Source organism: Chionomys nivalis, chromosome 4 (assembly GCF_950005125.1).
Source record: "Chionomys nivalis chromosome 4, mChiNiv1.1, whole genome shotgun sequence".
In the NCBI taxonomy this organism is placed as follows: domain Eukaryota; kingdom Metazoa; phylum Chordata; class Mammalia; order Rodentia; family Cricetidae; genus Chionomys; species Chionomys nivalis.
This window is the reverse complement of record NC_080089.1, coordinates 117578157-117648384: the sequence shown is the minus strand read 5'-3', so window position 1 is coordinate 117648384 and position 70228 is coordinate 117578157. Positions and strand designations below refer to the sequence as shown.

General features: G+C 51.4%; 2 protein-coding genes across 4 annotated transcripts in view; one reads left to right on the top strand and one right to left on the bottom strand.

Moving 5' to 3' along the window:
• The window catches only part of Sec22c (SEC22 homolog C, vesicle trafficking protein), a 23102-nt gene extending 4131 nt beyond the window's left edge, over positions 1–18971 (top strand). For all 3 annotated transcript variants that reach the window (XM_057767172.1, XM_057767171.1, XM_057767173.1), the window contains exons 2-7: positions 3061–3269; positions 5579–5742; positions 10150–10332; positions 12114–12232; positions 14002–14067; positions 14584–18971. In XM_057767172.1, coding sequence (XP_057623155.1) covers positions 3088–3269; positions 5579–5742; positions 10150–10332; positions 12114–12232; positions 14002–14067; positions 14584–14784 — 915 coding nt within the window. In that variant the 5' untranslated portion in view covers positions 3061–3087 and the 3' untranslated portion in view covers positions 14785–18971. The remainder of the gene's footprint in view (positions 1–3060; positions 3270–5578; positions 5743–10149; positions 10333–12113; positions 12233–14001; positions 14068–14583) is intronic.
• Positions 18972–24170: 5199 nt separating this feature from the next.
• On the bottom strand, positions 24171–54758 carry Vipr1 (vasoactive intestinal peptide receptor 1). The gene is made up of 13 exons (XM_057767169.1): positions 54354–54758; positions 43052–43157; positions 39097–39204; positions 36908–37014; positions 36257–36363; positions 35767–35899; positions 32308–32461; positions 31811–31871; positions 31498–31564; positions 31154–31245; positions 28542–28671; positions 28338–28379; positions 24171–27755 (listed from the first exon to the last, which is right to left on the bottom strand). The coding sequence occupies exons 1-13, from the start codon at positions 54429–54431 to the stop codon at positions 27564–27566; spliced, it is 1377 nt and encodes a 458-aa protein (XP_057623152.1). The 5' UTR covers positions 54432–54758; the 3' UTR covers positions 24171–27563.
• Between the last annotated feature and the right edge of the window lie 15470 nt (positions 54759–70228).

Here is a 70228-nt window from a genome sequence, read left to right as displayed (position 1 = left end):
TGATTTTTAATCTATGCTATTTCTGTGTTTATCCTTTATGGCTTTTTCCCTCTAGTTGAGCTATGAACAGGCATTTACCAATGTGTGTGCACATGTCTGTGTATTTAGAGAGAGAGAAATTGTCACAGTTGCCTGATAAAAGTCTTTTATTATTTCAAGTTAAGTGTAGAAACTTTGCCCTGGCTCTGGGGATTGAACCTGGGTCCTCTGTTGGAGCAGCCAGTGCTCTAACCACAAGACATCTCTCCGGCCTCCAGACTAGCTTTTAGTGCAAGGCTCTCCTGACTTTCGAGGCTACACCTCTCCTCGCTGATCCTGATTAAGTTAAGGAAGCAGGTTTTGTTGTAGTGGTGATGGGATCATGTTACCTCCACCACCAGGTCTAAGATGATGGTCCCATGACCCTGCCCTTGGCTTCCTTGCCTCCTTTTTAACCTCTTTATGACTGTCCTACAGCCGAGGCCCGGGGTTTTATTTGCACTTAGTAGGGCCTGGGAAAGCCCTACCTTGCACTTCCAGGAGCAGTCCAGCCACGTCTCCCCTTGATCTCTTCTTTTTTATTCTGAGTTTGGGAGGCAGGGTCTCACTTTGTAGCCCAAGTGGGATTTGAACTCAGGAGTGCAGGGACAATTCCCGGCATGCCCTCTTATTCAGGTATAGACTGCCTCGTGATAGCTCATGGCTCCAAGTTCACAAGAGTGAATGGCCGCAGAGGTCAGCCCTCCCTGTATTTCAGGACTCTTTCTGTCTTCTGAAGCATTTAGTTGTTCGCCGTGCCGCTGGGGCTTTATGCTTACGAGATGAATGTTCTACTGCTGAGCTACGTCTTCCCACCCCAAGGTGCGGGTTACTAAAGGAAAGCAGTGTTGAAAGTGCTGTCTCCATTTTTTAAATTCTTCCTCAGCCCCTCCCCCCAGGCGTCTGTCACCGCAGTCAAGCAGGCAAAAGTGACATATTCCTTTTTTTTTTTTTTTTTTTTTGGTTTTTGGTTTTTGAGACAGGGTTTCTCTGTGGTTTTGGAGCCTGTCCTGGAACTAGCTCTTGTAGACCAGGCTAGTCTCGAACTCACAGAGATTCACCTGCCTCTGCCTCCCAAACTTTAAAGGGATTAAAGGCGTGTGCCACCTCCGCCCGGCTAAGGTGACATATTCCTAACACCACCTCTGTTTAAGCACCAGATATTTTGAAGGATTTAAAGGTTCAGTTCCTGGCAGCTCTCACAGAACTGGACAGAGCTGAAGTCAGTTATAACTTTTATTTACCTTATGGAGGAGAAGCAGGTTTGGTCAGTAAAAGTCTTCTGGTGATGGTGAGATCTTCTGGATCTTTCTGGGAGCGGCCAAACTGGTTCTCATGATTACTGTCCCCTGGAAATGATACCTGTTTCCTCCTTGCAGCCTTAACAGGTAACTCACATATTGTAGTTTTTGTTTTTTGTATTTTTCTCATTTTTCAAGACAGTTTCTCTGTAGCCCTGGTTGCTCTGGAACTTGCTCTGTAGCCTAGAACTCACAGAGATCTGCCTGCATCTGCCTCCCGAGTACTGGGATTAAAGGTGTGTGCCCCCACTGCCCAGCTGGTAGATGTATTACCTTGGGGTGCTTGGGGATTGTCTTAACTCTCCTGGCATATTTTTTAAAAATATTTATTTATTTATTTATTTGTTATGCATACAATATTCTATCTGTGTGTATGTCTGCAGGCCAGAAGAGGGCACCAGACTTCATTACAGATGGTTGTGAACCACCATGTGGTTGCTGGGAATTGAACTCAGGACCTTTGGAAGAGCAGGCAATGCTCTTAACCACTGAGCCATCTCTCCAGCCCCACATTTTTAATTTATTGTCTTTTTTCATTTTATTTTTCTCTTCACGTCAGATAAGGCCATACTGACCATACGAGGCCCTTGTTTGGAGTTAGTGTTTTGAACCCCAGGCCTGTTCTCTCAAACTGATCTTTTGTTCTTCCTCTGTCTCAGCTAGGACTTTGCCAGGATGTTTTTAGAAGTCAGTCTTGCAAATGCTAAAGCGTGGTAGGTAGTACTGTTGACCTCCTGCGCACTCAGTGTTGACCTCCATGCTCACCCGGTGCTCTTCCCTGGATCAGCATCCACCTTGTAAGGCTACAAGGCCTACAGTGCCCCCTGGTGGTTGCAGGAAATTTGAAGTACAGCTTTTGTTTTTAACAACCTACCCTAGGGGACATGCTAAACCAGGGAAATGAGAAAAGTCTGTCCAGCCTGGCAAGCCTGAAAGGTTTGGGGATATAATGGGGTTGAGATCTCCCTTGGTCGGTGGGTCGGTCTGTCTGTCAGTCTCTCTCTCTCTCTCTCTCTCTCTCTCTCTCTCTCTCTCTCTCTCTCTCTCTCTCTGTGTGTGTGTGTGCTGACCGTGTCCCATGCAGATGTTCAGGGGGGTCAGCCAGTAGACCAACCCCTGCTGGGCCGCGTGGCTGTGCTAACACCGGTTTCCTTCCAGCCTCAGAGGTACTTTTTCCTCATTTGCCAAAGGCACCACAAGGCCCAGATCTCTTTCCTTTTGTTTCCCAATGTGTTCAGAAAGCATGACCAAATATTTAATATCTTCCCATGATGCAGTTCACTCTGTGTCATACAGCAGAAATTCCGGAGGCTGTGCTCTCAGCTCCCAGCTGCTTCTGCCCCTCCCCGGCACTGCCGCTGCTGTGTCCAGACGCCTCCACGTCCCCCCATTTCTTGTGTGGCAGTTGAACTGCTTAGGACCTCCTTCCCTGGGTGGCCTGACAAGTGCCGCTTGGGACATGCGCTTCCTGTCCCTTTAGGACCTTGAATTCTGCAGCCTACTTCCTGCTGTTGCTGCTGTTGCCCCAGTCCTGCTGGCCCCACCTCTTCCTCCATCCCAGTGTGCTTCATCCCAGTAGGCTTAGTTCTGGGAAGGGGAGGCTTCAATAAAGAGGAGGAGGAGGGAAGAAAGCGAAGTGGGGAGAACCGGGAGTGGCACAGGGGAAATAATTTGCTATTCCAGTGTTGGGGTCCCTGGCGCCATCTCCTGCCTCACTAACAGGTGACCTTTCTTCCCTCAGGTGTCCTCATGACTTCTCTGGCGGACCATGCCCATGATCGTTTTTGCCAGCATAGTACGGGTGAGGGATGGGCTGCCCCTCTCAGCCTCCACTGACTTCTACTACGCCCAGGAGTTTCTGGAATGCAGGAGGCAGCTCAAGGCCTTAGCCCAGAGGCTGGCTCAGCATCCAGGCCGAGGTTCTGCAGAAAGCCGTGACTTCCATATCTAGTAAGTGAACACACTCACTTCTCCAGGACGTCAGCAAAGTTGGGGTCATTTTACCCACAGGCTGAGGTAACACTGCTGAAAGCAGTGTGGGTTGAAGGTTAAAGGTATGGTCTCAGCAGTCAGGTGGTGTATGCTTGCAACAGAGTCAGGGAAGGAGTGGATGTCCATCCTCAGCACCGCCATTCAGTGCCGTTGATCATCTGCTGTCCGTAGAGCATCCTTGGATGTGGGGAGACCTGGCTCCTCCCCAGGGGGCACCCCTTTCATCATTCTGTTTTTTACTTAGCTACCACAGAAGGAAGAAGACTAGAAGCTATGTTAAAATGCCGGGGAGGGAAAAGTGGAGGAGCCCAGACACAAGAGTTCCCCAAGCCCTGTCCTTAGAGGGCAGCGGAGGATGGCCTTGACCTTCTGATCCTCCTGCTTCCACTTCCCTGTTGGTGGGACCACAGCTTGCACTACCACATTTGGGGTGTGCAAGCACTCTGCCAACCAAGCCTCATCCCAGCCCGGATTTTCCTGTGGCTGTTCCATGACGGGAACAGGGGAATGAAAGTGAGTGAGGGTGGGCCTCTCCTTTCAAAGAACTTAAAGTCTCATGAGGGAAGAAGAGAAACAGATACGGGAGTTAGTACAATAGGGAAAGCCCATGGTGGGTACCAGTGACGATGATGACGGCAGAGGCTGTGGATGCTTTGTATCCTCATGACGTTCCTGCGGTTTCAGGGGCTTATGAGGCACTTGGCAGGGTCAGGCAGGCCAGACAGGTCACATGCTTGGCCAAGGAGGAATTGAGGTCAAGCGACTTAAGGAAGCTTCAGCTAGTGAGTGGTGGAGCCAGGATTTGAAAGCAGCCAGTTAGGCCCCATGTTTGCCACTTGTGTGTTCGGTCCTTTCTTGTGTTGAGGAGCAAGGCAGGCTTGGAAACAGTCAAGTGGCTTGTTACAAACTGTACACCTGCCTGCAGTTTTACCAGCTAGGTCTTTGCTTGCCAAGTCCCTTTTCTTCCCCTTTCATGATACTTAAAACTGACCAGAGACGTTGGCATCCTTTTAGGTCTGTTTGGCCTCAGAATCATAAAAGTAGAAGGCAAGTGCCAGCCTGGCCTGAGGGCAGGCGGAACGATAGTATCAGGCAGAGAGGACGGTGACTGGAGGCCTGAGCTGCCCCCTTGTGGAGCCCACTCCTGGAGTTGCTGACTCTGCTGCCTCCTCCCTGCGCCATCTGCATGCACTCAGGAAGCTGTGCATCAGTCAGGACTCCCTTTTCCTAAAGAAGTCCATGACTTCATAATTAAATTCGGGCTGCCTTGGTAACTTCTAAAAAAAATAGGACTATAAAATGTTCTGCTCTTGATTTTTTCTCGTTTTGCTTGTTTTTATGGTGCTGGGGTTGACCCCAACACCTGTGCACATTAAGTCAGTCACCCCAACTCACCTGTTTCTTCATAGTTTACATTAAATATCCACCCTCATTGTCATGGAGGCAGCTTACAGGTTTTTCTTATTTCTTCTTTTTTTTAATCTCTCAAGACTGTTTATCTCTGTGGATCCCCGGCTGTCCTAGAACTTACTCTGTAGACCAGACTGGCTTCAAACTAGAGATTGCCAGCCTCTACCTCCCGAGTGCTGGGATTACATGTGTGCACCTCCACCGCTTGGCAATCATTTCTTTTTTAAATTTGACTTATTATGTTGTGTATATGTCTGTGTGCACACATATGTGTACACAGAAATGTGGTTATTCAGATGCCATAGCATTCATAGGGAGGTCCATCCCCCACCTTGTTAAGGTCAGGCCTCCCTTGTTCTAGGCTAGCTAGCCTGCAAGCTTCTAAGCAATTCTGTCACTAGTTCCCATTTTGTCCTGGGAGTGCTCGGGTCACAGATGCATGCCTCCACGTCCAGCTTTTAAATGTGGATTCTGGGGATTTAACTCCGCCATCAGTCTCAGAGGCATGCACCATTATTTGCTGACCCATCTTGTCAGCCTTAGTCTTTTCTTAAATTTTTCTAAAATTTAGATTTATTTGTTTAATTTTATGCGTATGACTGTTTTGCCTGAATGTGTATGTGTGTACTGAGTCTGTACCTGTAATCCTAGTATTCAGGAGGCTGAGGCAGGAGGCTCATCAGTTAAAGGCTAACCTTGGCTACATAATTTGACCCAGCCTCGGCTACATAATTTGAAGCCAGCCTGAGCGACAGAGAGATCTTATCTTTAAAGAAAAGCAAAGTAAAACATTAACCCAAGATGAGGTGGGTATTTATTCTGTCTCCTGGCAGCTCAGACGTCACCTTTTCTTTCAGTTTCTCATCATCGGGGGACGTGGCCTGTATGGCCATCTGCTCACGCCAGTGCCCGGCAGCCATGGCCTTCTGCTTCCTGGAGACTCTGTGGTGGGACTTCATAGCTTCCTATGATGCCACATGCATTGGCTTGGCCTCCCGGCCCTACACTTTTCTTGAGTTTGGTTTGTAACTGTCTTTGTCCTTTTCTTTCTCATATGATGTTATGTTTGTAGAAACTGAAGTCTAGGTTTGGCCGTAACCATCCGTGTAGTGAGGAGGCGAGAGGCCTGCTTTTCACTCCGCCCGGCTCCCACACGGCTAGCTTAACACCCGAAATAACAACACACAGATTGTATTCATTTAAACACTGCCTGGCCCATTAGTTTCAGCCTTTTATTGGCTAATTCTCACATCTTGATTAACCCATTTCTAATAATCTGTGTAGCACTGTGAGGTGGTGGCTTACCGGGAAAGATTCAGCATGTCTGACCTGGCGGCTGGTTCTATGGCATCTGACCTCACTGCCTTCTACCCAGCATTCTGTTCTGTTTACTCCGCCTACCTAATTTTCTGTCCTATCAAAGGGCCAAGGCAGTTTCTTTATTAACCATTGAAAGTAACAAATAATTTCCCCTTTTTCTGTTTAAACAAAAAAGAAGGCTTTCATTTTATTTTATTTTATTTTTTTTAAAGATTTATTTATTTATTATGTGTACAACATTCCTTCCATGTGTGCCTGAATGCCAGAAGGGGGCGCTGGATCTCATTATAGATGGCTGTGAGCCACCATGTGGTTGCTGGGAATTGAACTCAGGACCTCTGGAAGAGCAGTCAGTGCTCTTAACCACTGAGCCATTTCTCCAGCCCAAGGCTTTCATTTTAACATAGTAAAATTACTTATAACAAAACAGTTATCAAGCAAGAATTACAGTTACAATATTTACATCTATTTTATCTTTTATCATAACAATAGAAAACTATAACTATAACTATCTATCTATTCTTCAACTCCATCAAAGACTCCAGAAGGATATAATGTTACCTAAGTAAACAAGAAGTAAGCAACTTCCAAACTCTAGAAATGACAGAGACATCTCGCTACCTGGACAGTTAACCCAAAGTTCTTTTGTACCGTTGGGGCATCCATCTTCGGCCTACAGGCCCATAGTATCCAGCAGACATTTCCATGAAGCAGAAAATTCCAAAGACAGTTTAGTCACTTTCTGCTGTGTCCTGCAGAATATCTCGCAGACTCTTTCATGAATCAGGAACCCTGAGAGACCATCTCACCTTTAGGCAAGTTTAGCAGTCCTCTCTCTGAGGGTTCTTTGTGTCCAGTTTATGCAACAGTCCAGACAAGAGCAGTTTCTTGCCCAAATGGCTAACCAACTCCATAAGGAGCCTCTTCGATGCCCATCTTCCTTTTGAAGTAGATTGGTGCTGCTAGGAGTAGACATGTCTCATTGTCATGAAAAGCCCTAAGTTATTAAAACATTTAAAATGCCATATTCTGTAGTCTTTGAAAGATATGAAGAATGCCTATCTGAAATATATCTATGCACATCTAGAAAGTCTAACTAACATGACTACAAGCTTGACTATTATTGATGATTATCCATTAACAACCTATATACATTAATTTTTACATGAACTACACAATCACAGTACCTTAACCAATATCAAAAGTACATATACATTTATAAAAATTGATCTTAAAATCCCTACCAATGCAAATTATTCATATCTATATCATATCCCCCTTTAAATGTAAAAGAACATTTATAAACAATATTTGGGAATATGGGCACAGTTATTTTTCTCCAAACTGCTTTCTGCTAAATGGGGGCACTGTTAATCGGATCTTTCATGATGTAACCTATGTGCCAGGGTCATCTCAGTCGGCAATTGAGTGAAGTTAAGTTTTTGAGGGTGTTCATGGCAACCTTTCAGGAGGGTGTGGTCTGTCATACCATATTGGGATAGAAGCAATCCACAGGGTCTCACCCTCTGTGAAAACAAAAGAAGGACTTTTTCAAAGCATCATGACCTTAGATCCGAATTTTGAAGTCAAGGTATTTTCAAAATATCTATGTTGGATTAGTTCAGCAGCATTTATAAACAAATATCTTTTAACAGCTGTTGCTCCTTCCTCAGCATTCAAACAATTCAAAGAGAGCATAATAGCATACAGTATCAAGATTCTCTGTGTATTTTCCATCTTTGTGTGGCTTTATTTTAATCTCTATTTCATTTATTTTTACTTTTATTTTTTGAGACAGGTTCTCTGTATATCTTTGTCCTGGAATAACTCTGTAGACCAAGCTGTCCTTGAACTCACAGAGATCCGCCTGTCTCTGCCTCCCAGGCATTGGGATTAAAGGTGTATCTGGCCACACCTTGAAGTCACAGAGGTCAATTTACCCTTGCCTCCCAAGTGTTGGGATTAAAGGTGTGTACCACCACACCCAACTACTCTCTCTTTTTTTTTTCTTTTTTAAGAACTTTAACTTTTTTCTTTTCTCTCCCAAACCAGCATATATTTTTAACACACAGTAAACCATTTAGAGATTTTTTTTTCTCTTTGAATCTCTTTTTACTGTATATCTCTCTCTTTCTGACTACATGAGTCTTTAAGGAGAGGGTTAAAGCCGTGCCTTTGAAGACTGGATCCAGCCCATTCCTTAGCTTTCCAGCCTCATGACGGAGGTGCCGGCTGTAGCCATTTTTATTGCCACAACTCTGTGGCATTTCAGGGTCCCTGCCAGCAAGCAAGCTGCAACATTCTGCTCACAGACCACACTCAGTCAGACTGCCTGCCTGAAAGAGTCAGAGTTTGCCCTGACAGCTTTTTTCCTGCTACAGCTGAAAACCAAAAAGCATGCGTTCAGCTTTTCATCGACACCGTTTAAGTGTTTCATGGCAGGACCTCTTAAAAGAGCTGCAGGGTTTTGCAGCTAAAGCTGAGTCAGGAAGCCTCTCTTAGATGAGAGTGCTTGCTTGCCTCTAGCAAGCAGAGCAGACCCAAGAAATTGCTGCTACCAAGAAAACATGCTTTACTCTATTCTTTCCCAAGCCTTCTCAGGCTTTCTGTGGATTCAGTCATCCACGTCTGGGCGCACAGAAACTGTATTAATTAAAACAGTTTGGCCTATTAGCTCAAACTCCTTATTAACTAACTCTTACATCTTAAATTAACCCATTTCTATTATTTCTGTGTATCACCACGAGGCTGTGGCTTGCCGGGTTCTACATGGCATCTCTCTGACTGCCTAATTTCTTCCAGCATTCAGTTTAGTTTTCCTACCTAGATCTATTCTGCCCCACCGTAGGCCCAAGCAGCTTCTTCTTTTCATTAACCAATAAAAGCAACACATATACAAAAGGATTTCCCACATCATAGCACTGTCAAGACTCCTTAGTGTATGGGAGCATGAGTCAGAGAATAGTGGTGCTGGAATCATGTGTGTGTGTGATTGGGGCTTCCTGATGCATGCAAGGAAAACTTCAAAAACATGTCAGCCAGGCATGGTGGCACATACCTGTAACCCTAGCAGTTGGCCCCATCAGGAGTTTAAGGCCATCCTTGGCTATCTAGCAAATTTGAGGCCAGCCTGGACTGTATGAACCCTTGGCTTAAAGAAACAAAACAAAACAGATAAAGCCATGTCATTTGTTGAAATGAGTTAATAGTAATATGACTGAAAGATTCAAAACCAGTATTTCTTTCCTAGTTTGTTTTCTATTGCTGTGATAAACACTATGACCAACCCAAAGCACCTTGAGAAGAAAAGGGTTGTTTGGCTTACAGGGTGTGTATATGTGTATACTTATATATGTACATGTATACATATATACTTCATGATATATATATATGCATATATATTACGCACACACACACATACACACACATATATGTCTTATATACATATCTTATGAAGGAAAGTCAGGGCAGGAACTCAAGGAGGGGACCTGGAGTAGGAACTGAAGCAGAGGCCATGGAGAGATGCTGCTTACAGGCTTGCGCCCCACCCATGGCCAACATGTTCAGTCTGCATTTTTGTACAGCCCAGGCCCACCTTCCCAGGGGTCGCACTACCCGCAGCGGGCTCCTGCCCTCCCCCATCACAGGTTTGCCATCATAGGCCAAACTCTTGCAGGCGGTTTCTCATCTGGAAAGTTCCTCTTCCCAGATGGCCCCAGCTTGTGCCGAGTAGGCCAACACAACGCGCACAGCTCCCAACGTGGCCTCCCAGCTTGTACTGTAGAGCCATGTTTATCTTCAGAAAGCTCTTGACATGAGGCTGTCAGGGATTCTCATCCCCAACTCCAAGTTCAGTCCAGTGCCTCCTGCCCCCCCCCATGGGGTCGCTGAGGTTGGTAGATTTCTGCAGCCACACTTAATTATTATGCTTTGAAGAAATGGATCAGATTAGTGTTAATGCGCAGCCGTCACCTGACCTCCCGTAACCGACTCAGTTTGGAATCTGGCTGACTTGCCAGTTGCTTAGCAACGGGCGCTTCGCTCCCTGCATGCTGTCTTGGAGCGCCCATCCTGACGATGCTCACCTTGGACCTCTCTCTCTCTGCAGACAGTGTCATTCAGAAAACAAAGTGGCATTTTAACCACATGAGCTCCTCCCAGATGAAGAGTGGCTTCGAAAAGATTCAGGAGGAGCTTGAGCTCCAACCTCCAGCACTTCTGTCCCTGGAGGGCACAGACGTGGCCAATGGGGGCGTGCTGAATGGCCACACCCCGGTGCACGCTGAGTCTGGTAAGTGCCTGCTGTTCTCTGGTGCGAAAGGACGCATGTCAGGTACAATTCCCCCCACTCAAAAATGGTCTGGTTTGGTGGTAGCATGTTCAGTATCTTGGGATATACTTGAATAAACTGTTGTGAGAGTGGCCTGTGTCAAGGAAGCAGTCTGATGACATTCTGGAGGGTCCAGGCCGTTTTGGCAGGCTGTTCATCACGGTGAAGTTCACAGGTTTTCATGCTGTGAGAATTACTGTGCTGGAAGCCCCTCGTGGGACTCTGTGGTTTACCGCATTACTAAGGCACTGGAAGCCTGTGTTGGGAAACCACAACCCTCTTGTCGGAGAAGGGGTGTAGGGCCAGTATCTATGTGCCATCTAAAAATTCTACAGTGGGGGCCAGTGGGTGGCTCTGGGGTAAAGGCTTGCCTCCACCCTGGGCACCTGAGTGTGATGTCTGAAGACCACATGGTAGGAGGAGACTCCCTTCATTGTCCTCTGACCTTTGTCCTCTGACCTCTGCACACATGCCATGGTGTGTCCCCTGGAAGAGCTGTCTGCATTGTAACAATCTAATTTTAAAAATTTCCATACTGAGCTCCTGGCTTGAAGTTTAAGTGGCATATTAAGTATATTTGGTTTGGGCTGAATGTGTTTAAACCAATAGATTCCCAGGTTGGCTCGCCTGCCAGTCAGCAGGCTGCTCCTGTTTAGTGTTGGGAGAATTTGAAGAAGGAGGCCGGGTAATCAAGCCCAAGCTCTCCCCTTGCCACGAGTGACCACAGCGACCCCTTTGTAATGTACGTTTTGTTTTTTTTAAGCACTTAGAAAAGAGGAGCAAATCCCCAAAGCGCCAAGTTACCCACCTGTCAGGACCTTTTCCTGCCTCACCTAGTTGTCCCAAGGCTAGAGTCCTCACAGGTAGCATTTCTGTTCTAGTGGCAGCTAACACACTAACGCTGGTCTTAGCTGGACTGTGGCTTCCAGGGCATGTGTTGTGCATTACTTGCGGGGGAACTGTCAGGACCAGAAAGGATACTTAGGAAGGAGCACAGCAGGAGAAGGGACTGGGCAGCAGCTGTGAACCAGGTCTGTTTGAATGATGAGCATCGGGAGAGAGCAAGTCCATGTTCCCGTTATCATCCTGGCTACAGTGATAGCCCAGACAGTCAAACTGTTCGAGATGGAACACCTCCTCTTCCTGGGTATCTTAGAATTACTGAGATGTCTGCTGTGGATTTCTCTGGATGCCCACATGACCCTGAACATCGTCCTTATTGGGAATAGAGTGGAACAGTTTATAAACTGGAGACTGAGGTGGTGGAGGAAATGCTTCTCGAGTCTGGACACTCGTGCCCCAGCATCTCAGCCTGACCTTTGGGCGTGCTGTTTTGGGTCACTCTGTGTTGAGGTATCCCATGTCCTGCAGGATGCTTAGCAGTGCCACTGGTATTTGCCTGTCCTGGTGACAATTACAGGTGTCTCTGGACACCCCTCTGGGGGCAAGGCACTCCTGCTTAAAATAAAAAGGCAACTGAGTGCTTACAGATTTGCGTCTGACATGAAAAAGAGCTTTTTTTTTCCCCCTGGAAGAAGTTCACCTCCATTTTTGAGATCCATTCTGGCGATCATTTCTGACTTGCCCCGCTAACTTCTGTTGCTTTTTAGATGCATGCTTGTGGTTCTGTGTTTAGCATCGTGGGTCTGTTAGCAGAGGTCTAGTTGGCTAGTTGGTATCCCATCCCCTCGTGTCGCAGAGATACAGTTCTCACTGGACGCTCCTCTCTTTCCATTGTGAAGCCCTGAATCTGCGGATGGAACCGGTGACGGCGCTGGGCGTTCTCTCCCTCGTGCTCAACATCATGTGCGCTGCCCTGAACCTCATCCGCGGAGTTCACCTCGCAGAACACTCCTTACAGGTGGCCTTGGGGATCGAACCCAGGATTCTGACTGCCTCGGCATGCGCTGTTTACCCGGAGCTGCATCCCCAGCCCTGCTTCATGGTCCAGTGGGAAGACAAGTGACAGAAGCTGACCATGGGAGGCAGTCTATTGATCAGCTTGCTGTGCAGTTAGGATTTTTGTTTGTTTGTGGTTGTTTTTGCTGTTTTGGTTTTTTGAGACAGGGTTTCTCTGTGTAGCTGTGGGTCTGTCCCAGTTCAGGCTGGCCTCAAACTCACAGAGATCTTCCTGCCTCTGCCTTCCCAGTGCTGGGATCAAAGGTGTGGGCCACCACCACCTGGCACAGTTAGGTTTTACGAATATCAAAAGTTCAAATAAAACATTTTAGAACTTTTAATCCATAAACTGGATATGGCTATGCACCCCTAATCCCAGCACTGGAGAGGCCGAGGCAGGAAGATCAGAAACCCACACCCAATCTTCAGCTTAGGGTAGAGTATAAAATAAAAGAATTCGAAACAAAAAATTGCTCTTTGTAGTAAGTTGAACAAATTTGGAAGGACCCCTTTGCGACTGACCTTGGGTGTTCTGGGATGCTGCTGTGAAGTGGACAGCCTGCCCGCGGGGACTTTGGGCTGCCTCCCGGTCCTTGGGAACCAGGTTCCGTTGTCAGCAGGATGCAGGGTAGAGTCTTGCACTGACAGGCTCTAGAAAGAGATGTCCCACCCTGTGGTGTGTGGCCCACAGGAGCCTCTTCTCTTCTCTTGTCAGAGACCCACATCCCTGGGACTAAGTGAGCATTCCTTTTGTTGACCACTGCTGGTGGCCAATAAAAGGAAAAAAATATTTTTGGAAGTTTTCGAACGCTTGTCAAAGGAATAGAACTGCTATTTTTAAAGATAGAACCGAAGTGTTTTTATAGATTTTTGTCTCCTATTTTTTTGTTTGGGCATTTTTTTATTCTTACTGGCCTTTTGATTGTATGTTATAGTTTCTGATTTTGTGTTTTTATGGATTTGGAGGTGTGTGTGTTTACTGTATTTTTTCATTTTATTTTATTATTTTTGCCTGTTTTTTTTTGTTTTTTTTTTTTAAGAGAGAAAGAAAGCATGGAGTTGGTTGGATGGAAGGGGGTAGGGAGGTCCTGAGAGGGGTTAGGGAGAGGAAACCGGGATCAGAATATATCGTATGAATTTTCAATTACAAAAACAAAACAAAAGATAAAGCCATAGTACTCATGGCAGTGTTAGGTGTTGACTGTAGAGTAAGGGATGGTGGTTCGTGGGTGTTGAGCCCAGAAGGCTGATGTGGACTGGGCCCTTTGAAGAGCGGCACTGGGCCTGTGTTAGAGCCGTAGCTGTGAAAACCCTCAGACTGGTTAGTTACCTGACCACTGTGTGGTGTGGATAAGGCCCTGACAGCTGTGTGCAGTAGAATTGGTGCCTGGTTGGTTGCCTTGAGGGTCTCTTGGCATCATGCAGGGACAGCATCCAGGAGCTGACAGTGCCTGGGGCAGGAGGTCCTAGAAGAAGCTTAGCACTAGCAGAATGGAAGGGTTGGGAGGGCTGAGGGGGCGGGAGCTCGTTGCATGTATAGGATGTAGCATGACGGCCCAAGACAGGAGTGTGTGGTCTGTCTAACATTGAAAAAGGTCACGTGCCTCGCCTGAGTCTGGCGAGGCATCTTTGAACTGTCAGTCACACCCGGGAAATGGGAATAACGAGCTTCGTGCCATGGTGGTTCCTTTCAGCCAAACCTTTCTTCTCTGTGCCCCGGATCTGTTTCAGATCGCCCAGGAGGAAGTTGGGAACATCCTGGCCTTCTTTGTCCCTTCTGTGGCCTGCATTGTCCAGGTGGGTGCAGTCCGTGACTGGGGGAGCAGTGCCCCCCGGGGTGGCTGTGACTCAGGAGAAACTGCAGTGTGAATGCATGGCTTTCCCTCATAGCTTATCCAACCATCAGGTCCCCGAGGGGGACTTCACAGGGAGGCCACGCAGTCTTGGGAGGGCCTTGTGGTCTGGTCTGTCCCCTATGCTGCAGCTATGTCTCCCTGCATCCACAGGCTGGGCATGTGCCTGTGTGTCGCTAGTATCTTTCCTCCTGTGACACTGTTTTGTTCTTTTCGAATCTCCTCCTGTTCACTCGGTGGTTAGCAGCCACGGGTCCCAGCTTTGCTGTAGTGAATTCAGAGAATAGGCTCATGCATGCAGGCATCAGCGGATAGGCGCATGCATGCATGCATGCATCAGTGAACAGGCTCATGCATGCAGGCATCAGTGAATAGGTGCATGCATGCAGCTGTTTGTGGCTGCATCTGACTTGAGGCTGTCTGCTTCTCTCTAACTGGTTGTATTGTGGTCTCATTTCAGTGTTACCTGTACCTGTTCTATAGTTCAGCCAGGACTCTGAAGGTGGTGCTGATGCTGGCCTTCATCTGCCTGGGCAACGTGTACCTGCACGGGTTGAGGAACACCTGGCAAATCCTCTTCCACATAGGAGTGGCTCTTCTGTCTTCATATCAGACCCTAACCAGACAGCTGCAGGAGAGGCAGTCTGACTACGGAGTGTGAGGACAGCATCATGCAGTGAATGGAGCCTTTGACTTCCCCTCCCCATCCCCGGAAGGCCAGTCTGTTTCTGCTCCTGCTTCTCAACTTCACCTCAGATCTCCATCCATGAAGCTCCCGAGATCACAGGTTCTGGCAGGTGTCATGGAGGGCGCAGGACAGGCAGCCGAAGCCAGAGCTTGCCGGGAGAGCATCTCTGCTGGTCAGAGTGATCATGTGTTGGTCTCGTACCTAAAGCGATGCTGCACACCGCTAGATTCCGTGATGGTAGCTTTGGTCGTTGGCCTGCCAGGAAACGGTCTGCAAGGAGACTCTTTAAAGTTGAAACCAGTTTGTGGTTCCAGTGAAACCTCGGTCAGTTTTCCCTAGAGTGTCAGGGTAAATTAAAAGCTTGAAAATACGGCTCATAAATGTAAGCTAGATAAATTTTGTTTACATTTTTGATAACTTGGGTTCGATATACTTTTGGAATATTTAAATATATTTTGGATATAAATTGAAGCTCATTTAGAATGAAGGCAAACTTAGGCTAAAGAAATGCTAAGTAAATCCGAGTTTATTTAATTTACAGAGACCGTTTATGGTGGTGGGACTCTGTGGATACGAATGTTGTCTATATCTCTTTGCAGGGTCTATCTGAAGATCGTTAAATTAATAACCAATATTACTGGGTCATAAGCACATGGACATGAGTAGATGTGAGAGCCCCCGGGTCCTTTCCATGGGGCAGAGAGGAGTGGAAATGCTGGGGTTCAGCGGTGCTTGGCAGAATTGGGGAGAGGCTTCAGTCATCTTTGGGTGGCAGCCCAGTGCCTGTTAAGGTAGCATTGCTGGAGGCGTGGTCCTGCGTGCCTCCTGGAGAGGCTGCGCTTGAGTGTCTCGGTTAGACCGAGGGCCCTGTTGTTTTGTGGGCAGGCATTGAGTGGGTGTTAGCGTTGCAAAGCTTCGTGTGACTGACACTCGTGGTGCAAAGCTGCTAAGGTGTGCTTCTGAATAAGAGCCCCCTGCATCTCCAGTGTGGGTATCTGGTGGCACTCAAGAAGCCATGTTGGGGTTCACCCCTCTGGCTCGTTCTTGGAGTAGTGCCCCCACAACTGTGTGGGTTGAGCCATATGGCTCCGTAAGTGATCAGTCCTATTTTGATCGTTTCTGAAGGAGAAAGCCATCCCCAAAGTTACTGAGTAGCGGGGAAGACAGGTGTGTGGGGTAAAGAGTTCTCTTGCTTGGCTGTCGCTGGTACTGCACTTTGGCCAGCCACCAGGTGTCTGTGACCCAGAACTGGGTTGGGAAAGCATTGCCGTCTGACTTTGTTTCCTTAGAGGAGAATTTTCTATTTTTAATCAAATCTACAATGTCTGGGTATAAATGTCATATTGGCAACATCCTTGGATGTGAACGTGAGCCTTGTGTCTTTGTTGATCTCACACTGTGTAATTCTGTATATTTTGCATAAGCAAATGTTCATTCTTCCTGAGAGAGAAGTGGCCATAGAGGAGGCCAGAGGGAAGAGAAAATTCTTTTAATTCGAAGCATACACTCAAAACATTTTTTAAGTTAAAAAAAATCAGCCTAAAAATACACTTTTTCCTTGTAAGCCTCTGTGTTGCCCCTGTCTGGAGACCCCACACACTCTAGGGGTTGAGCCTGTGGTCATCAGTCAACGAGCAGTGACTTGTGAGTGAGCGGTCCTGAGGGTGAGCCCTTGCCAGAGACACTTCATAACCCTTAGATGCTAGCGAGGGTGTTGTCCACACTTGGTTGACAGGGTTCCAGACTGTCATAAATGGAAGGAAAAGGTGCTTCAAGGGAAACAGAAAACAGAGAACCTTTATCCGGAATACAGCCAAGCAGGCTCACCTCCTTAGAAGAGGGTGGTGACGGGAAATAAATTTCCAGGAAACCCTGGGTTTTGGGGTAACTTGGTTCAGGCCTGGATGTTGGTATCCCCCGTGGGATCTTTGATGCCCAGAACCTGGTTCCAAGGCAGGAGTGCTCCTCTAGCATCTTTAGATGAGTAGCTAGGTACTGCTGCCCAGCTGGCTCACATAACACGGCGTTGAGACGGCCTCCAGGTGCTTTTCTGTCCAGATGCTCACAGACTGCGGACGGACTTCTGCAGGTGCCGTTGTCTGCTGGTACCGGGTGGGAGTGACCCGGCACTCAGGCAGAAAGCATATGATTCTGGTGACTTGCCCCTCAGTGAGCCTTATCTTGGCGGGAACTGTACCTGACTTCCCTTTTTCTGGGTGGAAAGAGCTGGACTATCTCAGTCACGGACACCTCACTGACCCCATGGCTGTGGTTCTTGCTGACCGTGAACCCTGTTGACATGCATTGTGGGCTTTTTCTTCGAGCCCCTTTCTTCCCTGGCCACTGTGTATCCCTCTCCTCTGCCTGTTTCCACTCTGCCTCCTACATCCCTGCCTCCAGAGAGAGATGTAGGCTAGAGTCTAGAGAGACAGGCACCATGATGGAGAGGGAACCGACTTTGAAGCCTGACCCTCTGCCCCACCTCGGCTCAGCGCTCAGGAGAACGAGCACTTTGATGGTCATCTCCTGTCATCTCCGCTGGGAGCTAGAGCAGTAGCCGGCAGACCCAGGGAGGTGACCAGAGCCTAGGAAACGGCATCAGGGCGGAACTTGCGTTCACACCTGGGTTGCTCCTTGAAGGAAATGCCTGCCCACTGTGACACCATCACAGCCACCTTCCAGTCTCTTCTGTATGCTTGACAATGAATAACATGTGAAAGAGGCGGGGCATGTCCAGGAATGCATACATGAGAGAGGCGGGGCATGTCCAGGCATGTGCACATGAGAGAGGTGGGGCATGTCCAGGCATGTGCACATGAGAGAGGCGGGGCATATCCAGGCGTGTACACATGAGAGAGGCGGGGCATGTCCAGGAGTGCATACATGAGAGAGGCGGGGCATGTCCAGGAGTGCATACATGAGAGAGGCGGGGCATGTCCAGGCGTGTACACATGAGAGAGGCGGGGCATGTCCAGGCATGTGCACATGAGAGAGGCGGGGCATGTCCAGGTGTGTACACATGAGCGAGGCGGGGCATGTCCAGGTGTGTACACATGAGAGAGACACGGCATGGTCAGGAGTGCACACTGCTGTTAGCCATGTCCAGCAAACCCTTGCTGAGCTACTCCTCATGCCTGGATGTCTTCTTTGGGTCTGGGGTCATCCTGCCTGTGTGCTGTGAGAGCCAAGAATGGGGTGGAAGAAACCGGGTGTGCCCTCGAGAGACGAGGCAGGGTCAGCCAACCCAGTGGCCTGGGGGTCAGCTTTGTTCTTTGACTCAGTGGAAGTCCCTGCCTGCCGTCCTCAGCATCTCCCTGCGAGAGGACAGGAGCACCAGCTCGCAGTCCCTGTATGGTCCTGTGAGGATTGCAGGTGGCCACGGGGAGAGGGCCGCAAGGTCGCTGGGAGTGTGCAACAGGCCACAGACCTCACCTGTGCTCAGGTGGCATTTCATGCTGCTGCCGTCTAACTGGCTCCTCTCTTCCCCTGGACCCGCCTCTTCGTCCTGGGCACGGACAGCCATTATCTCTAGACCTGCTCTAGGATCCCAGGAATCTAGTCGTAGATTGGGTCAGAGTTCAGTGTTCATCCCCAGTCAACAAGGAGGGCCCCCCGCAATCTCTCCCCCACTCTCGTGTTGCTGGGGAGACGTCAGCAGGGCAGCTGTGGAGGGGGCTGGTAATAGTGGGCGAGGGAAATGCTCACCCATGGGATGTGATGGGCAGGGCTGTGGCCCACAATTGCCTTAAATTAACCTCATTCTTCTTTCTCTTTGATCCATGTCTGCTGCATTATGTGTGACCTTTAACCCTTATATTGATATGATTCTTAGATTGCTTCAGAAACATTACCTAATGAAAACTTTGTACGACACAGCCCCTAGGATTTGATTTGGCTTAGTGGGTTTTTCTAAGAACATAAAAGAATTTGCTAATTTAGGCCAAACCATTTATTCCACACACTCACCCCCAAGGTCTGCTGCCCATATTGTAAGCTACTTCTCAGTTGATAACAAAGATCTATTTTGGGTACCCGATGGGCACATTTTAACTTTCACATACTCATAAACTGAAACCTGTGATGACATACTGATCTTGTACAGCTGTTTGTATACCGTGTAAAATGACATGAGGTGGCTTCAGAAGTGTGTGGAGAATAAACTGAAGTGTTTACTAATGCGCGTGTGTCTATATGTGTGAGTAGTTCTGCATCAGGGCCTATTGTTGGTCTGAGGTGGTCCGTGGGAGAAGTGACATCTGGTCTGAACAGGACTGAGGATGCAGGCTTTAGTGTAGGTACCTAACCAAAGCAGCAGGGGTGGAAATGTTCTGGGCTGGGCTGCCTGCAGGCTCTATAGCTGCTACCTTGCTTTGTGCCTCAGAGTTCTGGGCTTTTGTGGACAAGGCGAGTGGCCACCAGGGGGCGCAGCAGTCAGCCACACCACCTCGTCCCAGCCCAGGGACGCTATCCTTAGCTGCTTTGGAACAGCTGACAAAATTCCCAGGAAGGGGTTTGATGCAACTACTTTGGACCAGCCTCCTAAACTGGGAGCATGTGTTCTCAGCATGTTTCCTCTGTCGGTCCTGAGCCTCAGTCGTAGGAAGAGGCCAAAGCCACTTTCTAAGATACTCATTTGAGTTGTTGGGATAAGGTAGACAAGTCCTTTTGCTCAGGTGTAAGATCTGTCTCCTGGCCTGGAAGGGAGGGCCGTCCCCTTCTGGTAGCACCCACAAATAATAAATAGCAGTTTGGGCCATGAAGATGCTTCTTCTGCTCCAGGAGGACTTGGGGAGAGTTTGGGCTAATGAGTCTCTGCTTTTTACTTCAGTCTTACCCATGCAGGGGCCTTGATGACAGCTGCCAAGCATGCTTGCAGAACACCGGGCCAGGCATGCTTGATTGCAGAGCACCAGGCCGGGCATGCTTGATTGCAGAACACTGGGTCAGACATGCTTGCAGAGCATCAGGCTAGGCATGCTTGCACAGCAACACCAGGCCAGGCGTGCATACACAGCACCGGGCCAGGCATGCTTGCAGAGCACCAGGCCAGGCATGCTTGCAGAGCACCGGGCCAGGCATGCATACACAGCAACACCGGGCCAGGCATGCATACATAGCACCGGGTCAGGCATGCATACACAGCACCAGGTCAGGCATGCATACACAGCACCAGGCCAGGCATGCATGCATAGCACCGGGTCAGGCATGCATACACAGCACCAGGCCAGGCATGCTTGCAGAGCACTGGGCCAGGCATGCATACACGACATCAGAGGATGGTAGACTAAGGAGAGGAACCTGGCAGAGATTCTGTGGACCAGGCCTCAGATGGACAGTCAAGTGGATGGACGAGGCAAAGTCTGTGGAGTTTGCTGAGTGCCAAAGAGAAGACCCTCTGATCTGACGGGGAAGATACTTAAAGTTATAGGCACAACCCCTAAACAAACAGATTGGCGGGCTTGGGGCTGGAGAGACAGCTTAGCAGTTCGGGGCACTGGCTGCTCTTCCAGAGGACCTGCATTCACTTGGCAGCTTATAGCTGCCTGTAACTCCAGTTCCAGGGGTCTGGTGCCTCCTGGCCTCTGCAGGCACCAGGTATGCATGTGGTGTACAGACATACATGCTTAGAAAACCCCCACAGATATAAAAATAGATAAGTAAAAAAAAATTAAAAGATTGACGAGTTTAATGATAGGAGATCCCGGGAACAGTGAAAAGAACGGGAGGGTTTGGCCGCAGAGCAGGAAGTGGTAAGGGTAGCATAGGAGCAGTCTGTGAGGATTGGCAAGAAATGGCAATCCCAATTTTAAAAAATGACTGCTGGGCGGTGGTGGCGCACGCCTTTAATCCCAGCACTCGGGAGGCAGAGGCAGGCGGATCTCTGGGAGTTCGAGGCCAGCCTGGTCTACAAGAGCTAGTTCCGGAATGGGCACCAAAGCTACTGAGAAACCCTGTCTCGAAAAACCAAAAAAAAAAAAAAAAAAAAAAGACAAAGTCTGCAATGTTTGTGAGTAATCAATAGAAGAAATGACCGTTAGGACCATGGGCATGGAATAAAACGACAGGAGACACCACCTTATGCCATGAACTTTGCAAGACAGGGTAGGGCTGGGGTGTAGCTGAGTCGGTAGAGAGAATGATGAGAACTTGTGAAGCCCCAGGTTCAGTCCCCAGCACCACATAAGCCAGGAGAGACTGCAGTCCCAGCATTCAGGAAGAAAAGGCAGGAGGGTCAGAAGTTCAAGGTCATCGTTGGTACAGGAGGGTTCAAGGCCAGTCCCGGCAGAGTCAGACCCTGTGTCAAAACAATGAAAGGAATGTCTATAGCTGCTTCTGGGACCAGGGGGAGCCAAAGCAGAGGCTAGGGCCTGAAGTAGCAAGGGTGTGTTTCTGGGGGCCCACGAGGGATGGGGAACGTGGGGGGCAGAAAGGATGAGCTCTCAAAGGGGGAAGCAGTGCGCACTCGTCTGACCCCCCAGGGGCTGTTTTCTCTGGGAGTCTGAGGTAGTTTCCTGACTGAGGCTTTCCCACAGCAGGCCTTTGCTGAAAGGCTCTCATGAGGACAAGGGACAGCTGCAGGGGGACAGAGGTGCCCCAAAGCCAGCCTTCCCTCCTACCCCAGAAATAGCCTGAGCCCAGAGTGTGCGCCTGGGGCAGTGAAGCCAGGCTGATGGGGGACCAGGACCACCATGGCCCTGGGGGCTCGTTCCAGGCGCTTTTCCAAGGCCCCAGGGATCAGCACAAGGGCCAGAGGCAAGGAACGTGGGGCCAGTCAGAGTGAACTTTCTCACGGTACCGTCCAGCAGGCCTCACCAAGGCCGGGAGCTGGAGGTGTGCAAGCCAAGGGGCCGGGTGCAAGGGGACCTCAGCACAGGCTGTTCCCATCTCCCAGGCATTGTCTGGTCTCATTGCTGGTATCTGAGGGGACATCTGCTTGTCTCCCAGAGCACCTCCTGTTGTGTCCATCCTTGGGCGAACCAGACGCCAGCCACAGGAAACGGCCCATGCAGCTCCCGTTTGAGGAGTAAATATTAGTCTTCTCGAGAGCTGCCCGTCCTCTGCCACTTGGCACAGAGGATGTTGAACTTGGGGTGGGGGACCTCTTGGTGTACGTACATTAGCGGAGCCTGTGGCCCTCGGGTTGCACAAAGGAGGGCCTCAGAAAAAGCTCGTCCTTTCCCCAGGAGCTGTATCTGAGTGCCTGTGAGGAGATCACTCTGAGACCCCAGCCCTCTTTCTCCAGACACTGTTCAGCATGCTTCTACCGAAGAAGGGGACTGGAAAGTCTGATTTGACTTGACCTTGAGGTTTCTGGGCCCCAGTTCTGATTTATGTGACCGTGAAACACATGGTTTATCAGGAATAGCCTGGCCCGATCTTGCTGTCAGTGCCTAGGGGTGCAGTGCACAGCGCCTGTCTGCACTCCATGCGCTACCATACAGTTTGCGAGCTTCGGGCAAGGGGCTGGAGGTTGAAACACACACAAAGACACACAGAGACAGGGACCTCTAGTCACTGGTAAGAGCCCTTTATTCAGTAGCACCATAAAGGCTTATTTACCCAACAGTCAAGTGGGTCAACAGGTGAAAACCTTATCCTCTGATCCTCAAGGCCAAGGCAACACGTGCTCGTGAAGCAGAGCTGGTAAACAACTTTGACACAGCTTTTAGTAACTCAAATCAGAAGGAAAGTAAAGACTCTAGCAGGGAAGAGCCAGGACTCCAAATGGTCCCAACACAGGGGAAGCCTTGGGAGTACCCTACCTGGCCACAGAGACCTGACTCTGCCCCACCACCTGTTTCTTTCCTCTGTGGACCATTCTCACTTATTCCCACGAGTATCAATCCTGGGATGGTCTTAGCCTCGCCCGTCCTCAGTATCTTAGATTTGCACAGGGCAAGTGGTGTGCAAATGTAACGGTTGTTCTTCGTTCCAGAAAGGTTTGACTGAGATAGGGGAGTCCACCCTGAATGTGGGTGTCTCCATCCCAGGGGTTGGGGTCTCCGGCTGGGTAAAAAAGGGGAAAGCAAGTTGAACACCAGCATTTGTCTCTTGTTTCCTGACTGTGGGCACCAGCTTTGTCTCTGCAGCATTGCACGCTTCCTTCCAGGACCTCCCTGCTGTGATGAACTGTATCTCCAGTGCCAGGAGACAAACGACCTCTCTCAAGTTGCTTTTGCTATTTTGGCACAGCAATGAGAAACACAGTTGACAAGAAGCTCTGCTAAATGAATAGCAGCATGAAAGCAACAAAGAGCAGGGATTCCAAAGCCCCACTCCTGGGAGCCGCTGGTCTTTTCTGACCCTGGAAAAGGTGGGGGAAAGTCTTCCATTTCCAGAGTAGGCGGGGAAGAGATACTGCAGAACTGCCAGGCAGGGAAGGGAACGCTGACACAGGAGGCCATGTCTCACTGCTGGAACATCTTGGGGGGAGGAACGAAAACTGACAAAAAAGGAATGTGGCCCCCACTCGCCACTGAAACAGGAGCCCCTCCCCCACTCGCCACTGAAACAGGAGCCCCTCCCCCAACTCCTAGGCAGTCTTCAGGGGCAAGTGAAGCTACAGATTGCCCCTGTAGCTAGAAGAGGATTTGAGAGAAGGGAAGGGAAGCCAAGGCAGGAACTCAAGCAGGAACTTGGAGGCAGGAACTGAAACAGAGACTATGGAGGAATGATGCTTACTGGCTTGTTCCCTGTGTCTGCTCAGCGACTCTGTATATAACCCGAACCCACCTGCCCAGGGTGGCACTGCCCACACTGGGCTAGACCCTCCTCCATCAGTTAACAAGCAAGGAAACACCCCACAGACACACATGCCTGTAGGCCAGCCTGATGGAGGCCATTCCTCAACTGAGGTTCTCTCTTCTCCCAGGTGTCTCTAGTTTGTGTCAAGTTGAATCCCTTCTCTTGATATTCACTGTCCCTCCTGTCCCATGTGGAGGCTGGGGCATTGACAAGATGGCCTCATGACCTCTCCTCCTCATCCTTGTGATCTGCAGAAGGTAAGTCCTAGATGGGTTATATTTCCTGATCAGGCATATCCTTCATTCCCGTGGATGGGCTTCTGAGAACAGGGCCCTTGGGACATGGACGGGCATCTTACAGTCTAGAGACAATAACTGAGATCAGCACAAACACCGGGGTCTACACTGGTGAGAGCTGCAGGGTGAGCCTGGCGACGTCCCCTGCGGAAACCACACAGGACAGCCTGGAGTCCCTCAATGTTTCTCCCACGGTGGCATCCTGAAACTCAGGGGTGCTGGGACTCCTGGGGTTGAGACGAGAACTGGGGTGACCCAAAGAGGCAGTTGCTGAGAGTGTGGGATCAAAGCAGGCAAACAAAGACAGCAGCCCAGGAATCAAGGTAAATAATATTTTAATACAGTATTTTAAAATATCAAAGTTAATGCAAAAATACAGGATGAACAATATATCAAGACAGAATCAGGATTACTAACTGGCCTGACCTTCTCACGTCCCCAGATAGGGCACATCCGAATGATCCCATCTTTGACAATATCTAGAGTATCTGAGGCACGGCTATGGGATTTGGAGAGCTGGGCTCAACACCAACCTCTACAATGACTTTCCTTCTTTGGATTTTGGTTATCCCATCTGTCTTTTGTGGAGGCTGGGGCATTGCCAAGATGGCCTCCTGACGCATCCCTTTTCCTGGGAGTCTGTGTCTTCAGAGTCATAGCCTCCGGGGCTATTAATATCTTGACCATCCCTGGCTGGAGCTCCACCCCTTCCCCTTCCCCCAGAGAGATAAGAGCTGTTCCTGTTCCCACATGGGGGCGGGGAGAAGCTCGCCACTGCTCATTAAAACAAGACCTTGCGTGGCAGCTACGATGGAGGGGCTGAGTCAGAGTCCTCACCCCACTGTGCCCAGCACGCCCCCGGGGGGGGGTGGTGCCTGGGGTCTTGCCCTTATACTCACTGTTTCTTCCAAGGGGCTGCCCTGCTCTTCCCACCTTCTGTCCCTTTAGGTCACATTTCCAGTAGCCTCAGAGGGTCTCTCCTCAGACACCCTGCACATATTACATTCAACATGTCTCAAACCAGGCCATTGTCTTCCCAGATGACCTCCTCCCTTTCCTATTGGTGGTCTAGCATCCTTTCCAGACATACACCCTGGGTCCTTTTCTGCATCAACCCCAGCCATCTCTCGACCTCATCTTATAGACTGGTAAGCACCCCAACACCTACTAGGCTGGATTCACGTATCTGTGACACCTAAACATGTTCCCTTGGGATCCTAAGACCTCTCCTAACCCCCCAACACCTCAGTGATGTTCTGCTAGCAGGTGGATAAGCCTCCTTGGACAGACTGCTCCGGAGTGAGAAGACTACCTGCAAACAGGTCTTTCCTACAGAGCGGACAGAACCTCCCTGGGTTCAGATGGTGCCTGAATTAACTGGCCTTTGCCCTTAGAGACTGTAGGTAGGGTTTAATTTTAATGAACCACCAGAGTCTGGGTTCCGTTAAGTTCTTTTGGGTCAAGGCAGGACTAATGTGAGGCCAGTAGTTTGATGTGAGGGTGTGTGTGGGCTGACCTGGGCACAATCCTCCCCACACCTTCTGTCTCACTCTTGGGAGCACAGAAGGGAGGCCTGTGTCTGTGTAGGTTGCCTCCCAGAGAAAGATCGTCAAAGTTGGTGAAGTCTTCAAAGTGTCCACCAGATGGCACTAGAGATGACTTGGTCTGGTTTGACAGGTGCGTGGATGGGAAGAGACTGGGATAGTCCTGCCTGGGGTCACTCCTACCCCACAGCTGTCCCTAACCTAGGATATTGGCACAAGTTTCCTTAGCTCCCCAATCAAGGCTTCCAGTCTTTTTATCCCTAACTCTGCCCTTCCTTTCTCGAACACATGCTAGGTCTTGCTTCTACTCACTCTGCCCTCTTGACTAGGAACTGCTCTGCTCCAGGACTCCGTGACTTATCCCACATCACAGCACAGTACTGTTGGAGATTTCAGGCCTATTCTTTAGGCAGGGGGTCCTTTCTGACCTACACATACTCCAGAAGATATTTCTGATCTGTCCTGGGATGGACCAAGTGGCAGCAGCCTTTGAAGAGGCCTTGTAGGCAGATTCGAGCCTCTGTTAGCCAGCCTGGCCTCTTTGTACCAGCCTGGCACTCATGTCTGGCTCGCCAAGCAAGACAACTCCACATGCTTACAAAGTGGAACCAGACGCTTGGAAGCTACATCTCGCTGACCTGCTGACGTCACCTGCTTCGCCACACTAAACCTTTCCGTTAGTCACACAGCCTCTCCTTACTGACTTGAACTGGGCCATCTGCACTGATCTAACCCTCTCGGTTGGCTCCTAGGCAACAGCGACCCGGGCCTCATGTTCTCTGTTTGCTGTGTTTTCAGGAATGACCGTGAAACCTTGCTGTTTCTGATTGTTCCATTGGCTGCTCTGATTTGGTTCAAGGCAGAATCTGTCTCCTTCCAGCTGGATTTAGGGGGTGAGGGTCACAACGGGGCCAGTTATAACCTCTTCACACTCAAGTGTGAGTCAAAGACTCTGGGGATAGGTACTCACATGGAAATGGGTGGCTCCTGTCCAAAGCCAGAAGGGCAGTAGCTTCAATGAACCATCTCTCACTGGAGCAGGGATAACATACTTGCTTAGAGGAAGCAGGAGACCCACTGTGGCCAGGGGAACTAAGCCTGCTAGAGCCGATATTTATTTATTGCCATACAAGCCTGGTGCAGCTCTGAGGGGACCTGCTGACACCAGCTTGGGTTAGAAGCTGTGTGACTATAAGCGTGGAGGGAACATAAGATGTCCTGACCCCCGATGTCAGTGCCACGCCCAGCCTCTCTCTGAGGAGGCACGGGAACTAGGGGATGAGGGTAATAACATCGCTGGTAATACAACCCCAACAGAATCCAGCAGGTCACAATATGTAAAAAGGAAGTCTTTATGTTGGCATTAGTGACAGGAAGAGATACCTGCTCTCTCTAAGATTGTTTCCCTACCTGCGGGCTCACGTCTCTGGCCCTTGCTGCAGGAGTTGGTGTAGTTGGTAGGCGAGCACCCAGAGTGGGCAGATCGCTATTGCTTTGGTTGTGCATAAGGCTGGTGTGACAGATCCTATCTGATGGGCAAAGCCACTTGGTGAGCATTGGCTGGGGCTGTCTTCTCCCTTCCCAAAGGTAGGTCCCTGAGTTCCCAGGTCCGAGAGTATACCGACGACGCTGGGACAATTCCATCCTGAGCGAGGATCACAGCACAGCTGTGGTCCCCAAACAGAAACTCCAGATCACAACCGTATCTGTCTGAGGTAGAGGAACTCACCCACCCGGAGGAGCTGGCAGATAAAAGCAGGACACTCGGGGAGGGGACTGCATTGCATCCTCGGAGAGGAGTCTCATTGGCAACACTTAACCCAAAGCGACTTGAGGGCCACAGTGAAATTCTAGGCACGAACAGGGCAGAATGTTTTTGCCCTCAAGAGTCCCGAAGCTTTAAGGACAGGCGGCTGCTTCCCAGGAGGCATATGCAGATTTTGTCGGCATGATTGGCAGAAGGACCTTTGGAGGCGGAGTCTAATGCTGGTCCCTCCCCGCTTCATCCAGGGTTGGACCTCTTTGATCTCCAACTTGAATGGACTTGGTCACCCGTTGCAGCAAAGGAATACTTCTAGACCCAAGGTTGGAGCTAGTGGCGCCCGCTGCAGACCTCTCCAGGGGCCGGCGAGGGGAGGGTGCAGAGGGGCCTGGCGGCCTCTGGCGGTCAGACTAGGGAGACCTCGGCTTGGAAGCTGGAGGAGCGGCGCGCGCTGGGGCTGACACGGGTCAGCATGGACACCTGTGTGCTGCACGTGGCGCCGTTGCTGCCTCCCCACGGGTGCTGGGATTTGGAGCTCCAGCCCAGGACGCCCTGTAGATGCCAACGTCGCCACTTCCGCCGCAGCTCCGCCTGCACCTAAGGCGGAAAGGGTGGTGGTTAGGTGCAGGAGTTCCAGAACAGCCTTGATAAACTAGCCATAGATAAATCCCTAGATTAAATTGAGAGGTGTAGTTATCTTGGGAAAGGAGCAGAGTTGGGACAGGGTTTGGGAGTCAGTGAGTAAACTCAGGAGAGTTGGAGAGAGGGAAGGTGGGATGAGGAAGGGTACAAGACGCAGTGCAAGGAGGCCGAGGGGTACTGCTTGGAGAATGTACCTCAATTCTTCAGGAACCCACTTGAGCGCATTTTTGTGGCTGCAGCTGCATCTTTCCTCAATGTCTTACCCCTGTGTCAGCCTGCACTGGCCTACTGGAAATAGTCTCCACCTCTGATGCACAGGAGCCCTATTCCTAACCCCACCCAGGGTTGTTAGTGCAGGCTGTGTCCTCCAGTGTATTTTAAAGTGAGATTCTAGGCAACTAGGGCGCTAGGGGCTCAAGAGAACCACTCCAGAGAGAGAGGCAAGCTTTAACTTGCCCTTGCTCTCAATGATCCCAGCAGGCCTGGGAGAGCCTGGGAGTTCTGGTCCAGGGCCGCAGAGATCTGGGAGGCACTTACCTCGCCATTGAGGAAACAATAGAGGACCGCCACCACAAAACCCTGAGGAAGAAGGGGAAAAGAGAGGTGAGGCAAAGAGACCCCAGGCTCTCCCCGTCCCACCCCACCCATCCCTGGCTCCCCACAGCCCCTTATCCCCCTGGTTAAGGAAGACAATGAGACCGGAGCAGGCACTTATGACAAGGAAAAGACTGGAATCCGTACCTGGAAAGACCCCACGACAAGTTCGAAGACCATTTTCACCTCAGCCTTAAAATTGTCAGGGAAGAAGGCGAACATGACATAGTGAACTCCAAACAGGGGAATCAGCAGAAGCGTGGACTTGGCCAGCCTCCTGGAGACAGGGAGAGGCAGGCTGTGGGTGTGTGCATTCACACGGGTAGATGACCAGATCGTGTGAGGATGAACAGTGGCTCCACCATCCCCATGTCACACCCACGTCATTCCTGGCCCCTGTCTGTCAGTGTTCCCGCTCCCTTGTCCCCTACCTCCTTGCCTGGGGGAACACACGAGAGAATTAAACTCCCTCCGTTCCTGTCTTCTGGAGGAAGACCGCTGAGGATATAACAGTAAGAGGTGAGACTTCCCAGTCTCCCTCCTCCTGGTCAGTCTCCCCTACCTGAAGAGTGGGGTAATGCATGCCCAACACAGCCATATCGGAGATGCTGTCTCCTCGAGAACTTTGGATATAGCCATGGACACTAGCCTCGTTGGGGAATGAGAGCCCTGAGGAATGAGGTCTCCCCTGCTGAAAGGCTGCCCACATGCGCCCAAAGCGCAGGAGGGGATGAACACAGGCTTGTGGCCCCCTTTCTTCCGCTGTGGCACTATCTCTGGCAGTTGCCACTATCCCTGAGCCTGTACCCCTCCTCCAGAGTCCTGCTCCAAGGGACCAGCTTGTCTTTCTGCCACCTTAGTGCCAGCAGGGTCAGCATTCTCTGCAGGCACTCAGCTATCCCTCCGTGTGTACACTCAGCTGACCTGATAGCTGGTCCAGGAAGTGAGGGCTATGCTTTCCTGATTCCCGGGAGATGTGGGTGCGATGGGGACACATGTTCCCCCCGCCTCTCCTGCCTTGTGCTGAGATTCTCACTCCAAGCTCTACACAGATGCACCCTCGTTCTTCCCCTCCTTCTTGGGCCTGGCTCCCAGCCACACCTCTTTGGCCATGAACCCATCCCACACTCGGAGGCTGACAGATGGAGGCTTTCTTTAAATTGAAGAGGGAACTGACAGCCCCTCCTCAGGAACTGCCAGCTCCAGCTCCCCCTTCTGCCAGTGACAGCTGTCCCTTTCTGTCTCACCCACACAGACCTGGCCATGGCCAGTTTGGGTCCTGCCCCCCATATTCTAGCCCACTGCAGCTGGACTTTTGGGAAACGAGGCTGCTTGGGCAAAGGACACCAGCGTGTGCAGAACGGCAGTGGGCACACAAGTTTCCTTCTGGAAAGGAGAGCGGCGTTCTGCCCACACAGTCTGCTGGGTACAGAATGCTGTCACACCGGGAATGGGAGAAAGCCTCGGCTCAGGCCTGACAGCCATTGGATTCCAGAATAGAATCCCAAATCCAGCAGCTCGTGACTCTCCAGCAGACAGTCTTCCAACCACCACCGAGATTTCCCCTAACAGAGGCCAGTTTAAGGACACCTAGGTTTCTGGACTGGAGGGCCCTTGTGGGACGGCCAGGCTGATCTGGGCTGCATGGTGGGCCTCCGTTCTCCATGGCCACGGTGAATGTGAAGGTCCTATGGGCCTTTGCACAGGTGCCCTGGCCACATTTTGTGTTTCTTTCCCTTGCCCATAAGTGCCGATTCCTATAGGAACTTGCCAGTCTTCCTAGTGCCTAGCATAGGGAATGGCCCTCGTCTTTCTAAGCAATGAGCTCAATCACTGTCCCACGGACACTATGGCCCTCTGTGACCGTTACTGACAACTTGACAGGGTTCAGCATCGCAGAAGAGACACCCCCCTGAGTGTGTCTGCGAGGGGATTTCTAGATGGGGTTGAGGCGGGGAGACCCGCCCTGACTACTGGTGGTACCATCCCACGGGATGGGGTTCCAAACAGAATTAGAAGGAGAAAGTGAGCTGAGCACCAGCATTCACCTCTCTCCGCTTCAAGACTGTGGACGCCATGTGACCAGCGGCGTCACGCTCAGCAGCCATGTCTCTGCCATGACGGACTGCACCCTTGAACTAGGAGCAAAAACAGACCTTTCCTTCCAGAAACTGCTGGTCGGGTCCTTTGTTGCAGCCATAAGGAAAGTAAACACTACTCTTTCCTGCCCATAGTGGTAGACCCCAAACCTCGGAGGGTGAGGAAGTGTGCGTCTGCCTTTTGTTCAAAGTGGGGAACGTTTTATAGGGGACTCTGAGTGTGACATGGCTGATGCACGGAGACCTCCTGGCTGGTGCCAGGCATGAAATCCACAAGTACGACTGTTATCATTGAGGAATGCGCCCTCCTCATGGTGGGAGCTCTTGGGAGCATCACCTGCCCTATAGGCATCTATTGCATTGCTTTTCTCTACCAGGTACAGGTCAGGGACTGGGCACAGTATGTGAAGAAGACACAGGGTTTTCATTCCCCTCAAGCTCCCTGGGGGGCAGCAGGTTTGGGCGTCGAGGACACTGGGTGAGTATGAGAATAGGGGACGTGGGGTTCAGAGGCGGGGTGGCACGACAGGCAGTGGCTGCTGAGCCTGAGTAAGAGTAATGTCTGGCTTTGGGTAGTTCTAGAGGAGTGGGGTGAGGTGTAGGGGCGATCAGAGGGTCCAGGGTGGAAGACTGGAGCTGGGGTGCAGGGCCCACACTTACGAGTATGGGCTGCTGTCATTCTTCCCGATGTCGGGTGGCCGTAGTTTCTGAACTAGGATACGGATGATGCAGATAAACAGGATGAAGTTCACCTGTTGAATGAGGGACCACCAGTGTTGGTCACTTAGAGGATGCTGGGCTGTCTCCCCCAGTGCTTGGACACCCCTCTATAGTACCTCTCAGCAGCCCCTCCCTTTGGAGGGGGGCTTTCATCTGGGGACTCCCCTGAGGACCGCTGAAGGCCTGGGAGGGGGATGGAAACCTGGGGTTCCCTTCTGACATATTTTCTGGGTGTTCTGTGTTTGGCTGTCTACCCTTGGCTCAGTGGGGAGAGGAGGGCTTACCAAGATGGAGGTGAGGATTGGGGCCTTTATGATCCACCACAGTGAGGAGTTGATGGTGTCCCAGCACCTGAACAGACAGACCACAGTGGTTTGGGGGGAGAAGTCCTCAGCCTGAGAATCAGCCATCCCCCAAGTGTCTGCGGCTCTGTCCCCATGCCCAGAGTCTGATACTCCCCACATCTCCCTCCAGCCTCTTGCTTTGGACTCGGTTCTGTGGTCTCTCTACCTGCCAAGCCTGGGCAGTATCATCATTCCCGGGGACTCTGCCCCCAAATGACCGTAGCCAGAGGGAGGGGATGGAACAAGAGCTCACCCAAAATCCTCAAAATGGATCCTGACAATGGTCCATACCATGGTGAATACACTGGGCACCCCTGTGAGGGCCAAAGAAGAATGGAAAGGAAGGAAATGCGGGCAGAGAACACAGGGAGAAGGAACCAGAGAGGAGGGAGAGAAGAGGGTGGATGCTTAGGGCTGCTACCCACAGTCATACAGGCTGTTTGCTGGGTGAAAACCCTCCAAGAGTGGTAGCCTGAGGGTCTGTGACCACTTAGGCAGGTGTTTTTCTTTCCTTTTCTGATTTTAAACCCTTCTATATTAGCAGTGGTCCTGCGTGTCAGGATCAGAATGGGGAAATGGATGTTTCTGTTCAGGCCCTGTGCCATTGCGTAGCTGTGGGAGTCTGGGATGCGGGATGCCCTCAAGGTCACACATTCTGAGGACATTCGCCGCTGTCATGAGCAGGCTCGAGTTGCACCCTCCCACCTCCCAGTGAGCTTTCCCAGTCTTGCCCCCTCCCTGGTACCATACCCCAGCCGATGAGTATGTACCCCCAGAAGTACTTCCGCTCGGAGAAGAAGGAGACGGCCAGCAGGGTGTGTAGGTAGAGACCCTCTACCAGCAGCCAGAAGAAGTTGGCCATGATGCAATACTGGAAGAAAACCACGGCTGCCTTGCAGCCTACCTGTGGGGAGGAGCGAAGGGAGGGAGGTTCAGGGATGGCAGGTCCTTGGCCGCCGAGCCTCTAGTTGTGGGGACAGACACGGTTGTGGCCCAGCCAACTTCATTATTGTCAGTTCCCAGTCAGGCTCTTGAGATGTACACAGTGGGTCCTCCTATGATCTCGACTTTATATTCTTGGGCACTCTGGGCTAAGCTGGTAATTTAAATCCGACTATCAATGTGTCTTCTGTACATCCTCTTGCTACAGATCCCGTGTCTCTGGGCATGCCCAGTTCTCAGCCTGTGGCTGGCTGCATGTGGCCGAGAATAGCCATGGATGAGGTCCAACACAAAACGGTAAAACAGCTTAAAATGTTAGGAGATTTTTTTTTTCTGGTCATATTTTTGGTAACTCGATCTTAAGGTTCTCCAGTCTGAGCTTGATTGGTAACAACATGGTGTCACAATGTCCAAAAATTGGATAATAGATGGACAGGAAGACATACAGGAAGTGTGTCACCCATTTACCCATCCGCCAGAAATTTGTCTATGTGTGCACATTATGCATGCTTGAGTGTGTTTTCAGTCAATCTCATACTGTAACCAGGCCAGTCTAGAACTCACTATGTATCCCTGGCTGTCTTCCAACTCACAGCCTTCTGCATGCTGTGATTATAGGTGCGAGCCACCATGCCTGGCCATTTGTCCATTTATTGACCTCCTGACTCATGAGAACTCAGCCATCTATCCACCATCCAGACATCCATTCATCAACTGTTTATCTGCGCATCCCTCAATGCACCCACCCACCTAGCTGTCCCTCCACCCACCCAGCTCTCTCTCCACCTGTTAACCACTCCACCCATATAGCACCCCCATTTCTTTGAGCCGGCCCAGGACTCATGCAGCCCTGCTCCCTCTAATGGCCCTGTCTTCCTTCCTCTCTCCGCTTTGCTCTCTGCCTGCCCAGCCCAGCACCCCCAGCCCCACTCCCCCGCCCCCTACTTCTTTATTCTCCTCACAGCCAGCCCACTGCTCCCTGCTCCCTCCAGTGAGGATTGTGGGAAATGGGACCCTGAGGGTGAATCCTTGCTAAAGATTTCAGGAGTTCCCTGACCATAGAGTGTAGCTGAGGCTTTGGAGGGGCTCAGAGACAATGTAGTGCGGGCTGACAGGAGGGTAGAACAGGGGTACCGGCTAGTTTTCTGTCAACCTGACACAATCTGGTGTCTGTTTGGAAGAGGGAACCTCAGCTGAGTTTCCCCACCAGTGTGGCCTGTGAGTAGGGCCATGGGGCGTTTTCTTGATTAATTGATGATGTGGGAGAGCTTGGCCATGATGGGCAGATGGTCAAGGGGGCAACAAGAAAGAGGCTGAGCAAGGCGTGAGGAACAAACCAGTAAGCAGCACCCTCCATGGCCTCTTCTTCAGTTCCTGCCTCCAGGTTCCTGCCTTGAGAGCCTTCGTGAAAGACTAGAAGCTGTAACACGAGATAAACTCTCTCCTCCCAAGTTGCATTTGGTCATGGTGTTTACCACAGCCATAGAAAACTAAGAGAGGAAGGGAGGCAGAGTGAGGAAAAGGAGAAGGCGAGGGGCAGATCTTCCTCCAGGAAGCCACAGGAACTGGTGGGCAGGAAAGGACACCAGGTGGTGGGGAGACATGGAGCAGGGTGTTGAAGGACTCTGGGCAGCCTGGCTGAAGGACTCCTGGGCCTCCGGCTTCTCTCAGATCCACTCACTCATTTCACAGCCTCAAGCCGCCCTCCCAGGGGAGCCGTTTATCTTCCATCCCCTACACACAGAAGCGGGGTTATCTCCCCTCCCTCTCAGGCCTCTGGCTGTGAGGCACCTCCATGGAGCAGCCTCCCCTCCCCTCCCTATAACTGGGAAGTTCTTTCCTGGGTCACACTCTTGTTTCTCAAGCCACAGGCGTGCCTCACCAACCTTAGGAGGACACTCTGCAGAGCCGCTCATGACATGGGTTAGGAAGCCAGATCCAGCCATGCTGTGCTTGGCCCTAGCCTGTGGAGTTACCCTAGGGTTTTCCACCCTCTTGGGAGCTCACCACCAGTGGAAGCTGGCATTGCTGATCCGGATTAAGTGTGCTGCCTCTCTGGCCTCACTCGGGGAGCTACAGTTCCTGAGAACACAGCACAGAAAGAAGTCCCGGCTGCTTCAAGTTCTGTCCTGGGGTGGGGTCCTCTGAGTCACTTGAGGGCTATGATGGTTAATAGCATCAACTTGACAGAAGCTAGAACACTCTGGAGACACGCCTTAGGCATGTCTGGGGGGGGGGAGTTTTCGTTTTGTTTTTTTCCAGACAGGGTTTCTCTGTAGCTTTGGGGCCTGTCCTGGAACTAGCTATTATAACCAGGCTGGCCTCTAACCTGTCTCTGCCTCCTCTCTAGTGCTGGTATTATAAAGGCATGCGCCACCACCGCCCGACAAGAGAGGGAGTTTTAAAGATTTAGTTAATTGAGGCAGGCAGCACCATTCTAGGAGCTGAGGTCCCAGACGGAATGAGCAGGAGAAAGCGAGCATTGGCATTCATCTCTCTGTTTCCTTACGGTGGGTCATGTGACCAGCTGCCCTGCACACCTGCCTCCATGCCTTCCGGCCATGTTGGACTACACCCCCACCAAACATACCTTTCTTTCCTCACATTGAGTTTTTTGTCATAGCAATGAAAAAAGAGTAACAACTACAGAGACAGACTCTCCAGAGCCCAGACATGGATTCCTCAGGGGTTCCCTGAGCCTCCTGACCCCAGGAACACCCAGGACTGGGCTGAGGGAGGCAGTCAGCAAGATCCGGGACAGAAGGACAGTGGTGTGGGACCAGCACCTTGGTGTAGAGAGCAGAGGGTTGAGCTGGGAGGGATGTGGGGGAGCAGTTGCATAGATGGGGAAACTGAGGCCGGGAGTTGCCTGAGGTCAGATCAGAAACCAGCGATGAGGTAGGATGGAGCTCTGGGCCCTGACTGTGAGGTGTGGGGATCTGGACCCTGACTGTGAGGTGTAGGGGCCCTGACTGTGAGGTGGGGGGATCTGGGCCCTGACTGAGGTGTGGGGATCTGGGCCCTCACCATGAGGTGCCCACATGCACTTCTTACTAACAGAGGCAGAGTTGTGAACTTCCCAGATGGCTCAGCAACCTGCTGCTGCTGCTGCTGAGAAAGGAGTGGATTTGAGGGGTGGTTCCGTCCTTGAGGAGAGAGGAGGGGCAGAGACAGAGAGGAGAAAGAGAAGGAGGAGCAGGCTGAGGAACAGAAGCACAGGAGGATGAGGAGCAGGGGCGGGGTGGGGGGGTTTAGCCGGCTCCTCACCGAGCCCTGGGAGCAGTGGTCCGTCTCTCCGCTGTTGAAGAGAGCCATGTCCTTGATGAAGACAGCGGTGGCCCTCAGGATGAAGGACATAAAGAGATGCATATGGATGTAGTTTCGGGTACAGTGTAGCTTCCTGCAAGGGGCAGATCCGGCTGGGATGAGCAGGGACCTTGGACCACCCCACCCTGATTGGTGCCATACTGGTAGATCAGGTAGGTGGTGGGAAGATATGTGGCCCCAAACTCCGTATTACAGGCCCTTCCTCCAAGGTGACAACCCACAGTCCCCAACCTCCCGGGCATCAAGAGTGTTTTGGCAGGCTCTCCCTCAGGTGTCTGGTATAGAGGAAAGGGAACAAGACCACTCTGGAGGCCACATCTTGGCCACCTGCTATTGAGGCTGGGTTGGTTAGCCTGGCAGAGGCAAGGGCGGGGACTGGGAGCTGTCTGAGGGTAAGACAATGGAGGGGCACACTGGGGCTCTACCTCACCTGAACAGGCTCAGGATTGTCATGGCAACCAGGAGGCTGGCAAGGGACAGGCCGTAGCCGATGGTGTAGCCAGTCTTCACTGCGCTGTAGAACTCCGTCTGTTGTTGCTGGGGGGAGGCAGGCAAGGATTTTGGGTAGGAGTTGGGGGATTGTTGGTGGAGGATAGGCTGGCTATAGACTCTCCTGGTGCCCCTGCCTCACACAAGGAAGATGTCCTCAGGACTCCCAAGAGCAGCTAAGTCCCGGTTTTCATAGACTCATGGACCCTGTGCCCAGAGTGTCCACAGTGAATCCTTCTTTCTGCTGTGCACGCTGGACGTCAGCATGGGAACGAGCAGAACTCCCTCCCGCTTGCCAATCACTCATTTATTTTTTAAAATAATAGAATTTTGGAAATCTCCCTGTATAACCCAGGATAGCCTCAAACTCGTGATCTTTTCGCCCCAGCCTCTCAAGTGCTGGGATTACAGATATAGAGAGGCAAACCAGCATGGGGGTTTCTATTGCAATTTTGGCTGCTCTGAGTGTAGCGCCCCCCCGCCATGTGATCCTATGAAAGTCCTGTGTGTCCCCTGTTGGGGGGGCCAGGGGCCAAGTGCGAGCCTGAGGAAGGTGGACCGCAGGGTGGACAGAGGCCCAAGGCTCCCTCACCTCATCCACACTAGATGCACCGTCTTCCATCCCACAGGCAATGTAGTAGGAGCTGGGCTCCAGCTGTGACCAGCCTTCTTCAGAGCAGCTGCGGCTGACGTTGCGTCCTGAAAGCAGGTGACAGAAAGAGGAAAGATACGGTGGCATTTAGAGCCAGGAGGCAGGGCGCAGGGCACAGGACGCAGGGCACAGAACTTAGTCTTGCTCACACCGTGCCCTGGCGCTGCTGGGTTCCAGCTCCCAGACCGAGGCTCTTGGGGTTCCCCTGAGGTGAGAAGTTCCCCGCAGGGCATCTGGGGGCCCCCATGACAGGCTCAGTGCAGACATTACCATGACTCCATTTTACAAAACGGAATTTAGATCCTTCTTTTTTAGTGCAAACACAGAGGCAGGAAGACTATGGTTTGTGTGCACAGTGACAGCCACCTGTGCAGCACCAACCCGAAGGCGCAGACTGATGAGTGACTTAGTCATGCAAACAGAAAGGTATCACGCTCTCTACTTATCAGAGCACATTAAGAGCATGTGGGTCCATGGAAAGAGCAAGGCATGTCAGAAGAACCAGGCAATAAATGCTCAAACACACCCAGACCAAGGAAGAGTTCAAAACCTCCCTCACCTGGACCCCATTAGGAGCAGGACACTTAACACGAGGGTGGCTCCACCGACCTGTTATCTGAACACCCAGTGTGTGTGTGCCAAGGCATAGAAAATGCCTCACTGTCCCCGAGGCTGCAGCTCAGCGTGTTTCCCACTGCTTGGCATGGCCCACTTGAATTCTGTCCACCGGTCCGTTCATCTCCTTGTCTGTCTGTCCATCCACCTGTACCTGACCCCAGGTCTTGCCTCAGTGGTTCTGTACCTTCGCCAGACTGGGCACTGTGTCTGTAGCCTGCCACCTGGGACCTTACTGACTTGTCCAACCACCTGATGTTTTCTGCCAGCTCTGCCAGCTCTGCCTTTAAGGAGTCTCTGTCTTGAGAATGCTGGGATTGCAGACGCCCTCCACATGTCTGTACTTACAAGGGTGCTGGGGAACTGAACTCAAGTCTTCATGCTTGCACAGCGAGAGTCTTCCTTCAGACTTATCCCCCCAGCCCTCCTGCAAGTATTTTATCCAGTCAAAGCAGAAGACTTCCTTCTAACCCCTCTTATTTTTAGTTTCTGTAAGAACCGACACTCCTTGTAGGGGGCATGCTTTCCTCAGACCTGTCACCCCAAAGGTCAGGAGTGGGCGTTGGCATCACCCTTCACCCACTCCTGCAAATGCCCCCTTGGGACCAAAGGTGATGGCTTATACCCTTTCATCCACACTCTCTGGTATATCTGGTCACTGGCCAGAGTCTCCCAATTCTCTCCATCAGCTTCAGAACTAGAGTATTATTAACACCGATTAACAATAATAATAGTTTTATTATTTTTAATAAATAATAAAAAGTTTTGCTGCATAGGCTGTTCACCTCATAAGGTCATTTGGCTGTTGGGTCCTGGGAGCTGAAATCTTTATATCAGGTGCGCTCTGAGGTGAGGGCTGTGCCTAAGGAATGGTAGCTCATTCACATCCCCTCAGATCCTCAACACTAGGGCCCCCCTCTTTCTTCTACTCAGAACCTCTGTCCATTTACTACACATCTGTTTACGGTCTCATTTAAAGGTGTGACCGTAGCACGGTAACTCCCAGAGGCCAGGCAGGTAGCAGTTTCCAAAGTTCCTTCCCATCGTGTAGCACGGGGCACAGAGTGATGGGAGGTACCTCATCTGCGGACTGATCGTGGGCTGGGGGTCCTAAGGGGGCCTCCTTTCCCTTTCTGTCTTACATGTGAATGCTTGATCAAATAGAGCACGACAAGGTACGTAAACAAAGCCGTGTGGCGGTTTCCTAGGGCACTAAAGGTCATCTGTCCCAGGCTGTGACAGACTGAGTCATAACCAAGACAACAGAACATGGGAGGCATAACTCAATCTGACCTGCCAGTCAATAAGTTATCAATTGCTGGGCAAATATTTAGCGAGCCCTTCCCACACGCTTATCTCCATGTGAAGAGCTAATCAAATCCCACGAGTCCTCTCGATGCCATTCCTAGCCGTGAAGCCCCCCCCCCCCCCGGTTCCTTAACTGGCAAAGCCCCCTCGCTGGCCCCACTCATAATGCACGGCCCGGCTTCTGGCCTCCAGCTCAGGGCTCTCACCGTGAATCGAGGAGAAGAGCTGGAAGATGAGGGGGCAGCTCAGGACCACCACCTGGCCCCGAGGAGTAGTTGGCCAACAGGTGAGGTTGTCCCACATCTTGCTGCAGCCTGTGGGGTGAAAGCAGAGGACACACTGTCAACAAATGGGCACCGTGACCACACTCTTCCTCCTCCTTCTCCTAGAGGGTCTTCTGTCGAGTGGAGTCATGTCTGTCCAGGCTGCAGAGGTCCTAAGGGAAAAAGGGTCCTCTCCCCATAAGGACTGGAGTTTCCCTACATGGCATCACTTACTTATTTACTTATTTTAGACAGGGCCTTGGGTAGCCCCGGTTGGCCCTGTGGAAGACCTTGGGTTTCTGGTCCTCCTGTCTCTAGCTCCTGAGTGGTGTTGGAGTTACAGGCGTGGCTACTCAGCCCCATTTATACAATGCTAGGGATCAAGCCCAGGGCTTGTTGTGCCTGCTAACTGCCAACCGAGCTACATCCACATTTGAGAGACAAGCACCAGAGATGCCAGGCAGGTAGCCTAGCTGGCTCTGCTCCATGGCACACTGTCTCTCATCCTGGATGAGCTACTGGGCACTTGTATAGGTGTCAATCCTTTTGAGTGGCGAGAGCTGAGGCTTTGGCATCCAAGTGTTCCAGAGCCGTGGCTTTGACTCTGTGGAGCATTCCGGGAAAGCCATCCCTGGGAAAAGGGAGCAAAGCCTGTTTGCACTGTGTTCTGAACTTAACCGAGAGTTGGTCAAAGTGTGAGATGGTCGTGTCACCTACCGCCGGGCTATCTGAGTTAGTGTCAAGCACAGCTGTCTACTCCAATCCACATTTACAGCTCTCTCGTTCCCAGAGCTTATATTTATAGGCACAACCTTCAGACTGTCTCCTCTATGGTTTACAGCCATCACGCCTGCACACGCACACGGCACTTGATACGTCACCCTCCTTTCTGTTTTTCTCTTTTATAGAGCGCCGTATATTTCTGGCAGCACAATGAGCGGCCTTCATTCTTATGGTTTGTGAGAAAACAGACATTTAGATTTCAAAATCTTCTATTACCAAATTACCGGCAGCTGTTTCAAGCAATTCAACCCCACAGTTCGAGCCTGCCTCCTCAACACAAACAAGGCTATTCATCCACATTCAAAGAGCAAGCTCCATCCCAAGAGGCTCTGTTAGAGACCATCATTGTTTAAAAACACAAGTATGTGTCTTCTGAATTGTGTTCTATACTAGTAAAGGCAGAAGCGGAGATGTTCCCGTGAGACGCGGGGTACAGTGGAGTGCACGGGCTCTTCACAGAGTTTGCATGCAAAGTACTGTGATCCGGCAGGTGAGCATGCCAGGGGGCGTCTCCCAGGGGGTCTACAACTCCTCTGGACACCTCTCCTGAAGGAGGCTGTCTTTTGCAATGCTGCCAGCCCCAATGATTTGCTCAGGAAACCCAACCCCAGAGTCAAAGTCAATGCCAACCGGGCCAAGCCCAGACCAGCCCAGGTCCGAAGGTTCACAAGTTCCCAAGAAGGGGGCCTGGGAAGAGGAGGTGCAGGGATGCACCCACCTGGGAGAAGAGCCTCTGGACTTTCAGGGCTGTGATCATGTGGCAGTCAAGGAGGGGAGTGGGGGGTGGAGGTGCTCCCGGTGCTGCAGCAGTATCTGCAGTGAAGACTAAGGAAGCCGTCCAGAGTGAGCCTCTCTTCCTGTGGGCCGGCCACTTTAACATGTCCCCCATCTATCCTGAGCCCCATGGTTTGCTGCTTTGGCTGATGGTCCATCTTGGGCTCCTAGGAGGACGTACAGCAGCACCCCAGGCTGGGAAAACCTGCTCATGATTTAGGACCTGTTTCAGTTAACATCAGCAAGCTCTAGGTCTGGAATGTCTGAACACTGTTTCAGTCTCTACACAAATAGCTTATATAACCGGTCCATTTCACAGATGAGGAAACGGAGGCAAGGCAGCAGGATGAGGTGTGGCCGTGCCGCCCGCCTATTCACACCTTCCTCTCCCGGTTTTCAGGGCTTGGTAGCATTTCTCTGGGAAACTGGCCGCTGCTGGACTTTCTGTACCCAGGCTGACAGTGCTGGGCACACCCTGTTTTGCAGGCCAGCTATTGTGTCTGGGTCCCTGCCAGACCTCAAGCTTTCAGAGTTGCCAGCCTGAGCTGGGGGCGGGGGTGGGGGCGGGGGTGCTGGGTCCTGTGCTCAGCTTCACCAGAGGTGAGACAGAACAGAAGGGCACTGGGCTATGCCTTGTGGGCACTCTGCATTTGGCAGAGTGAACTGTGAACTGGTACCGGGCCCAGGTCATCGAGCAGACAAGGGACCCGAGGAAGTGAGACTCGTAAGGGTGCCGGTTAGGAAGCTCCTTGCAGGGGGCAGCTCAGCGCTGGTCTGCTGGGGTGGCTGGGCTGGGAAGCATGGAGGAGTGATAGCCATGAAATTGCTGGTTTCTAGAAATGACTTTGTGTCTGGGAAATGTGTGCCCATTCAGGGCTAAGACCCCAATAGGAAAGCCAACTAAGAGGCTGAGAAGATGGATAGAGAGGCAGACAGGCACAAAGCCCCCAGTGAGTCAATTTTATATAATTTTCCATCCATAATGACACATACTTACATGTACTTCCAGACATACTGACCCCAGACACACATGCAAACATACAGGAATGGGCATGGGAAGACCACCACGTGACCAGACACGGAGACACAGTGTACAGACCGAACACACACTGACGCACTTAGAAGCAGGCAGAGTGGCAGACTGGAGGGGCAGGAGCAGCCTCAGACAGCCATGGGCCAGAGGTGCCCACCTGTGCCCACGCCAATGTGTACAGAGCCTCAGTAGCTGCCAGGGCAGACGTGAAATCTGTAACCTATGCCTGCCTTCTTCCAGATCCCAGGCTGATTGCCATGTACAGGGCGTTGGCACTGCACAGGCACCCTGTGCCAGTGGTGACCTCATTGAATTCATGAGGGTGGCCATTTCCCATTCTGGGGACAGGTCTGAGCTGCAGTGAGGTGGGCTCTGGAGTCTGGGCTTCCCAGGTTTCCTATGCCATCTTGAAGCCTGCCAAGACCAGCCTGCAGTTGGCAGCATAGGGTGGGGCATATAGACAGTAGGTAGGTCAAGTCACCCGCTGACCCAGGCCACAAGAGTCAGGGGCCATCCTGCCATAAAGTGTGGCCCAGGCCAGGCCCATCTGTGAGACGACATAACCACATACACTCATGAGCACAGGAGGCCTTTGCACCAGCGTTAAGGAGGAACCTGAAAAGATTACAAAACAGCCTCAGGACGGTGCCGGGAGCCAGGAGCCAGCAAGCCGGACAGGTGCTCCCTGCTCCCTTTATGTAACAGTAAGCGCAGCCTGGGGAGATGACCCAGCATGGTGGCCCAGCTGACTTTCTGCCTCTGCTCTACCATGCTGGCTCTCTCCCAACTCTCAGCCCCTCTGCTTCCTTAGACCCTGCCCACCTTTCCACGTTTGCCCAACCCTGGGCGACCACGCCAAGTAGACAGAGCCCTCGTTTGTCCTGATGGCCTCTGCAGGGTCTGACCAGTTGGTCTCATCTACACTCTAGGTAAGTTAGGGGTCAAAGAAGTTATTTGGGGAGTGCTCCCGTGGCAGGACTCATCTCGGAAAGACTCTACCATCGAGTACCCTAGATCTCCCACCTTAAGTGGCCCAGCAGCTGTGGCTGGGCCCTTAAGGGCAGACCTGTCTGTACTTTCAAAGTCGTGGTTTACCATGTTGTTCCCAGATAAGATCTGGGAACTTCCCAGACCTGGGTGAGGTCAGAAAAGCACTGAGGCCTTGTGGCCCTTCTGCTGTGTGTTCCCTGACTTCTCGGGCCCAGATCCTGACCTGACTGACGGCTGTGAAAGGCTCACGCTTTGGACTGGGCTCGCGAGGGAACCCGGGACTCCACAGGACTCCTCTGCTGCCACAACACGACTCACCTGTGGTTTCGTTCTCCAGCTGGGCCTCCTCCAGGCACTGCCTGCGCTCCATCTCAATCATCTGCAGGTACTCACACTCCTGCTGCGGGCTGGCTGCCCAGATGCCCTGAGGACAAAGCAGACAGAGATGTCAGCCTCATCCGCAGACTTGAGGAGCAGGGGCCAGACCGGGGCCAGCCAAGGCTGAGGCGGCTCTCCTCCCAGGGATCTGAGCTCTACACTGGATGTTCACCGTAGCCCCAGACTGAACCCCCACCCCAACCTCAGTCTCTAACCCATCCTAGGTCCAGACAAGCCCTTATCCCAGTTCCAGTTTGCACCTCACAACAGTCCCACATGACAGTACCTGATCCTGACCTCTGTGCCTCAAATTTTCTCACCGACCCCCAGGTTCTGCCTTGAGGACCCTCTCAGGTCTCTGCTCCTGAGCCATGCTGCTGCTGCTCTAAGGACCCAGACTCTGGGGGAGGCACAGCCCCAGGCAGAGGTCAAAGAGCCTTCCCCTAGACTCTGCTGGTCACTAAGCTACTCTGTCCCTGCCTCCGTCACCCACACTAGAGATTCCCTGTAAGAGGATGCTAGACACCAGCCTCAAGCTCCTGGGGCCAAGCCCGGGCAGAACGAAGGAGTCTGGCTGCATCATCTCCTCCGTCTGTGGACCCTCTGTTCACTCCTGCTCATGAAGTTGGGACAGGGATACCAACCCTTCTCGCCCAGACCTCACTATCTCCTTCACCACAGAAAAAGCTAAGGCAGATTCCATGAGGACCATGGAAGTTTAAGTAAGAAAGTAAGTAAGTGAGGCTCCACAAGAAGTCCCAAGGCCCCCACCAGCCCCCTGAACCTCTAGAAAGTCAGAGAGGGGTTGGAGAAGCCCTTGCGTTTCTCCTGGATGCCAGCATGTCCTGGCTCAGGATCAGGGTAAGGTGAGGTAGCATGGCAATTCATGGTACTGGGTTTGAGTGGCAGCTGCCTGGGGTCAAGGGGAAAGCGGCAGGCCTTGAGGGTTTGTGAGCATGTAGAAGGCGAAGGCCTCTGTGGGGACAGCTCGGGTCTGCCTCTGACTTCAGGAAGCGGCTACCACGCCTAGCAATCCTCTTCCGTGGGTCTCCTCATCCCAGTCTCCATGAGGGCCCGGGCACAGCTCCGGAGGGGAGACCTCACCGTTGGTTGCTGGGTCTCCTTTTCCTTGCTCTTACCCTGTACTCAGTCTCTGCATGGAGAACCGACATCAGTCAGTCCCCACTCCACCCCTGACTCAGCCCTGTTGACGGAAGCCTAGCAAAACAACATAGACATGGGGCCTTCATTTACTTCAACCCTCCAAGAGGAACCCCTACCCTGCAACACTGACCTACACAGAACTCGAACAGTGGTCTAAATACAGCTGGGCTCTCTCCACTACCATCAAGAGAGAGGTCTAAGCTGAGGCTTGGCCACTGTGTCCCTCCCACCCCAATAGGTTTCTCATTCCTGTGAGCATCATCATTTCCCAGGTCACCAATGGTCCAGCTAGCATTGTGTTTGTCCTAGTCCAGGTCTATGGGAAGACCGCCTCCTCCGCATGTCCCTGCCACCAAGACCTCATATACCGAACAAAGGTACCCAGTCAGCTGGAGTCCAGACACAGGCTGCTGAGTCCTTTTCAACTTGACAAGGAGCACGGGGCTGGCACAGAACATTGTTTGGCAGAACCATTGAAAGAAAAGGCAGCTTCAGGGAGACCCAGCACCTATGTGTCCTCTTAGGGATCGTAAGCATCACCTCTTTCAGCCAGAATGCTTGTAGTGGTTAGGCTTAGAGATCCATGACTGGCTCATCCTCAGGTGTGGGGAGTGGGGTAGTCAGGAAGTTGGGGTGGGCCAGCCAACTGTTTCACCTTGCTTGCATAGGATCACACAGCTTCTCCTTGGTACCCTCCTAGGCCCAGTCTGCCAACGGCTGGATGCCTTTGGAGTTTTGGCCTCCCAGGTCCTGTCTGCCAATGGCTGGATGCCTTTGGAGTTTTGGCCTCATCCACACGACTCTCAGGGTTTTCCTCACATTTTTGCCTTCTGTCACACTGAGCTGTGACATGAAGGCAAGATGGGACATGTGGCTGCCTGCTGTGTCTGTGCACAAGCCTACTCACAAGCTTTGTTGTTGAAGGAGGCTGCTTGTTGGTGTCCAGCTAGCTCAGTCGGTAGAGCATGAAACTCTAATCTCAGGATCATGGGTTTGGGCTCCATGTTGGGTGCCAATTTGCGTAATGAGGCTGCTTGTTTGTTTCCCAGTCACCCAGTCCCGAAATAATCACACAGAAACTGTATTATTTAAATCACTGTTTGGCCCATCAGCTCTAGTTTCTTATTTGCTAACTCTTACATCATAGTTTAACCCATCTCCATTAATCTGTGCATTACCACGAGGTTGTGGCCTACCAGCAAAGTTTCCAACACATCTGTCTCTGGAAGTGGCTCCATGGCTTCTCCTGACTCAGCTTCCTCCCAGCATTCAGTTTAGTTTTCCCCACCTACCTCTATTCCCTGTGCAGGCCTGAGACAGTTTCTTTATTAACCAATGGTATTCACATCATACAGAGGAGAATCCCCCATCACTTTCCCTTCCTCTGGTGCCAGGTTCTCATTAGAGAACTCCGTCCCCATCACTGCTCCTGGTAAACCCTCTTGCCGAGGATTGGAGTGACCAAGATTTAAGGCAGCCAGCATTCCTGGCCTCAGTGCCTGGCACCTGGCCCAAACCAGACTTCTCTGAGGCAGAAGGCTCACACTCCTGGGAGTTTGGATTAAGCTAGGAGGCAAGTAGGTTTAATTTTCCCCACTGAATTGGAAAAACCTCAAAGGAGCAGAGGCTGGGGCTTCTGTGGTAATCTTGTTGACAAACAGAACATGAAGATGAGGCCTCTGAGGGGAGTGGCATGATGGAGACAGAGAAAATCCAGAGCGGCTTGACAGTGGAGGCAGGCTATGTTTGAAACTAGATCTTCTCACAAGACCCAATAGTTTTGTTTATGGTTTAGCTAGTTAATTTTCCTATCTCAGGAACCCAAGGTGCCCATTCTTGCAGTCTGAGGACAGAACAATGGCTGGCCCTCACTCTTGGGGTCTTCTTAAACCAGAGTAATGGCCAAACAGATTTCCAAGTGGTGTTCCATATTTGTGTGTGTGCGCACACACACACATGCATATGGGCACATGCACGTGCACAAATATATAAATGTGTTCATAGAGGCCAGAGATAACCCACGGTGTTGTTCCTCAGACACGGTCCACCTTATTTTTTGAAACAGGGGTTCTCACTGGCCTAGAATGTGCCAAACAAACTGGACTGGCTGGCTTGCAAGCCCCAGGAATCTACCTGTCTCAGACCCCCCAGCACTAAGATTTCAAGTTCCTGCCAGGCACCCAATTTTTTCTCCCTCCCTCCCTCCTTCCCTCCTTCCCTCCCTTCCTTCCTCCTTCCCTCCCTCCCTCCCTCCCTCCCTCCCTCCCTCCCTCCCTCCCTCCCTCCCTCCCTTCCTCCTTCCTTCCCTCCCTTTCTTCCCTCTTTAATTCCCTCTGTTTCTTCCTTTATTTTCAACATCAGCTCCAGGGATCTAACTCAAGAATTTGTACTTGCAAGACAAACAGGTTACCAATAGCCATCTCTTCAGATATTGCGAGGCAAACAGGTTACCAATAGCCATCTCTTCAGATATTGCGAGGCAAACAGGTTACCAACAATAATCTCTCCAGATATTCATTCCTTTTTGAGTCACTGTGGGACACCTAGTTCTTAGCCACTTCTGCCTGCTACTCTTTAATAAAATTCTGGCTGACACCATGCAACTGCCCCTCCAGAAGTACTGCCTCCGAGCATGGTTTTGAGTCAGAAGGAGGAGAGGGCATGGATCCAGGATCCCCCAGGGTGATCTGGAATCCTGGACAGCTGTGAACCGTGAAGAGGTATGTATCCAGTAGCTAAACTGTCTTTGCCAAAGTTTAGTTGAATAAAACACCCTTGTCTGGAAGAATGTAGAGGAAATAGTAACCCAGAGAGGGACCTGAGGTCACCCAGTAAGTCACATCCTCAGATAGGACCCAAGTCTTTGACCCTAGTCTGTGTAGCCTCAATTCTTTGCCAGAGATTGGCCTTTGGTCATCTGGTCAACCACGGCCCTTGGGAGGACAGAGCCAGGGCAGTTCCCTTTGGCCCTTATCGCCGAGGAATTCAGGCAGACCTTGGACTTCCTCTCTCATTTGTTTCCTTTTTCTAAACATCCTCTTTATCCTTCTGGACTCCAGACATATAGTGGACATTGGAAAATTCCCTAGACAAATATAGCCAAGTTTGCGGATCACTGGACAAGCTCTAGGGTGGGATCTAGGTGGACAGTGGGTATCAGGGTGGGTCACAGAGAGAGTTTATATAGAACGAGGAAAGAGTTGACAATCAGGGGTGGAGTCAGCATCCCAGGGTACACACAGGCTGTGAGAAGTAAAAGCGCCACCATGTTCGAGGTTTCAGGAAGCCTTGGGTAGCGACTGTGAGGAGTCAGGGACAGACTTGGGAAGAGCCTTGAAGGCCAGTTCTGAAGTGTGAGCTTTGACTCCTAGGCTATACAAGACCCTCAAAGATGCGGTTCAGGAGGACGAGGGCAGGGGACACACACTTTGCAAAGACCTGTCATATTATAGGTGGCTGGATACTGGGGAACAAGAGTGTTTTGGGAGACAGGTGGCTGCTGAGGGAGTTGGACCAAGTCAGGAAGAGCGCTGTCTGCAGAATGCTAAGCACGAGGAATCACTATGAATGACTTGTGCTGTTGTGACCTGTTCCAGAATCTGGGACCGTCAGAAGAGGTAAGGAATCGGCAGTAGTTGGTAGGACACTCTGAGGGGTCCCATTTAATATCTTCTCTATTGCATTAGCCCCAGACAGAAACCATCACACATACTAAGATTTGTTTAAGTTCTCCCACCCCCGAACCCGATCCCATGATGGCAGCCATGGAAGGAAACCGAAGACCTGGGGAGAGGAGACTCTCTGCAGAGGACTAAAGAGCTCATCTCATTGGTAATGGCATGAGAAACCCCAATAGGAAGGTGAAGCAAGTTGACCTGTGTGGTTGCTACACCAACACACACACACAGACAAAGAGACACAGACACACACACAGACATACACACACAGAGAGACACAGAGTTACAGAGACACAGACACACACAGAGACACACACACACAGAGACACAGACACACAGAGAGACACACACACAGAGACACAGACACACACAGAGACACACACACAGAGACACACACACACACACACACAGAGAATTTGCTGAACTGTCACTTCAGAGCTGTACATTTTTCTAATTAAAAAATATTTGCAGGTATTGGGGCAGAGCACGGCACAGCCACAGCCCCCGAGGAAGAAGCAGGGGTGAGGAGGTGGTAGAGCCTTGTGAAGACCACAAGATCAGACTGTTGGTCATTACTTGGGTGGGTAACTGGTTGATTTACCCAAGCATATCTGCACAATGAGTATAACAAAGACATTAAGTTCACACTTCTCCTGACTCAGTCTACCTCACAGTCCCCCCAGCTGCCACCTGTCCCCCAAAAGACTCTTGTTCCCAACGGCACAGCCTATCACGTCAGGCTTCACAGGTCAAGGACACCAGCCTCACAGTAGGGGACCGCAGAAAGCAGGGCAGTTATTAGAAAAGTTCTAGCCCCGTCCCATGCCAGGCTGGGCCTACTCCTGGCATAATGCATGTCTGATTTCTTTCCCCTTCCTTGTATTTTCATGCCTCTTTCTCAAGAACATGAACCTTCCCTCTCGGTTAATCCACATTTTATGAATCATGGCTCCTCTTGAGGACAGCTGCACTCTCGAGAGTGAAAAAAGGAGGGAGGGAGGGAGGGAGGGAATGAGGAGAGAGGGAGGGAGGGATAGAGAGAGAGAGAGAGAGAGAGAGAGAGAGAGAGAGAGAGAGAGAGAGAGAGAGAGAGGAGGAGGAGGAGGAGGAGGAGGAGGAGGAGGAGGAGGAGGAGAAAAATGAACTATCAGGGTGCAGAGTTGCATTTTGCCCCCATCAGTGACGTGTTTGCAGTGGAAGCATGAGGACCCGAGTTTGGATGCTCAGCACCCAGGTAAAAGCCACCTCGTACAGTGGTGTACATCTGGCTAGCTATAGTCTAGGCATTTACCCAAGAAAACAAAATATATGCTCTACACAAACTTTTCTGTCAGTGTATATGGCCACTTAATTACAATTGTCCCAAACTGGAAGCCGTATTCCTGGCAATCCTCCTGCCTCTGCCCCCTGACTGCTAAGATTCTAAGTATGTGTCACTATACCCAGCTCATTTTAAACTCTCTCTCTCTCTCTCTCTCTCTCTCTCTCTCACACACACACACACACACACACACACATACACAGAGGCTGTCTCTTGTTTGTACATATTCAATTTAACCCCCTGTTGTCCTGGACACGGCTGGTGAAGAGGACCCCCCGGGTCTGTGGGTGCTGCTGGTATCAATACTCCCTGCAGAATGCTGAACACCAGCTACTCAAGGAGCCCGAGGCTGCAAGTCTTCAACTTAGAGATGGCAGCCCGTGGAATCTTCCCCTCCTCCAGTGCCCAGTTTTGCAGGAAGAACTTGTTTTGAAGGTGGCTAGGAGGAGGCGCTTCCTGAGAGATGCGGATCTTAGTACCTTCAACCACATAAGGCAGACTGTATAGAGGGCGGTCCTACCCGTGCTCACTGCCAAGGCACCTCACTCTTACCCCAAATGCCTGCCAGCTGACTGTCTGACCCCATCAGTCAGGCAGAGGAGCCACTGCAATAGGACAACCCTCCAAGAACGTCACTGTTCACCTGATTGTGCCTAAGTGTGGTTGGAGAGCATTTACATATTGGATTTGAGGGAGACTAGCATACATATCGTGTTAGGTGTGACCAGAACTTCATAGTTATATAGTCAAGTGGTCTTTGATTTTAGAGATGCATTTGGAACCAGGCTTGAAGGTCAGTATTCTTCTAATTGACTTAAATATACTTTAGCCAAAATAAACAAGTGATGTAAAAATTAAACATTGAAGTGACCCAGTGCAAACCTGAGGAATATTTGTATGTTCATTATACTGTCCTTTTACAAAGATTAAAATTTTTTATGTGTATGTGTGTGTATCTTAGCATCTGTATGGCATTACAAATCTGTAGGCGCCCAAGGAGGGCACACGAGGGTGTTGGATGCTCTGGAACTGGAGCTATGGGTGGTTGTGAGTGTACCAATATGGGTCCTCTGCACAAACCAGTGTGCTGCTCTTGGCCACTGAGTGTAACAGAGAAAATCCTGCTGAGCCGGGCACCGGAGGGTTAGCAAGGAACCCTCGCTAGCCATGAACCCCTGCTGGGCCATACCTGGCCTAGTTCTGGAGTCAGCACCCAGTTCCTAATCCATCCTTTGTGCTACAGACACCTTTTGTTGTCCTATGTGAACCTTGTCTGAAACTTGGTTAGAGGAAACCCTAAAACTGTGGTACCTAAAACCGTGGTACCTCATGCACCAGGTATTCGCACTTGGCACTGTAGTTTTGGAAGCTTCGTTCAGTTCCTTTAGAGATATTTCAGAAATCAACTAGCTAAGGTGTAAACACAAGGAAAAATAAAAAGCCAGGAGGCAAAAGGAAAGCGCCACAGTCCACGGAGACTGAGTCCCTGCAGCCACAAAGGCTAAGTTCATTCTCAATGTGTCTGTGAGTCTTCATTTTACAGACCTGCACGAACCCACACAGCGCGCTGCGTTACACGCGACAACGGAGCCACCTCTCCAGTCCCTTATTATGCTAATCTTATATTCATTCATTTGTGCGTTCATGCATTTATTTGTTTATTTATTTGTCTGAGGCTAGTTCTCACCTAGGCTGCTCTTTAACTCAGCCCTTCTGCCTCAGTCTGAGTGCTGGAATGTAAACACATGTGTTTACAGCATGAGCCACCACTTATGACTTTATCATAATAGTCTTTCTACCTCTTTATGTTTGAATCATTTTACAGTAAAAGTACAAAAAAAAAAAAAGAAAAACCAAAAACCTGTCCATGTAGTGGACATATAAAACTCTTCTCTGCAGGTCCTGCTGAGAATCAGGAGAGAGTTTCTAGGCATCACGGCTCCCACGTACCATGCTGGGACTGCAAAGGGAAGGGCAAAGTCTGAGAGGCTGAGAAAGGCAAAGGCTCATTTCAGTCCCCAGCCTCCAACCCTCACCCGTGACCCAAGCAGCCACAGTGAAGGGGTCGCTGATGGCGGGAGGGTGGCCGAGGAGAGGCCTTGTGCTGGTGGGGTAATACAACTCGGATTGCCATCAAGGCTGCCCTCACTGTGAGATGTCCCACCTCCTCTGAGAGGCCTTGTCACCTCCTGAAGACACCTCATGAGGACACGTCACCCTCTCCACAGATCTTGACTGCCTTGGTTGGATAAAAGTCCAAGCTCAGAGATCAAGGAGCAGGGATGACCTATCTGTCACATGGGCCACACAACATCTTGACTACCTTTTTTCCTTCAGAGTTCACACAGGGCTGTCTGGACACCCAGCCCTCTCTCACCTGAGACCTGTGGCTCAGAGAAGATCAGGTCCCAGCTAGGGAGTGGGGCTAGCTCCAGCCCAGTCTGGCCTTTCCAATTCTCCTCCACACTAGGCCAAGGGTTCTCTTTTCTCTTCAGAGATGAGGAAACCATATCCTTCTGTGGAGATTAAAGATGTTTCCCAAGCCAACCATGGCAGTGGGGGCAGGGCAGAGTCTAAGGCTCTGTAGCTGTGACCCCCATGCAAGCTACAGAAGCCTCAGAGGAGGCTAGGTTTCCAGACTCCAGGATGCAGAGGCATAAACCTCTAGCAAGTTCTGTCTTTCATTGAGGCCCTGGGAGTCCTGAGCAGGCATAATTGAGGTTGTCTCTCTATTCCTCAAGGTAGCCTGGCCCAGTAGCCACCATATTTCCTGAAGTTCACAGTACGATCTGCTGAGGCCAGAGGCCTGGGCAGTAGTGGGGAGACCCTGGAAAGGCTGGTAGTAGTGGCCAAGAAGGGCTCAGTGCTGTGGGAATTCTTTCCGCCAATAGGACTGGTAGGTGTGACCTTCGGAAGCAGGTGGCTTCCACCTGTCCGCGGAACGTTCAGAGGAGCCAGCCTTGCCCTTCGTTCCGGCCGTCCAGGTTCTAATGGAAACTGGGGACTGGGTGCTCTCTACCTTCTGGGGCCGGGCTAGCAAAGCCTGTGTTCAGAGTTTGCAGCTGAAGAAAGCTGGCCACGGAGCCAAACTTCAGGGCATTGCCTTGCTTCTTCCTAGGGGGTTTCCCTGTCCATCTGTCTGTCACAGCAGCCCTGTCCCTCCGTTCTAAGAGGCAGTGCCATGCAGGTCCCTGGTTGTGCCATGCTCCTGCAGTGGAGACTCTTGCAAGGTAGGACCTCAGACTGTCTGTAGTCTGAGTGTCCCGACCGGCCTGGCACTGGGAGTCTGTCTACTGCCCAAGGGGGCAGGAGCTATGGAAGGCCTTGGGACATACTTCACTTCCTCTTTGGAGACACACTGGAGGTTTTCTTTCTTTCTTTCTTTCTTTTTTTTTTTTTTTTTTTGGCTTCCCCGTTCAAAGATTTCCCTTCCCAGGCCAAGGCAGGGCCCCATAAACAGCGTGATAAGGCTCTGTGCCTTCAATGTGAACTCTGCAGCTGCCATTTTATGGCTCTGATAACATATCCCCCCCAAGTCCGGCTGGAGCAGGAACATTGGGTGCCCATTCCAGGAGGGAGCAAGTAAGGACAGCAAGGCAGGAACTGGGACCCTCCTCCAGACCACGCTAAGCTCCTTCCCCTTCTTTTGTGGGTCATGGCTTGACCTGGCCTAAGAGGACAGTGAGTCTGATGCCACCTGAGGGGCAGAACAGCTCAGGGAAGACAGAGGCTCGTGGACCCAAAGGATGGGGTCAGTGTGGGGCCCCATCAGAAGCAAACAGGAGGAGGAACCGGAGACGGTGCTGAGTGAATCAGACCTGGGAAGATGGGAAGGAGGGTATTGGAGGAGTGGGCTCAAGCCATGTCTAGATAGAGGGCGCCTGGACAGTGGCCCAAGGATTCCTCGCTCATCCAAAATGAAGCGGAGAAGCAAGGAGCCAGGGCTGGGAGAGCTGGAGAACTGCTGTGTGTGGCCTGGTGACACTGAGGACCAGAGTTATGTGGGGCTTGGTGTCTGGGAAATGGGACTGTGAGCTAGAGGAAGGGGACAATGCCTGCCAATCCTCAGAGGGCTTCACCTTAGCCAGGGCATGAACTTTCCCAGGTGTGCCAGACACTGGCGGCGTGGAAACAGACTCATCCTGAATCTGGAGGCGACGATAAAGGAGGTAACCGTGGGATAGAACCCACTAGGTGACCAAGATTCCCCACCCTCCTCCAAGCTGCCTGCTGTTTCCAGACCAGAATCCACCTGGGAAAAGACTGTCCACAGGCCGGGAGCAAAGGGAGGAAGGCAATCACCTCTAACCAAGTATGACTGGCAAGGGCTGGTATGGCTCCTGTGGCCTCATTTTGTCCTGCTGTAAAATGGGCAGACTGAGTCTTGAGGTCTTCCCTACTCTCAGAGAAGGTAACCCAGCATCTGCCCGGTGGCCCTGGTGAGCCATTCACAGCCACGGGATCACACCCACTCACATATCTGTGTGGAAGAGGAGGTCAGAGGCAGAGCAAGGCCCTCTGCTTTCCCCAGCACATGCCTCTCCCTGCCACCAACTCCCACCTTCCTATAGTCAGAGGAGATAGAGCGGAAGGAGAGTCCTGTCACCAATAAGATCGCAACGACCCCTTCTGAGGCCATAGGCACGGACAGTGGTGCATTTGCTGTTCTGTCTTCATATCCCACAAGTTCACAAAATGCCCAGAGACGCTTCCAGACCCTCACAGCCTCCTTCCCACCTCACAGTTTACCGGATCTCCCATCTCACCCGATCCCGACGCCCACAGCTCTCCTCCCCCACGCACCCGCACAGGCACTCCTCACAAACCAAGTCCGGGGTTCCCTCTCGTCCTCAACCTCTCCACCGCTGCCTGGGATGGCCTCGAGGTGAGCGCTCTAGGCTGCTCTGGGAGGGACCCGGTGCCATCGATCTCCCACGCCTCTGGGCTAGATCCGGTCCCCGGTGGAGAGAGAAGATGAGAACCGCGCTCTTGCTGCCCCCCGATGGCCAGATGGCCCCAGATCCTCCGTCCCGGCAGCTCCCTTATTCCCGGGGCTCCCAGTGGAGGGGTGCACACTCACCACGGGTCCGAGGACGCAGGCGAGGGCTCCTGCCAGCACGCAGAGCCAGCGGGCAGGCGGTGCGCTCAAAGGGCGCATGGTTTGCCCTGAGCCCGCCGCAGGCGGCCCGAGCGGCTGCGGGGTCTGGGGCCGGTCCAGCACGGTAGAGTGGCGCGGGCCGCCGGCCCCAGCGCTAAGAGGAGCAACTCCGGGCCCGGGGAGGGCGGCGGGGGCTCGTCTGACGGGCGGCAGGGTTACCCAATGGCGCGGCAGAGGCGGGGGCTCGGCCCAGGTAGGGGCGGAGCCTGGGCGCACCGGGGCGTGAACGCGGAGTCCCGCTAGTGGTGTGCGTCGTCGGGAGCTGCAGCTCGCCTATTCCTAGCGGCTCCGTTGCGGGGACTCTGGGCTCGACACCGCCCAGCGTTCCCCGCGCCTGCACCTTCTCTCCCAACACAGGCCGCACCCTCGGCCCCCCTACTTACTCCCCCCCCCCCCGCCACCGGCAGCGTGCTCCTCCGGTCGTCTGCTCCAAAGGGTGGGGGTGGAAGGGAGCGGCCGCCTCCCTGGTTCCCACGCCCGCGCGCAGCCCAGATTCCTGGACGATAAGGGCCGCAGCTTTCCGGGGCTACACACTGGGTTCCAGTGGGGTCCGGCGGATCACGCTGCTGGAGCCATCTGTGACAAGGGAGAAGCGGGGGGGGGGGCAGCTCAGCCGGAGTCGGGGAGTCCTGACTCGGGGTTTCATCCATGCCCTCTAGGGCCAGGCAGGGCGTCGTGGCCCTTCACAGGGTGCACTCAAGGGTGGATTCGTTTCGGCCCGCGCTGCTCGCGAGGAACGCGGAGTCGAGGTTCCAGAACCGAAATTTGTACCTGTTTGCGGGCCCAGACTGCCCACGGACCCTTCCTCCCGGAGTCTGAGGTCCCCAGGAACTAGGACCAGGGTGTTAATGCCCCACGCTGCGTCTCCAAGATCGCGCTGGCTGGGTGATCTGAGACTGCACTCCCTCCTACGCTTGTCTTTCGAGCTCGGATGCATAGGGCTCGGAGCTCTCTGCGCGCGACTTATTAGGGAACCAGTGCAGACGGCTGGTCTCCTTTCCGAGAGCTCGAGTGGTGACAGTGAGAAGGTGATGGTGGTGGTGGTGTGTGTGTGGACGGGGATTGATGGCGCGGTGGGATAGAAGGAGGGAGGAGGGGTGAAACTCGATGCCGAGATGGAGAGAGCCGCGTGTCCCTGAGCTCGAAGAGGAGTGTGCGCTCCGCTTGAAGGAGGTCCGTCTCCTGGCGCTTTCTGGCCAGCAGGGGCGCGGGAATTTCCCGAGGACTCTCTGGCCTTCCCAACCTATAACGTGGGAAACTACGGCTGTGGGCGTGGTCTTGGGGTTGGTTACAGAAAAGTCTGGCAGCGACCCCTGGCCTCCCCCAATTTCTGCTGACTGGGTGGTGCTTTATCCTCCCTCCTTCCCCTCCTCCCCTTCATCTGTCCACAGCGCCTCCCTTGCTCTCTCCCGCTACTTTATGAGTCCCTGATTCTGAGCCAGGCCTCTTTTACACATAGAGATAAGAGGAAGCAGGGGGCGTTGCCTGCAGTTTCTGATTACTGATAGAGAATGGGCTACCTGGACACAGGCCGTTCTTCTCCAGATGTGGGGATGTCAGAGGACGGAGCTGTTCAGTAAGTAGTTCCAAAGCTTCAGCGTCAGGACTTCGGGGAAACACTGTGAGCTCTGCCCTGTGACCCTCACGGGATAAGTGAGGCAAGTGGGTGGAAGGGGAGGGCCCCAGTGGTAATGACTGCTCTGCCCACACTGATCCCTCTTAGGGTTGGGGTTGAAGGGCTGATGCCAGGCCGCAGCTGAGAGTTCAGGCAGGATCTCCTGGTGTCACCCCAGCCCAACCCCAGGAGAGGAAAGTGGCTCAGGGAGAATAGTTTTCCTTCCAGTTCTCTGTCAGGAAAGCCACTCTTGGTTCTTTCTGGATTGTTCCCTGGGGGGAATTCATCCTTACTTACCACTGAAGGACACAAGACACATTCAGAAATAAAAGGAGCCAAACAGAGGGCCTTAAAACCTCAATTCAGGCTACTAACCCCTGCACTCCTAACTAAAACTCCTCGTGGGCTACGAAACCACGTGCCAACCTCTGGCTGTCAACCTGTGTCCTGAGACATTGGGAGGTCAACCATGGGGAGACTCTCGTGGGGGCCTTGTGGAATCTGAGGAGGACACCTGTTGTTTACCTCGGCAATAGAAAGGTTTCAGGAGGGAAGGGGACTTCAGAAGCAGGGGTGGAGGCAGATGAACCTCCTGAGGCGGAGGGAGTAGGCACCTGTGGTGGTGGATGTAATCGCCTTCCCCACCATGGCCTGAGGAGTCCCTGTATGTGTTGTCTGCCTTTGCTCCACGAATCTAGGTTGGAACAGTTGCACAAGAGTGCCTGAACCATGGTCTGTTCCCATTCCTGAAGCTCTTGCTAGGCAGATCCGTTCTGGATCCCTGCAACTTGTTCCCAGATTTTGGCTCAGCCCCTTACCCCACTTCTAGTTGCCAGAATCACAGGGGTACAGCAGATTCGGGGAGTGGGAGAAGGGAGACAGTCACTTGCCATTCCCCGTGACAACAAGCCCAGCAGAAAGAATGTACAGTTACTCATCAGAGCCTGTCTGGCTTGCAGCCCGATGCATCCCTGTGGCGTGTGCCACCCTCGCCTCCTCCGGGCCGGCAGCCACCTCTCAGGATGCCTTAGTCAGTGCTTTGTGCCGTGGCTGGTGAGTCAGTGGGAAGGAGGTTCTGGCGAACGGTGAGGGCAGCCGTGAAATGTGGAGCATCCTTGACCCGCTTGACGGGGGCTAAGTCAAGGCCAGCGACAAACACAGCCTGGGTAGCGGCTGCTCCTGGGTTCTCCAGCAGATTCACCCACATTGTTGTCTGGATGGAGACCGCTTTACCTTCCCTGAAAGGGACAATGGCTTTAGGTCTGTATCAGTGGAGGGTGCTGACAGCTGCTCCCACCTCATCAGTGCACCCCTTTCTTTGGGGAGGTGGACCTTTCTGAATGCCAAAGTATTTCAACTCCATGTTTAGCTCGGAGTAGAGCAGAGAGACACCTATGAGCAGATGTTTAAAGGGCATTCCTTGTGCTCAGTCTGTGACAGCATGGATGTTCATTCATTCATTCGTTCATTCATTCATTCATTCACTCACCTCTCATGCAGCACCATGCCTGGCTCTGGGGTGAGGCTTGTCACTGATGAAAACAAGCATTGTGCCTTCTGAGGAGCCTAGCATTGCTTCAGCAGAGGACAAGGGATCTTGAAGAGGCCCTGAAGCCCCACCTAGGAGCAAAGCTAATGAAACCCAGGGTAGGGGAATCCTGGTAATCACTGGTGGGTGTAGCAATGAAGCCTGGGGCCCAGCCTCAAATAGTCACCCTCGATCCTGAAGACCGTGGTGCAGAGCTCTGGGGCAAGCTGGCTCCATCATGTGTGCCATCTTAGGTGGTTGAGGGAGCCACACTGAGGTGGAGGTTGGAGAGTGGAAGTTCACTGAATGCAGGGCTCGAGGAAGGCAGGGTGAGATCCTCAGGCCCTGCCAGAGAGATGAAGCTCAAAGGCTTCCTCTCTGCTCCTCACCCTCGACAGGGTCTCATGAAGCCCATGCTGGCCTTGAACTTGCTATGTAGCTGAGGATGCCTTTGACTTCTGATCCTTCTCCTTCCACATCCTGAGTGCTGGGATTATGAGTGCTGGGATTTTGGACATGCTGGGATTATGGGTGCTTATGGGAAGGGCCTGAATTATGGGTGCTGGGTATATATATATATATATATATATATACATATTACATATGTATATATATAATCAGTTCCTGAGGCAAAATTTAAACCTCAACAGACAACAGAATCAGCATAAACCCAACTCTTACAGACACATAAATATGTGTAGCAAGGTATAAAAAGTGTCCCGGTATTGTGGGACTTTTGTTTAACTATGTGAAGATATGTTGCTATTCACATTACCTGCCTAAGGCACCTGATTGGTCTAATAAAAAGCTGAATGGCCAGTAGCGAGGGATGAGGGTATAGGCGGGACTTCTGGGCAGGGAGGACAAGTAGGAAGAGGAATTTAGGTTCAGGGGAAGAACAGGCAGACACAGAAGAACTGGGAAAGTAGGACACACAGAATGAGAGAAAGTAAGCCCTGAGGCAGAACCTAGATGCATAGAAACAGGTTAAATTAAGTTAAAAGAGCTGGTGGGACAAGCCTAGGCCAAGGCTGAGCATTCTTAATTAATAATAAGTCTCCATGTCTTTATCTGGGAGCTGATCGGTGGCCCAAAGAAAATTCCGACTACACCCCAGAATAGTAAACACTCAAGTCATGTAAAGAATGGGTTCGTTAGGTTTAATTGGTTGGTGAGACGTGACAGGAATGTAGCAATGTAGCAGTTGCAACAATATCCACCGATTCTCCTACATTGTCTATAGTCAGAGAGGTCCACCTGCGGCTTAGCTGGATCAGCCAAGGTGTTGTCATCCAGAGCTGTTTACAGGACTGGGGTCTTCTCCCAAGTTCATCCACGCTGTTGGCAGAGCTCCATTATCTGCTTCTGTGCGACTCTCTTTTAAAAAGATCTGTGTCATTATTGGTTATGTGTGGTTGCATATGTATCTGTGTGTGGGTATGTGATGTGAGTTCAGGTGCCCATGGAGGCCAGAAGGGTCAGATTCCCCTGCGGCTGGAGCTGCAGGCAGGTGTCGGTAGCCTGATGTGGGTGCTGCAAACCACAATCCACCCTCTGTAAGAGCATTCTATGCTCTTACTCACCGAACCATCTCTCCAGCCCTTGCCTCACCTGATGAAGTCAGGACACCCATGCCCAAGGGAAGAAGATAACAAGGGCAGGGAATTGTGGCAGGAATCTTGGTGCTACCTGAGAACTCTGCCAGCCACAGCAAGAATAGATTAATTCACAACTAAAACCACTAGATAAGAAACAACAAATTAAACACAAAGACAGAGGGAAGGAATCAGTGAAGATCAAACAGAAAATGAGGAGAAGCAGGGACAATATCAAATGAACGCTCTTTCTTCTTGATTAGAGATTGTTAGAGTCGGACGACAGCAAGAACCAAAGCCAACAAGCACGGGACGCAGTTCCAGAAAGAGAGAGTGTGTTAACGCCACTGTCACCCCAAGTCTAGGTGAAGCGCACACTTACAGAGAAATGTGAATAATTAAGGTTACTTCTAAAAAAGATACTGGGCTCAGGTCGCTTTATAGAGAATCTTATAACCCGGCACAGATTCTCTCTCTCTCTCTCTCTCTCTCTCTCTCTCTCTCTCTCTCTCTCTCTCTCTCTCTGTTTTTAAAGACAGGGTTTCTCTGTGTAGCTATGAACTCACAGAGATCCTCCTGCCTCTGCTTCCCGGGTGCTGATATTAAAGGCAGGTGCCACAAGCAGCTGCACAGGTAATTCTTATCAAACCAAACTCCAGAGATGCTATGAGCCAGCAGCATTTCCTGGCATACTCTGCAAGGTGCTATAATGCTTACATCAAAGCAAGAAGCCAGGTATGTTGGCAGGCCTCCAGTCCAGTGCTTTGGAGGCTGTGGCAGGAAGGTGGTCAGCTTAAAGTTAGTCTAGGCTATACAGCAAGACTGTCTCAGATAGAAGGAAAAAGTGTGGTCCCATTCACACACCTTCTAGCCTGTGTTTAATTCCTGTAAAACCTGCAGTAGAGGAGAGAACTGACTCCCAAAAATTTTTCTCTGACCTCTACACATGAACCCTGGCATGTACTGGCCTTCACCCCATCCCATCTTGAATATACATGCATGCATGCATACACACATGAACACATACATGCATGCACACACACATATGCGCACACACACACCAATACAAAATTGAGGAAGATACCAATCCACCTTGGGTTCTACCCTCTATGCTCATGCCGATATGTGTATGTACACTCACTCACACATACATGCACACATAAACACACACATCACCAGTTGTGGAACAAGGATTCACAAAATGGGCCATAGAAAGGGTTCAGACTCGTACTAAGTAAGTGACCCCATGTTCTCCCAGTACTGAGGTGGGAGATGGACCAGGCCTGTCGTTTGAAGATTGACAGTCAGCAAAGCCCTGGAATATAACAGAGCCCACCTCCTGACCCTTTGTCCTCTACCCTAGCTACGGGGAAACTTCCTAATGGCCTCTCGGGTCCTGTGCCCCTGACTGGGCACAGTGAAATATTCTTTCTGTCTCATGATCTGACTTCCCGCTGATCTCAGTACTCTGCCCTGGGAGCATGGGGCCACCCTTGCTGGAGGCAAGACTATTGGGTCCCAAGGTCCTCTGGAGAGTGACATTGTGCTGGCTAGCCCCCCCGGGTACTGAGGTAGGCTGGTCAGTTCTCAGGATGACGTGGTCTGTAGGAACCAGACTTTGGCATAGCCAAAGCCCTCAGTCTCCCACCTGACTTTCCTTCACGGGGACAGGGGAGTGTGCTGTCCCACAGAGTGAGTGCCAGAACAGGGCTTGTCTTTGTTTTCAGAATTCGAGTTCATTTTAGCCTCACCCACTCATTACATTACCAAAACCCAACTTCAGCCTTTCTTGGTCCCTGGGTGGTTTGCACTGGGGAAGGGAAACCTTCTGTCTGTCCTTTCCATGGCTGGTGTCAAGACCTGTGTTAGCCCAGCAGTAAGGTCCTAGCAGGAAGAGATGGGCACTCGGCCTGAGAACCATGGGGAGTTGAGGGCTAGTGTCCTCCTGCTGCTGACTTTCTGAGGTGGGGACATGAAGCAGGTCCAGTGCGGCCCAAGGGAGAAAACCTGGGAATCGCAGAGAAGCTGCCCACCACTCCTAGGTTTGGCACTCCAAAACAGATGCCTGGGCAGGAAATGTCGTGAGGCGCTTCTGCCTCTCTCCAGCTGTGGTCTTCCCCTGCGGTAGCCAATCGTCTATCTAAGACAGGACCATCACCTGCTGCTGCAAAGCTGGGCCCTACGAGCTATTTCACATCCCCGACTCTCCTTAGGCTGCTCTGAAGGGGTACTACCTACAGCAAGGAGAGAGAAGGTCCAGGGGGCCTGGAGTGGTGGGCGTCAGAGGTCTCACACCACAACTGCCTGGCAACAACGCTGTTGGGTGGGGTTACCTGCCAGGGACTGGGAGTCAGGCCTGGAAGATGGCAGGAGGCAGAGTGATATAGATATGAATAATTTGCATTGGTGTGGATTTGAAGGTCAATTTTGTTATATGTATATGCATATTTCTAATCTTGATTAAGGTATTGTGATTGTATAGTTCATTTAAAAATGTAATGTATATAGGTTGTTAATGGATAATCATCAATAATAGTCAAGCTTTTAGTCATGTTAGTTAGATTTTCTAGATGTGCATAGATATATTTCAGCTAGATAGGCATTCTTCATATCTTTCAAAGACTGCAGAATATGGCATTTAATGTTTTAATAACTTAGGGTTTTTCATGATAATGAGACACGTCTGCTCCTGGCAGCACCAATCTACTTCAAGAGGAAGATGGGCACCGAAGAGGCTCCTTAAGGAGTTTGATAGCCATTTGGGCAAGAAACTGCTCTTGCCTGGACTGTTTCATAAACTGGACACAGAGAACCCGCAAAAAGAGAACTGCTAAACTTGCCTAAAGGTGAGATGGTTTTTCGGGGTTCCTGACTCATAAAAGAGTCTGCTAGAAATTCTGCAGGACACAGCAAAAAGTGACTGAACTGTCTTTGGAATTTCCTGCTTGATGAAAATGTCTGCTGGATACTATGGGCCTGAAGGCTAAAGATAAATGCCCCAACAGTACAAAAAAACTTTGGGTGACTGTCTAGGCAGTGAGATGTCTCTGTCATTTCTAGAGTTTTGGATCTCTTGTTTGCTTAGGTAATATTATATCCTTCTGGAGTCTTTGATGGAGTTAAAGAATGGTTAGTTATAGTTATAGTTTTCCTTAGTTATGATAAAAGATAAAATAGATATAAATATTATAACTGTAATTCTTGCTTGATAACTGTAATCTTACTATGTTAAAGTGAAAGCCTTTCTTTTTTGTTTAAACAGAAAAAGGGGAAATGATGGAGGTGGTTCTTGTATCTTATCTGTTTCTTTCATTGGTTAACTAATAAAGAAAACTGCCTTAGCCCATTTGATAGGCCAACCCTTAGGTGGGTGGAGTAAACAGAAGAAAATGCTGGGAGAAAGAAGCTGAGTCAGGAGTCGCCATGATTCTCCCACTCCAGACAGATGCAGGTTAAGCTCTTTCCTGGTAAGCCAGCTCGTGGTGCTACACAAAATATTAGAAATGGGTTAGATCAATATGTAAGAGCTAGCCAATAAGAGGCTGAAACTAATGGGCCAGGCAGTGATTAAAAAAATACAGTAATTATTTCGGGGCATAAGCTAGCCATGTGGGCGGCTGGGTGCCGGGGACTCAGCCCTGCCACTCATATTACAACAGCAGAGGAAGGAAGATGAGAAGTAGCACTGGGAAGGAAGAGGCTGAGCAGAGGATGAAAACTTGGGAGGGAAAAGAAGGAACAGGCATCAGGGAGGGAGGAGGAAGCTGGATGCTGAAGCAAGGGAGCAAGGGGCTGACTCTCTGATGCCTTCTTTCTGCTCTGTGTCCTGCCCAGTTTTCCTTTATCTCCCTTATCTGTGCCTCTACATTCTAAGAACCTCAGGCTTCTTCCTGGTGCTCCAGTTTGCAATCCCAATACTGGATTGAGTATTCCTATTGATTCATGTATGTGTGTGTATGTGTGTTCAGAATCAAGGCTGCACTGAAATCACTTCAAGTAACGTGTGAGCCAGACACACCTCGGATTCATGGCACATTTGATTTTGAAATCGTGTTTGGTCTCTGCAATGTTTGACACATAACTTTCGACCCACCACAGCCCGCTCTGTGACCTGTGTGGGGCTGCGACTCACCGTCTCAGGAGCTCGGCTCTGCAGAGAGCTGGTGAGCGGTTGGCACCAAGCCGCCCCAGGCCAAATGCTGCGATTGCTTCACGACTTTCCATCTGTAGTCAGTATTTAATTTTTATTTCTCCTTCCCATAGATTGTTTGTTTAAATTAGCTCCACGCATTAGGCAGAGCCCTGCCTCTCTCTGACGGCGCCTCTTCATCTCACGCATCAATCGCCAGCGGTCGGAAGTTGGCTGACTGCCTCTCTCTCTGGTGTTGTTTAACATACTTCTTTCATTGTTTTTTGTTTCCAAGACCTCCCTTTTTCTGAGGTTTCTAATGTTGCCCCAGCTCAGGGGACCCCTCCTGTCTAGCCCTTCCTTCTGGTCTTCAGTGCTCTTTTTACCAGGACCCCCCGGGGGGGGCAGCTCACAGTCTCACCCTAACTCGGCTCTGACAGGTCCGTCCGGGAGGACACCTGCCCTGTGAGGTTCTGAAGGGGATCCATGCTGTACCTTGAGGAAGACTGAGAGCTTTCCACTGGAGATGACAGCCCAGAGGGACTGTCTGTCAGTAAGCTTGAAGAAGCATGCAAAAGTTGCTTGGGAGTTTTCCTCAGCTTCGCTCTCTCTCTGGCTGGCCCACGACCAAGCCTTTCTCATGATTGCCAGCTAATCCCCAGGTCCAATCCAGGCCTCCACCCCACTACTCTAAGTTCACTTCTGACCCCAGCCTGACCCTTGACCTGATTTCAGGCTCCAATTCAGATGGACCCCTGATCCTAAGAGAGAGCTTTTCAGTTCCCATTGACCCATGATCCCAGAACCACACCTGCCTGTGATCCTTCTACCCACCCTAACTTCTGACCCCCGTACCATGACTGCAGCCCAGCCCACATGCCTGGTACGGGATCCGGGACTTCAGCTGGCTCCTGGCAGGCAGTAACTGAGCCTGAGCCCACCTTGCCTAGAGGGTACTAACACCTCCAGAAAGAAAGTCCCCGGGGCACCTAGGGGCAATTCTTACTGCCTTTTCTCCAGCTATCTGTTCTGCCTCTGTGGCTCCAACCAAGCGAGCTCTGCCTACCTGGTAATGGCCCTGTCGGCCAGATGCCAGGAGAGGGAGAAACTAGCCGGACCAGCCCACACCTCTGTTTGCACAGGTCTTGGTAAAAATAGCCCAGTCTACGCACACCTCTGTCATTTCCTCCCTGACCTGGATGGTGCCCCAGGCCCAAGACACTTGCCAGCTGTTCCTGCCCTGAAGCTTGTTTTTACCTGGAACCGGACAGGGCCCAGAGGGACAGGGCAGTGGCCTTTCTCAGAGCTGATCAGAACCACTCTACCAAGACCTTGATCTCGGGGGTCTAGTTCTCAGAAAATTAATTCCTGTTGTTTCAACTCTTTCTTTTTGGGTCTTCATTATGCTAACCCTAGAAACTCATGGTGATGACTGATTCAGGTGACATCCAAGGGGTAGAGCAACCTGAGGCAGGAGCACCCTGAGAAAAGAGCACCTCTAGACAGGAGCACTCCAAGACAGGAGTACTCTGAGATAGGAGCACCCCGAGGCAGAAGCACTCTGAGACAGGAGCACCTCTAGACAGGAGCACTCTGAGACAGGAGCACCCTGAGACAGGAGAACTCTGAGACAGGAGCACTGGGATAGGAGCACTCTGAGACAGGAGCACCCTGAGACAGGAGCACCCTGAAACAGAAGCACCTCAAGACAGGAACACCCTGGGACAGGAGCACCCTGAGACAGGAGCATTGGGATAGGAGCACTCTGAGACAGGAGCACTCCGAGACATGAGCACCCTGAGACAGGAGCACCCCGAGACAGGAGCACTGGGATAGGAGAACTCTGAGACAGGAGCACCCCGAGACAGGAGCACCCTGAGACAGGAGCACCTCGAGACAGGAGCACTGGGTTAGGAGCACTCTGAGACAGGAGCACGGAGACAGGAGCACCCTGGACCCTCAGCACCCCAGCAGCAGTCCCCTGCTGGCTCAGGAATAAGAAACAAAGTTCTGCCTTTACATAAGGTGCTTACTGGGTCTCTACCACATTCGGACATGTGGCTGAAGCCGCATTCCGACAAATGCATGATCTAAAGTGCCCTGTGTGTCCCCAGGGACCTGAGTCCCCAGGCAAACAGACAGAGGCTGCATTGCAGTTTTGAGGCTGACTTCTTCACAGTGCTCACGTGGACACTAACATCCTCTGCTAGGCTTAAGGTTTCTCATTGTCTTCTTCTGTGTTTGTGTGTGAATGCACATGGGTGTGGGTACGTGTGGAGGTCCTAGTCGGATGTCGTAAAAGTTCTTTTACCTTATTCTCATACAAGCCCTGATCGTGCTCACTGCCTTGCTCAGGAGACACACGTCAGCCTCCTAAGGCTAGGATTACAGGCAGGCTGCTCTGCCCACTAGGGATGTACATGGGTTCTGGGGATCTGAACTCAGGTCTTTTTGCTTGCAAAGCAGGCACTCTAACTGTTGAGTCACCTCCGCAGCCTGACCCCTGTGCTTCTTAACCGACTTTGGGTGACAGGCGGGCTATCCTTGTCGTTATACCTCGGCTTCTAGAAGCGGCACCTCAATCTCCTCTTTCATGGTTATGTGGGGTTTCCCTAGCAGCTCGTAGCTGTGGCCAACCTCGTCCTGTGTACACACACATGGAGGTCAGAGTTCAACCACAGTGTCAATCTTCAGGAGCTGTCTACATTTTTTTTTTTCTGACAGGCTCTGTCACTACTGATTTATCCAGGCTGGCTGGGTAGCAAGCCCCAAGGAGCGACCTATGTCTGTCCTCCATCACTAGGGTCCCCAGCACTTGGTATCACACTTGGCTTTTTTCTCTGGGTCCTAGGGCTCCGACTAAGCTCTTTATTTTTGTCCGACAAGCTCTTTACTGATGGAGCTGTCTCCCTCATCCAGTGCTCTTTATGAGGTTATATAGGATTGGGGCCCTCCCTATAATCTCATTTAATCTTGATTACCTCACAAAAGACTGTTTCCAAAGGCCACCACATTCTGAGGTCCTGGGGGAGGGGCCAGGCAAGACTTCAATATATGAATTTTGGGAGAATATATTCTAACCCACAATAATTGTCTGACTAAGCAATTGGCCCTAAGATTGAATCGTTTTAACAGATGATTGTTGTCTGCCTCTGCGGCCGTGACTGGGTGGAGCAGCCATGGCGAAGGTGACTCACGTGGCTGCAGAGTGAGGGCCTCAGGTCCCTCACCACAGTGTGGGAGGACTCACCGCAGGATGTGAATGCCAGGAGACTCTTGCCCCCTGGCCCGAGTTGGCCTCCAAAGCTTCTGCTTTCCAGTCAGGAGGAAGAGGTCAAGGAAAAGAAGAGGACATGCCTTTTCCTAGGAATAAGATGGCTTGGACGTTCACAGTGGCCTCTTTCCGTGTCTCACTTGCTGCGAGGACTCAAATGGCTGTGTGTGGCTGAAATCACAGCGAGGAAACAGCCTTTGAAAGGGACTGAAAATTTCTTGCTTGAGGAAGCCGAGCCCGACTGTTTCAGTAAATACATGCAATTTCCTGTCAGATTGCCTTCCAGTCACCCGCGCTCACACCCGTGGGTTGGTGTTCCAGTCACCCGCACTCACACCCGTGGGTTGGTGATCCAGTCACCCGCACTCACACCCGTAGGTTGGTGTTCCAATCACCTGCGCTCACACCCGTGGGTTGGTGATCCAATCACCTGCGCTCACACCCGTGGGTTGGTGTTCCAATCACTTGCGTTCACACCCGTGGGTTGGTGATCCAATCACTTGCGTTCACACCCGTGGGTTGGTGATCCAATCACCCGCACTCACACCTGTAAGTTGGAGTTCCAATCACCTGCGCTCACACCCGTGAGTTGGTGTTCCAATCACCACCTGCGCTCACACCCGTGGGTTGGTGATCCAATCACCTGCGCTCACACCCGTGGGTTGGTGATCCAATCACCTGCGCTGACACCCGTGGGTTGGTGTTCCAATCACCTGCGCTCACACCCATGAGTTGGTGTTCCAGTCACCACCTGTGCTCACACCCGTGGGTTGGTGAGATGTCAGCTTTGGTCAGAGAAGCTTGGTTTCATGGACAGCAGTTCCTAAAGGGTCACATAACTGGTCAAACCGCTGAGAATTAGTAACTAGTGACTGCTCAGCCATGAATGGGATAGCCGTGTTTACCACCCTTCAAGGCAGGTGGAAAGAAATGAAAGAGCTGGAGAGGGGTGGAGTTTTGTGGGACAGTCTTCTGCGCGTGGCACGACTGTTGCACACATTTGTTGTTGTTTGTTTGTTTGTTTTTGAGACAGGGTTTCTCTGTGTTGTAGCAGCCATGGCTGTCCTGGAACTCACACTTTAGACCAGGCTGGTCTCAAACTCACAGAGATCTGCCTGCCTCTGGCCCCTGAGTGCTGGGATTAAAGGTGTGCACCACCGCCACTACTACCCAGTGCTCCTGTACTTTTGAAGTCATAAGGTTGTGACTATTTAAACAAGACTGGGCCTGTTAGCATTCCCTCGTGGATCAAGACGGGACTCTTAAGGCCCTGCTCCTCCCTGAGGAGTTAGAGGAATCAGTGGTGGCTGGGAACGATGCTGTTCATAGCTGGGTAGCCGCTGGTGAGTTGTCTACACTCCTGCTTGGGTTTCTCTGAGGGCAGAAGCTGAGACAAGGGACTAGAGTGCTTTATTTGGCAATGGGTGTGGGAGGACTGGAGGATGGAGGTGTGGAGAGTGTGTCCTGCCTGGTGGAGGTTCAGCAAGGGCTCCAAGCCTCAGGTTCATACTCCTAGCTAGAGGCATCCTCCCTAGAGCGTCCTCCCGGCATCTTCCAGTCACAGCCAACCCCTGCCAGATGACTACGGGAGGTGTGCTCTTGCAACAGGACCCCCCAAAATGTACAAATGTTCCACAGCCCGTGGCTGTCGCAGCAGGAGGACCCCAAAGCACCTGCTGTGCCCCTGAAAGAGCAGGGGTCAGACTGGCTGCCACCTGGCACCTCTGACATAGAGCCAACCAGTTTTGCTCCACCTGCATGGGGATCCAGATGTGTCAGCTCCTGCCTTTCTGGAGCAGGTGCCATAAATTTATTTTAGTGGATGCCAAAGGCCAATCCTGCACCCTGTTTGCCAGCTTGAAGGGCAGCCAACATGGCGGCTCTCCAGATTTGTCACTTCTGAGGGCCCCTGGGAGACTGAGAGCTGCTGTGGGGTCCCCACCAGACCCAATCTAGAGAGAGGGACAGTTGGTACCCACCGAGCTCTCCTTCCTACTACCCCATGCCAGCAGCCCTTCTCCTGCTCACCTGAATGCTGGGCACAGAGGAAACATGAGGTCATATATACAGGCTTTAAAAAATGAGTGAGAATATAAAATAAAATACAGTCCTTTTCTAGATTGCCCACCCAGGCTAGCCCCAAACCCTAGCCACCTCTGAGTGAGGATGCGTCTCTTTCCCTTTCCAGGAAGGGGGGTTGTCTGTCCATGGGGAAGTTTGACCTGCTTGCAGCCATGGCTCTTCTGAAGCCTATGGATTCATGTTAGAATCTATTTATTATCTCTGCTGTCTGGAATCAAGCTGAGGGCTTCACGCACATCGCAAGTGCTCCATGGCTGAGCTGCCTTTCCTGCCAAGCATATTTTAAACGCACAACAAACCAGACACAAAGGATAGCAATGACGTGAAAGATGCCTATCAAAATGAGTTGAAACACAGCTACTGAAAACATTGAAAATGGGCTGCAGAGTCAGCCCAGCAGGTAAGAGTACTGGCTGTTCTTGTAGAGGACCCGGTTTGGTTCCCAGTAACCAGATGGTGGTGCAGCTGGAACTCTAGATCCAGGGGATCTGATGCCCTCTTCTGGCCTCCATGGGCATGCGAAACAAAGTGATGTGCAGACATGCATGCTGGCAAAACACTCATACATAAAATAGAAAATTAATTAAAATTTGGTCATAGTGGGTGCTTGGGGAGTCCTGTACCCCAAAATGGCTTCTTAGAAGCTGTGGACCCAAGGTGGGGACTGAATTCGAGTCTGGGTTAAGCCCATGAGCAGAGGGGGCATCTTCCACTTTACAGTCATTTCATAGGTGGAACTGCCCTGAGCCTGGGCAGGGCAACAGTGTGTGCAGGTTTCACTTCCTGCACAGCTTCAGCAGATGCTGCAGAAACAGGGTGGAGACTGGGGGACAGTTCTGCAACCCACAGAGAAAGCTGCAAACCTGGGAAGGAGGCCCTCACGGACAAAAGACAGTATTTGGACCACAAAGGAAGACTTGAGATAGAATCTCAGGCCCAAAATACCTGTCCGTGGGAGGCAATGACTCCTCAGCCTTACACTGAAGATTGTAAAAACCACTACGGAAAGGAAAGGGAGGCTTGAAAAATTTTTTTTTTTTTGAGGCTTGAAATTTTAAAATGCAAAGTATAAAGAAAAACTCAACCAACTAACTTCGGATGTACAAGTCTCAGCACAGAAATCTAAACAACGTGAAAAGCTAAGACCTATGTCCCCCACAAACAACAACCCCCTAGTGTGATGGTTTGAACAGGAATGGCTCTGATAGACTTGTGTCTGAATGCTTGGCCCCTAGGAAGTGGCGCTGTTAAGAGGCATGACCTTGTTGGAGTAAGTGTGGCCTTGTTGGAGGAAGAGTGTCTCTATGGGGGAAGGCTTTGAGGTCTTCTATGCTCAAGCTATGCCCAGAGTGGGACACAGTTCACTTTCTGGTGCCTTAAATCAGATATAGAACACTCAACTACACCTCCAGCACCATGCCTGCCTGCATATCATATCACCATACCCCCTGCTATGGTGATAATGGACTGCACCTCTGACACTGGAAGCCAGTTGCAATAAAATGTTTTCTTTTTTTAAGAGTTGCAGTGGTCATGGTGTCTCTTTACAACAATAGAAACCCCAAGTAAGACAG

Coding starts and splice junctions, on each gene's coding strand:
- Vipr1 (XM_057767169.1), bottom strand. CDS start 54,431: ATGCGCCCTTTGAGCGCACCGCCTGCCCGCTGGCTCTGCGTGCTGGCA. Junction 43,158..54,353: donor CCTGCGTCCTCGGACCCGTG/GTGAGTGTGCAC, acceptor CTTTGTCCTCAG/GGCATCTGGGCAGCCAGCCC. Junction 31,565..31,810: donor ATCCATTTTGAGGATTTTGG/GTGAGCTCTTGT, acceptor CTGTCTGTTCAG/GTGCTGGGACACCATCAACT.